Source organism: Centrocercus urophasianus, unplaced genomic scaffold, assembly GCF_019232065.1.
Source record: "Centrocercus urophasianus isolate 14NV4802_14NV808 unplaced genomic scaffold, USGS_Curo_1.0 seq_24, whole genome shotgun sequence".
Taxonomy (NCBI): domain Eukaryota; kingdom Metazoa; phylum Chordata; class Aves; order Galliformes; family Phasianidae; genus Centrocercus; species Centrocercus urophasianus.
Genome location: NW_024884800.1, coordinates 5073020 through 5137906, shown reverse-complemented (window position 1 = coordinate 5137906; position 64887 = coordinate 5073020). Strand labels below are relative to the sequence as shown.

The window sequence follows — 64887 nt, the reverse complement described above, 5'->3', positions numbered from 1 at the left end:
CCACAGCTTTGGGCTGCAACATGAGGGGATCCTGCAGGAACCCAGCAGCCTCCCCCAGAGGTCCTTCATGCTCTGGAAAAAGCATAGTGGGGAGCATTTCTCCTCTCTGTCATTAACCTGACATAATGTCTCTCCTGCTGGCAGCTTTCAAGCTCAGCAGGTTTGTTATAAAATTCATTACCAGATATTGCAATCACAGTCACCTTTATTGGGCTCTGCATTTACAATAATTAGGCCAATAAACACTGATTTATAAAAATGACAAACAGGAACTCCCAGTAAGCAAGAAAAATGTGCTTTCTTTCGGGAGGACAAAAGCACACACACAGAACCTGATCGCTGCAGCTGACTTCTCCTGGGAATCCCCACGCACTGGCCAGGGGGCACAAACCCAAACCCCAGTGTTCAGCTTCACACGGCTTGCAGCCAGTCCACCTCATCCACAGACATCAGAGCCTCCTCCATTTCTGATCTTTTCTCCGCTTTCCTCTCAGTCACCTCTCGCCAACCTTCGGATCTTGCTGTCCCATGTACCCAAACCTCCCTACCCATGATAACAACCCACTGAGCCAAGCAGTGCCCCCACAGCTCCCACCCCACTCCCTATATACTCTCAGCAGGGGCACCTGAGCCTCCTTGGCTCCAGTGACACCAGCTCTGCTGGTGAGAGCAGCTGGTGCTGGGAGCAGCCAGAGCTGCATGGGCATGCTACAGGAAAGGAGTAGGCTGGTTGTCTCCTCCAGCTCAGCTGCCCAGAGCCCCATCCAGCCAGGCCTTGAGCACCTGCAGGGCTAGAGCACCCACACTCGCTGGGCATCCTGTGCTCATGCCTCACTGCCCTCTCAGTAAAGAATTTCTTCCTGAGAGATGCCCACAGTACAACAGGCAGCCAGCGTTCTCATCCTCTTGTGCACACATCTGGCAGCAGCTCCACAGCATTGCTTTGGATCTTAACAACCCTTTCAGCTTTGAAATATCTTTAATAAAATGGCTTTCTGTGCAACACCAACATGCACATAGCTTTCAATTACATTTTAACACTTCTGGTGGGAAGTAGCTCCTTACTGGGAGAAGTGGCTTACAATGGCTGGGGATTGTTTACCATGATTACCATGTTGATCTTTGCATCCCAGATGTTCAGAGCCTGGTGAAGAATGCCACTTGCATTTGTCCTGTAGGCATGGTGAGCCTTATGCATGAGGAACTGTTTCTGAAGAATTGTTGAACATCCAGTAGAACAGAGACATGAAATTGTCATAGAACTGTAGAATGGCTTGGGTTGGAGAGACCTTGAAGATCATTGAGCTACAAGCCCTGTGCTGTGGGCAGGGTTGCCACACACTTGATTAGGCTGCCCAGAGCCCCATCCACACAGTCATTTGTCAAGATGAAACCAGCGTTTAGATGAAGTTCTTCTGTTCTGTTAACAACTTCTGTTGGTGAGGGAGCCAGAGTAGTGCCGAGACACGGGGTTTTCATGGGGTGAGCGAAGAGAAGCACGTGCTGATGGCAATCACTGAGCAGCTCCTTTGGAATGACCACCGTGAGCTCATCTGTGCCATCCCTCAGTGAGGGCTGTCAGCTCCCAGCATCCGCTGCAGCAGAGAGCGACATGCATGAAGCCCAAATCCCCGGGTGGTTTTGTCATGATGATTAAGTTCCTTAACTTGAATCAAGTGTGTCTCCAGAGTTTTCTACCATGCTGTGAACTTAAGATAAACAATAAATGATGAATAGGCCAATTATCTAAACCTCTCTCCAACAGGCCCCTGTGTGGCAGGTTGATAAGAGGAGATACGCGGCCTCTCATCTGCCGGAAGTTGCAGAGAATGGATTTGTTTGAAGCAGAAAGGGCTCGGAGCAATCAGCCCCGTGGCTAACGAGCTGTTAGCAGCACAGGAGAGCCAACACTACCCAGTGCAAGAGGCACAGCCCTGTGGGGAGACCTCCAGCAGCCCCCAGGTGGTGGTGACTGGGGGACACGGGATTGCCGAGGCTGCATCCCACGGTGAGCGCCAGGAGCATCCCTGTCCCGTGGGGAACGCTGTGATTTACGTACTGCCTGTGGAATTGCCCAATTAATTCACTATCCACATTAATATTATGGCTCATTTTTAACTTTACTGTCTCCATCGTTCCAGTTTAGTGCTGCTCCGAGATGCTGCCACTGACCTTAATGGGTTTTTCATTAGAACAAAGAGCACCCCATTAATCACAGTTCGTTTTTGGATGGAGGCTGCTGGCCGAGCTGCTCTGCTCTGGGGAGCTGCTCTCAGCAGTTCAGGGCCGCTTTTATTCCTGCGTCTCACACTCCTGTGCTGGCTGGGAGGAATTTCTTGGTATGGTATTTCCAGGGATGTCATGCAGCACTCAAGCTGCACAGCAGTGTGAGAGATTGTTTGCCGGGCAAACCGAAGCAAGAAGTGCAGAAAGGAGAGGAGGCAATGAGCCTCTTGTTGTCCTGTATAGAAATCAAATGCCTTTTAATCATTCCAAATGTTCTTCTGGGTATCAATTAGCCACACGTTAATATCAGCATTGCTTCTATTCCTCAGTTTGCATCAGATTAAATTCTCCCCCGTCATACAGACTGGCACTCATTAGCTTTGAAGAAAATTAGCAGTTGTTCCCTCTTCATTGGCGCCGATGGGAAATTTACATCAGAGCTGCTCTCCTATAGAAACCCTAATTGTCATCTTACAGCCATTGAATATTTTTCCCCCAAAACGTGTTTTGCTGCCACCAAACCCGGAATGTGGGGCTGGGCAGCACTACTGCTGCCTATGGAGAGTGGAGGCATGTGGGAGCCCCATCCCTCTGCCTGCTCCTCATGTGTGATGATATTTATTGAGTTTTATTAACTTCCAGCCCTGGGAGGTTCTCACCTCTTCAAGTTAATTCAGCCGTCTGACTCCTGCCGGAGTTGTGCTGATTGTCATTAAAAAACTTGACATTTACCTTACAACAGTAATAAAATAATAATGCCTAATTTGGTTTATGAGTGGTATTTGCAGTGTTTCCTGCGCCTGGAGTGGGGGATATTGTGAAGATGGCTGCGATGCGGATCAATTATGTCTGGTTAACAGTGCTGCTGTAATTCTTTCCTGTAATCATAACCGCCTTTCAGTAGAGCAGCTCCAAAGTTTTTCTCTGAAACAGTAATTTTGACAGGGAAGGAAAAAAACAAAAAATGTTTTCAGTCCAAAACAGTTCCTTCAGTTTTCAGAACAAAAGCTTCAGAGGCGAAACTTCCCCATGAAAGGGAACGTGTGGAAGTAGAGCTGCGCTGGCTGCACATATTTGCTGCACTCAGGTTTCCAAAATATTTCAGATGTTTTCAAAGGCTGACTGCAATTGCTGCCCATTAAAAAAATGATTTTCCCCCCCGAATAACGTGCTGTCTGCCACTTGTCAGTACCGGCCTCTCATATTAGACACCCGCATACAGGGCTGGCAGCAGCTGAAGAGCCAGCACCGGTCCTGGCATCACCAGTGCTGCCATTTCTTCCTCTGCTTCTCACCAGAGAAAAAGCGAATGTGGGTTTTTGACGTGGGTTTTCTTCCTTTCAGTACAGTTTTAATTAGTGCATCCCGCACTCACAGTTTTTATTAGCACAGACAGCTTGGGAAAAAGGAACGTGCCAGCTCCTCCGCACCAGGGAGCCACTGTCCTGCTCAGAGCACAGACTTTGCGCTGCAGTCCTGAAAGCCCTCCTCAAAACGGGTTCATTTCCATGAAGAGATGGGATGATTTCCACAAATGGAAATTGTTTTTAAGTACAAAAAAACATTTAGTCAGGAAATTCCAGGCCGGGCTGAACTGCGGGGCGATGCAGGAGCCGCACAAAGCGAGTGTGGGGTGCCAGGGCCCTCCACGGGGAGAGCTCGAATTCCTGTGGTGCTGGCAGGATGTGCACACATCTGCATGCACACACGCATCTGTGCACACACATGCAAATGCATACACATGGCTGTGTGCGCAGCTACTTGCACACACATGGATGCGTGCCCATGGGAACACCTGCACTGCTGCCGTGCCCATATCCACATCCCCACTGCCCCAGGAGCCTGGGGAGCCCTGGCACAGCCTGGGCACATCCAGGGATGGTGCAGGGGGAGAAGCAGAGGGCAGGGGCAGTGCTTGAAGCCCGGGAGCCCCAGCTGGGAGCTCATAAGAGGCCCGATGGGCACCGTGCAGTGGAGTTGAGCGAGGGCTCCTCTCCAAACTCATGGGAATCGCCCACAGCCTGCGAGCTGCCGACATCCCCTCTCGCCCACCAGTGTTCCTGTCCCAGCCCCGGGGCAGGCGGGCTGCGGGGAACGCTGGCTGCAGCCGTCATCGGAGCCGCAGGAAGCCAGCCTTACTGCATGTGCAGCCCAGAGCCTGCGTAACTCCACCTCGAGCGCTCGTCCTCGCACACAGGGAGCAGCCAGCACCGAGATCATGGGAGGGACGTCGCAGCACGGCCCCGAGGACTGCCGCTTTCTGGATGTGAGTTTGCCGTGTGCTCGTGTCCTCGTCCCTCCGGGAGCGATGGCAGACCTCTGGATATTGTCCTTTTGTGCTTGTCTAGGCGGAAGCATCCAAGACCCGAAAGAAGACCCGCACCAGGTACAAGGTCTGCGGGCTGCTCTTCAGCGTGCTGCTCATTGCTCTCATCCTCGTACTCTTTGGTGTCAAACACCTGTGGAGCCCAGCATCCAGACAAGTAAGTGCAGCCCTCGGGGCAGCGTTTCGGAGCACTGCGCTCCCCCGCCTCCTTGCTTAAATTGAACTGTGCCCTGAAATACAGGCAAGTTTGCAAAATGTATTTTCTTGCACCACAAGGATTTGTGGGGACTTTTACAAAGCCTTGTATTATTCATAACTAGCTTTTACTTTATACAGGCTGGCTTTTTTCTCTGTCACCACATTCCTCTCCTAACTGACAATTAAAGGGTATGGAGCTGCACCACGAAGAGTTAAAGTTACTCTCTTTCACGGGTAGCAAATTTCATGACAAGTAAGAAAATATTTTCCATTTCATTTCAATTATCTTGCCAGAAACCGGTGGAAAAGTCATTATGCCACCGCATAAAGAGGAGAGAAAGCCAGGACGCAGTGGTGATTGATTGTCATGGATTGTATTTCTTACTTTAATGTGTCTGCAATGTGAGGGGATGGTGAGACGGATTAGCTTTTGGAGAGGGAGCTCCTGCTAACTGGATTGAGCTCCTCCGTTCCCTGCTCCCTCTGTGTGCTGTGCTCAGCTGGGAGGCCCTGGGTGCACCGTGCTGGGGTTGATTCCCTACTCCTGACAGCCCGAAAATTCCTGCGCACATCCCCTTTCCTACAGTGAGCTCCCCTCACTCCTCACCAACCCGCGGACCCCCAGGCGCCAGAAGCTTTTTCTTCTTATCAGCACATAGAAATAAATACCGCAAATAGAAGCAATAAAAGCCATATGTGCAGCCGGGCTCTTGCCAAGACGTTTATAAAGTCTCCACTGTTCCTCGAGAAGCACGGTGTGAGCCAGCGGGGTGGTGCTGACCCTGGGATGGGCTCTGACTCAGTTCGGATATCAAGGGAATGGCAAGAGGTCAGGTACAGGAAAATCCCAGCGTTGGCCAAAGGCAGTGTGGCTAAAACAAGTGGAGATGGGGCTGCTGGTAGCAAGTGACCAAGGGGAGAGACCACCCAGAGCTCACACGTGGGCAATCACCCTTTTAAAGTCATTTTATGTCAATGCAAATGACTTAAAAATGACCAAGAAAAATGACACTGGTGCTTTGCCTGTGCTATCTTGGCAAGGAAGGAGATGTTGGGGAAAGTCTTGCTTCCAGCACCAAACGCCATCCCTGGGCTCTTGCAGCCCCACTGGCAATGCGGGAGAACTTGGAGAATGTCAGCACTGAAAGCCCTTCTGCACCAGCCCTGGTGCCTGCAGCATGGCACCGTTGCCCCAGCACCGCCAGCACAAGCAGGAGCCATCAGTGAGGGGCTCACCACGGAAATGCAAGGGGATGTTTTTCAAGGGCTGGCAAGCAAGAATTATTTTTAGCCCTATAAAACATCTCTCTGAGCAGCAGAGGGCAAGCCAAGCCCAAATGGGTTATTTGGCCATAGTGCTGGCATGAATAAGTCTTTGTAAATGGAGAGGAACTTGAGAGTAAGGTACCACTGAGGATCGTACCCTCCTACAGCTGATTTATGGCCCCGTGCACATGCTGTCAGTCAGAACAGGCAGCCTTCCAGCCACCTTAGGCTCTGCACTACTTTTTCCATATCATAAAGTCTATTGACATATATATATATCTTTATAAAAGCCTCCTGCTGACAAACAGGAGATGCCAGCGACTGCCAAGGAGCACATCATTCTTCACATTTTTACCAGGGGCAAAGGTATCCGGTAGTTACTGCACTGCTCAGCCAGCTCCAGCACCACAACATCCTCCTGAAGTTGTAAAATGGGGGATGCTGACCCGGAAAACCCTGAGAAGGATTTTGCACAAGCCCTTTGCTTCTGCACGTTGCTATTTGATTGGGGAAAAGAGACTCTGCACAGCTCTCACTGTGCCAGCAGGATCACTTCTGTGCTTCAAACAGCATCTGCCACTACTCATCCTTTAAGGGCCTGGCGTCCGCAGAGCCGGGAGGGCTGCCAGGCTCACTGTGCAGGGAAGAGAGGGCTGCTCCCCCGGCTCCCTGCGGGGACGAACACACCGGGGAGCAGGCTGTGACACCCTGCAGCTCCTCAGCAGCTCTTCAGCAGCCCTCGAGGAGGGCTTTGATCTGCAGGCAATCCCCAGTCTCCTCAATGCAGGAGGAGGCACTTCTCAGGGAAAGCAGAAGGCACAGAGATGGAGCCAGCGAGCTGGGGACGGGGGATGGCGAAGTCCCTTAGTCAGGGCTTCAGTCCAGCCTGGAACATAAATATAGGATGTCAGGAAAAAAATTCTTCTCAGAAAGAGTGGGGAGGCATTGGCACAGGCTGCCCTGGGAGGTGGTGGGATCACTGTCCTTGGAGGTGTTCCAGAACCGTGATGTTGCACTGAGTGATGTGGTTTAGTGGGCATGGTGGTGATGGATTGATCGTTGGACTGCATGATCTTAGTGGTCTTTTCCAACCTTAATGATTCTATCATAAATGGGTGTGGGATGAGCATCTTCTAGCCCCATGTTCACCTGCTGCTATTCAGGTTCTCCATTATCCCATAGCCAAGCACGTACCTTCATCCTGCCTTTTTTCCCTGGGAGCTGCCTCTCCTTGCGTGGGTACAGGAAAGACTAGAAAGGCAGTGGGGGCTCAGCCAGTGTGGTTTTGTCCCTTTCAGGTCTATGACATGGAGCACACCTTCTTCAGCCACGGCGAGAAGAAGAAAATTGTGATGGAGATCGACCCGCTGACCAGGACGGAGACCTTCAGGAGTGGGAATGGCACTGAGGAGATCCTGGAGATCCACGACTTCAAGAACGTGAGTGAGCAGGATTTATGGGGGAAGCCCTGCCCAGACCCCATCTCCTTGCTGGGAGTTGTGGGGATGCTCTATGGGAGTCCCTGGCTCCCCAATGGAATGGGACCCAGCGGGTGCTTAAAATGCAACATGTGCTTCCCAGTCCAGCTGCAATAGGAACAAGAGGATCCCTTAGGATGCTGCGGTGTTGCCGGAGCACGCTCCAGGATGGTTTTGTTCTGCATCAGAGAGAGCAATCCCCATGTGCAGACCACCTGGGCATACTCTCAAAGGACAGGAGATGTGTGCCTACGTAAGCTTTAATAGTGGCAAGGTTCAGTTCCAGAAAAATACATTTTAAAAGCAAGACCTAGTTATTGGATTTACCCCTGCAAAGGAATGCAATCATCATAAATCTACCCAAACCCAGTACATTTGTCTGTCTGGAGAGCATTAAAACCTTGTGACAATGTTGTAGGCTCTCTCTGAAACCTAATTAAAATTTGTAGGGAACTACCTTGTGCAGTGACATATGGCAAAATTTTCAGCTAATAGCCTAGCAGGAACTGAGGGCTGAATGTTCATATAACCATAACGGTCAAATACTCTTCTGCATATTTTTATTTATGGTAACTGGAGCTCGTGATAGTTATAAGGAGAAGGGGAGCAAAGTGGAATTTTATGACTACCTGCCTTAAAATATTTGTAAAAAGCCCAATTCTCCCAAACCATAAAATGCAACATCCCTTAGGAGAATCTGTTAGTACGTCTTAGCACTGCTGCTGAGCAGAGTTTGCACAAAAACATCAACAGGAAAAATATGACTAAGCTCTGATCCAGCTGCACTCCCCGTAGGATGCTGTTATTTATCCTTCTGCTATGCCGTGACTGCTTTCTTGCTCTTTGTTTTGATGCTGTAGGGAATAACTGGCATCTTCTTTGTGGGACTTCAAAAGTGCTTCATCAAAACTCAGACCAAAGTCATACCTGAGACTACGGAGGCCAAGATCCCTGAGCTGGAGGTACGTGGGCAAAGCAGCACCCGAATCTGTGAGGCACCCAGTGCTCCCACTGCTCCAGGCTGTGATAGAGAAATAAGGAGTTGTGATTGCTTCATGAAATGATCTTATTGCAGAGGATTGCCTCTGAAAACAACAAGTCGAAAGAGACGGGATTAGGCAGCCGACAGACAAAAACCTCTTAGCACAATACCGGAGACCAAGAACAATAATCCTGTTGTAGTCAAAAGGTCGCAAGGCAGCTCAGGATTAGCAATCACCAAAAAGTCAATCAAATTGCTTTCTCTGAGAACTGAGCCTCCTGTTCTAGAGCAGAATGAGGCAGAAGTAATGAGTTTAGAAGAGCAGCCGCATTTGCAAAATGCGATTTGGGAAAGCGCTCTGCCACTTGCATGCAGCCTGGCCAAGCACTGCCACCAAGGCATCTCACACAAAGAAATGGTGTGCCAGCATGGCCCCAGCCTCCACAAGCCTCCCTTTTGCAGATGTGCCTTTAAATCTCACCTACCACATCTTGCTTGAACAAGGTGCGTGCTTGATGTGTGGCATGGAAACAGTGCTACCTCCATCTCTCTGCTCCAGCAGGGGATGTGCCAGCTCTGTGCCACCGGTGGGGCGAGGGCAGCAGCCGTGCCCCATCCCCAAGCCTGCTCACTTGCAGGATGAGGGTCAGTTCAACCCCCATCCCCGGAAGCCATCGCAAATTAAGTGCCAGCAGAACATGTGTTTGGAATAAAGCGCGGGCAAGAAACTTTTCCCTGAATCATGACCCAAATTCTGAGACACAGATTCTTTGATTATGCCATAAGAAGCTAATAGATCTTTTCTGCTACCACCATAAAACGGATGTGACTTTTCAGTCTTTAGCAGAACATTGCCCCAGGTAGAGAGCTGAAATGTAAAAGCCGGGGAGATAAATGTAGATTTAAGATCTACCATTTCTTCTGGGGAGCCTGACTGCTTTTGGAGAAATTGGGAAACGCAGTCAGTGCCTTCAGCAGCAATCTCTGCTTTCCTCCTTCCCCTGGTTCTCTGTAGTTTGGAGGAGGAAGCACAAAAGGAGGCAAAAAGCACACGAACTGGGGAAAATCCCTCCCGGAGCCCCAGCAGTGCCAGGCCGCCTTCCCAACAGGACAGCTTTTAGCAAAATGCTGAAAACAACTCAAAATTGGTCAGGTGTTGCTGGCTCTTGAGTAGGACTTCCTGAAGCCATATGGAAAAATTCTATAAAAGAAAAATGCAGCTCCAGACACCTTCTGGAGAGAAAAAGCCATTTGCCAGCTTGCTCTATGGGCCACCATCAGCACCATGCACCGCGCCGCCTTGGCAGACAGCACAGCACAGACCCATCCAATAATCTTTATATATCTCCCCCCTAAGTGCCTGCCAAAACACACCATGGAATAATGCAATGGCAGAGACATGTGGTATAAATTACAGAACACGGCCGTGCAAAGAATTTCTGCGAGGAATAAATTAAAGTGTTCGATCACAAAATCAGGAGCAGAAGGAGAGAGAAATTAAGTAGTAAGAGCAAAGCAGAGAGGAGATGTTTTAATCTTTGGTTTTAAATGAGCTAGGGAGCTCCAGAAGGCTGATCCAGATGGTGGGGACTGCAAAGGAGAAGGCTTCTGCGGTGGTGGAGGTGGGGATGGTGGAGGATGGTGGAGGGAGGGAGGGGAGAGCAGGGTGATGCTGGTCAGATGTGCACCTGCTGAGACCCAAATCCAGGGTTTGAGGCAGACAAATCTAGGTGCTTGAAGTGGAGATGTGCATTAGGGTTAGGAAGAGAAGATGGGTGCTGAGCTGGGGTGAGGGTGCCTTACCATGCTGTTCTCAAATTTGACTCTTCCTCAGGGTGAAGAAATCACCACCACCTACTTTGAGCAGTCCATGGTCTGGGTGCCTGGTGAAAAACCCATTCAGAACAAGGAATTCCTGAAGAGCTCCAAAATTTTTAACATTTGTAGAAATGTGACCATCTACTGGATCCACCCAACGCCAATAGCAGGTACAAGGAGCCATCTCCTTCCCCAGATACCTGCGGGGTGACTGCTGGCAGCAGCCGTGCCGCCTCCCCTGTCTCCTCTGCTACTATCCCACTCCTGCTGCCCTGCTGTAAGTCTCAGACATGAGTTCAATGCTTGCCACAACCAAGAGGGAATATGCCAATGTAACAATGTGGGCCGACAGTTCTCTCTGCAAAGCGTTAGTCTCCTCCGGCTCCCCACCGCTCTGCATTTTGTAAAGTGTCCTCCCCCCTCGTAATAAAGGCAGAAAACCCCTTTGTACCTGCAAGGAAGCCAGCAATGCTGGAAACTGGGACGCCTAAATTCTCATCGCCACATGAACATCAGAGCAGGAGCAGCCATCCGCCTCTCAATCACACAACGGGGCTGCCACCTCCAGCTGCTTGCCACACGTTCCACAGAGGCCACAACCTCTGAGATCTGCTGGCATAATTACCCACTCTCTAACTCATTTCTATCAGAATGAGCTTGTTTAAAACCTCAACCAAGACACCTCCCTCCTCAGCGGCTGTGGAGGCACGATGTCTTGTCTCATGCAGTACCAAGTGACTCATGGCCACCAGTACCCTGCTGTGCCCCCCATCTCCTCTGTCATCTCCATTTGTGATAAAATTTCAGCAAAGGGAATCAGTGTCACAATAGGTCTGGCCTAAACGACAAGCAGATGCTGTAGCAGGGCCAGAAGTGCTCGTAAGAATGCTCAGGTTGGATGTTAGGAGAAGTTTCTTCACAGAAAGAGCAGTGATGCCACTGGCACAGGCTGCCCAAGGAGTGGTGGGATCACTGGAGGTGTTCCAAAGCCGTAGGAATGTGGCACTGAGGGATGTGGTTATGGATATGGTGGGGGTGGGTTGGATTGGACTGGATGATCTTAGAGGTTTTTCTGAACTGCAATGATTCTATCCTTCCAAACAACCCAGCAGGGTTGAAAGTGCCCCAGATGACGTTGCGTCAGAGGGTCCAAGCTGGGGATCTGTAAACATGGGTTCTTCCCACAGCTCCAGAGCTGGCTGGCCTGGCAAGAACAGAAGAAGATACCGGGCTGTTCACGGATGACCAGAACTGGCTGGATGGGGGCAATGAGCGTGGGATGGAGGCTGCCCTACCAGGACCCAAGCGCCGGACACGGCAGCTGACAGAAGAGGACCTGCCTGTCAACGACTACGTGAGTGTGGGGAAGCACACGCTGGGGTGCCGAGCAGCACCCAGGCCGCACTGACAGCTGACTCTCTCTCACAGACAGAAAATGGGCTGGAGTTCCACCCGCTGTGGGATGAGCGGGGCTACTGCTGTGCACAGTGCCGCCGCGCCAACCGCTACTGCCGGCGGGTCTGCGAGCCGCTGCTGGGCTACTACCCCTACCCGTACTGCTACCAGGGCGGCAGGGTGATCTGCCGTATCATCATGCCCTGCAACTGGTGGATCGCACGCATGCTGGGCCGGGTGTAAGCCCACTGAGCCCCCAGGTAGAGCCCTGCAGGCCGTGGGACCCCCAAACAGGCTGCAGACTCCGAGCGTGGCTCCGAGGGCTGGGCCAGGCTGGCGTCATCGCCCCACTGAGAGGCAAGCAATAAATGTCCTATATGAGCGATTGCAAAGAAAATGGAAAGTCGTTTCGTCTCAGCCTGTGATGCTTAATGGGTCTGAGGAGTGATCTAATTGCTCGGCTGCTTCCTCGTGAGCAGCCATAACTCAGGTGCAGGGAGTCGCCTTGCTGAGAACGTGCTGGGGTCCCCAGTGTGCTCCTGGCAGAGCCAGCACTTGTTAACAACACACGGCACCCCTCAGCTTTGGTGCCCTTGGGGATGTTCAGGAGTCTCTGGTGACAGCTGCGACAGCTCCAGGTGCCCCTAGCATCTTGCAGGGTGATGGGGCTCCCTGCACAAAGAGCCCAAGTGGTAGCCAGCAGAAAAACGGCAACCAAAACTGGAGGAAATTGAGGTGCAAATGGCCCTGAGTGCCATCAGCTGTCCCCCAGCCAAGAAACAGGCAAAGCCTGCAAAGACAAAAAATAGTCTTCAAACTGCTGCCACACTGAGGACGCTCAACCTTCACAGCCAAAATCTCAGATTTTCTCTCTTTTGATTTCACCCACAAAAACACCTGTTCCAGCAAAGGAAGATGCACATCACCAATCAGCAGGTGCTGAGCACTCATCACAGGCATTGCTGCAGCCCCTCAGGCTCCACATCCCCATGTGCAGTGTGTCCCCAGCACTGTGTCCCTGCAGGCACCCTGCGCCAATCCCCATGTTCAGCTCCCAGCAGGGCCTGGCCAGCAGCCCACCATTTAGCCAGCCCCAGGCAAACACACAGCTTAGGAGTGAATGTTTCCTTCCCTCCCTGCATCAGCAAAGTGGTGATTAGGCTTAGACAAATAACAGGAAAACATCCTCAGGTCCTTTGGCAGCTCAGCTCCCCAAAGCCCCTCTCCTTTTCAGCCAAATCATGCCTGAGGATTTAAGACTCTCAAAGCACAGAGCTGACCCAAGGGCTAGCCCCATGCATCCCCTGCAGCAATCCAGGGGCTCACAGCCTGCTGTTCGAGCCTCCTGAGCTTCAGCTCTCCTGGGAGCCAAATGCTGCCAAGCAGCTCTGACACCCCACAGGCATCACTGACCAAAGCCATGTCACCAAGGAGCACACACTGCTCAGTGAAGCCATCCCCAGCACAGGGCAGGGCACCGAGCTCCCTGTGGGACTGCTGATTGTAGAAGTGTGTGGCACAGAGACGTGCTGAGCTGCTCAGCCATGCGTGCATTGGGCTCCCTGTACAGCCATCCCTGGGGACTGCAGGCAGCCCTGGGGACAGCCAGGCATTTCTGGTGAGTCCCCCCACAAGCACGGATGTCTCTATCAGAGGCATTTCCACAGCCACCTGCACTAGCAAAGCAGTGTTTTGCATGCAAGTCCACGCCTGCACGCACAGCCAGACAGGTAAAAAGCCAGCAGGGTAAAGGCAGCTCTGACCAGCCTGGCACCAAAGCCAGTCAAACAGGGATAATTCCATGCCTCCTTGCTTTCGCATGGCTTTACCAAGAAGAAAGGTGTATCCAAACACAGCCCTGCTTCTCACGTGTTGTTGCTTGGTCTCCATCCATCAGTTCCACTCTCTGCAGCTGCTCCCATGCTCTGACGCACTCTGCCTCGCCTTCCAAACCCACGAGGCTCTCAACAGCCAGCCAGGGGCTGACACCAGCTTGATTTATTCAGTGAGGTCAAAGGAGACACAAGCACTTCAAGCTGCTTCCCTCCAGCTTCCTCCATCAGCAATGAAGCTGCCCTACACCTGCCCTATCCTGCAGGGTGCTGGGGCAGCTTGCCTACACAGGAGAAGCATGATGACAAAGAGCTGCCACTCACACCCACACCTTCACTCCACCACCCCACAGCCCTCACAGCTTTGATGATTGTGAACTGAAAACATTCCCACTTCCAAGTGGAGCTTTCCATTAAACCACCACGCTCAGGGCAGCAGTGCCTAGCACTGAGAGAGCACAAGGAAGAGCAGCTCTGAGCACACACAAACCTTCCATCCACATCTCCTGGCTCCAGTGGTGCTGCAGCACACTGTGCTCTGAGCACAGGATGGACACACTTTGCACCAGGGCTGAACTCCGGCCTCTGCATTCCTCCAGCAGCTCCTGGGCTGAGATGCTTCAGGCCTTTTGTTTCAGCACAGTTGCACAACGTTTTTTTTATGAAGAAAATTCAATTACAGAAGTTATTTGTAAGCACAAGGGCACCGGTGAGTATTTGAGAAACATGAGCTGCAGAGGCCCAGCGGTTACCAGCTGGCCTGGGGTCAGCACATCACTTCGCAGCTGGGTTGCTGCTGCTGCTTGCAGGGACTTGAGAAGAATTTCCAGGAGATTAATAGAAAAGCCAGGGCAGTTTCGTAGAGTAAAATATCTTAATATTTATTGTGTCTCAGGACAAAAGAGTTCTACTCAATACACAAAACGAGTTAAAGCAGCATGTAATACTGACGATCAAGTCACAGCTGACTCGGTGCAAGGACACCTACACCAAGGTAAAGGCACCAGGACCTACATCACCAAACCCTGCTACAGCTTAGAAAGAATCGCTACAGCCTGTACTTCAAAAAGTACAACTATAAAAAAATATATAAAATCCAGCATGAGGACGAGAGCTTGGCAACTAGCCGAGACCTTGCTGAGCAAAGAGCTTCAGCAAGCAGGCACTGCTTGAACGGGACAGCAGCCCCATCTGAAGAAGAAACGTGGCCAGCGATTGAGCCTGAACAGAGAGAGGGATGAAAAAGGCGCTGAGAACAGAATTCGGAGATGAGAGAAAGCACTGCTTTCCCAAGGGAGGCACTTAGTGAGAACAGCTTCTGCCCAGGAGCAGGACAGCCAACAAGGCTGCAATGAATGGTGGCAGCGGCCGCTCCGGCGCAGTTGAGAGAAGTCCAGCACCCGCAGGAGTGCAGCTACTGCAACCTCCTCAGCCACGCTAATTATCCCACTCAGTGGTACAATAGAGTAGTGTTAGGACAAGTCCCCAAGCACAGCAGAACAGCTGTTGCACTCGTTTCGATGAGCTATCTGAGGAGAGGATCAGTCAATTCAAAGCAAGACTTCATGAGGCAGCGTCCGGAGGAAAACTGCAGGTGGTGTGGTCTTCCCCTACACAGCGAGCAGGAGGAATGCCTGCCATTCAGAAGACACCATTAACAAACACAGCATTTAGAGGCCCACAGTTAAACACCATGGAGGAGGGTGCAGCAGACAGGGCTCAGCAGATGCCTTCCTGCATGGCTCAGCAGCATGCTGCAGGAGGCAATGGCAGCAGCCACGGACAGACCAGAGGTGGAGGCCCAAGTTTAATGGGACAGCATCACAGGCAGCACCAGCAAGACCACAGGGGACCTGCATGCTCTGTTTTTGATAAAGATGAAATAGTTTCCCCTCGCTTCCACCCCCATCTCGCTTCCACCCCCTCTATCACCATGGAAGTACACACACTGCCCACACTGTGGTTTAGGAGTTTGCAAACAGCCCTGAAAGCCCAGTCTAGCACAGCCAAGGCTTATGTCAACAGATAGACGTACCTTAGTCAAAGCCACTGTGCACTGGGGGGGCTACACCATCTCATACTGGTTGTTCGTGATGTACTGGGACAGACAGCAGGCGAGGATGATGCCAACCAACTGAAAAAAAGAGGAAAGACACAATAGAGGTGGCCCAAAATAAGACATTGTGCTCTAGTGGGAAAACCTGACCAACTGCTCCATTCATCATCAGGCACTCACATCTCAGTTTTATAACATACAAAGACAGGGGGATTTACAAACAACAGACAGGCTGCTGCACCCCACTTCAGAGTAAGGGGGAGAGACTGAAGGAGGGGTTCCTGGTAGGTATCAACCAAGATAGCTCCTCACAAGTGATGCTCCACATTCCACCCTCTTAGATATTGCTTTATGAAGCATCTACTGTTATACAGAAGCTTCAGAAATTACACCAATTTCAGGAGCATCACAGCCAATTGCACAACCAACAGGGAACAACCACCTCTCCTGGCTGCAAGGGCAGTGGGGAAATCAAGGCTGTTGTTTCACATCAGCAACACATGCAGAACACGCTGCTGTTATCAAACATGGCCTTTCAGCTCCACACAGACACTTAGAGCTCGATCCTGCAGGAGTTTGACCTACAGAAGCCAAGTTAGAGGCAAATTTACATGATTGGTCCCTGCTGGCTGTACAACACAGCAAAGACTTGCTGAATGAGTGATAAAAACCAGGAAATGGCTGCAATTCCCCAGCCTGGTGTTAGCCAAGCTAATTGCACGGCCGGAGCCGGGGGAAGCAGGCAGCTCACAGTCTGCGTGTCAGTCACATCTCAGCTGCCCCATGCGGAGCACAGCTCAGCTCACATCAGCGTGGGAGGAAAGCAGAGATCAGCCCCAGCTCCTGGCCCCTCTGAGCCACAGCTGAAGGCTCCTTGTAGCACAGACTGCAGCCGTAGCCCTGCTGGCTTCAGCTTCACCCATGTTATTCAGCTTTCATTGCAGGACAGGCAGGGTGACACGCTCATGTCTTGGCGAGGTTGCACACCTTCCTCTCCCCACACTGGTGCTGTTATCTGCTGGTCCTGTGCCTCCAAGGTCTCATCGTGGCTTCAGGACCACTGAAGGGCAAACTCACTTCGCTCCCAACTGAAAACCTGTCAAGCTCGATCAGCATCCAGAGCTGAGCGAGTTTTCCAAACCCAGAAAAATAAAGGCCTGCTATGCATCCTGCAGCCCCTGCTGTAACACATCAGATCTGGATTTCCCAAGCGCTCAGCCCCATTGTGCACAGCTCCTTGGGAAACCCAGACCATGGCATTCACTATGCACAAAGCCCAATTTAGCTAGGAACTGAGGGGCAGAGGCCTCTCGTTTCCTGCTGGGATAAAGCCTGTCAGATTACAGGACACTAAGCACATTGTTGCATGAAGCCCGTGCAGGAAGTGTCCTACAGGATAAAGTAAACTGGAGGCTGAGGAGCTGGAGGGGGAGGAAGCAATTGCAGGTTGTGGTGGTGTGCAGGGCATGAGGTCTCTCATCAGAGTCACCAGCACAAGGGGATGCTACACAGGTGCTCCAAGGACCCAGCCACACAGAATGAGCCCAAAACAGTTAAAAGGGAAGACAAGGTAGGAAAAGGAAGGGCATTGATTGGGCCTTTGCCAACAGCAAACGCAGGGAGTTTACCCAGAGCAATACAGACTCTGTTCAGCTGCTTTGGTTTTCCCTCAAAGTCAGTTGTATAAAGGAACTCTTTCCTAATAACCTGGGCTATGAGAGACAGAGCTGGTGCTGCAGCCTTGGGTTTAAGAGACTAGAGGTTGCACAGCGGTGAGGTTAAACAGATTAGCTGCAGAGCTGTTCCTCTCTGGCTGAGAAAGGCTGTGGCTTTTGTACACAGACAAACTGCACAGAAATTGAATGCCTCTGGAGAGACCCTGGCTTCACTCTGCACTGCTCCTGTTCCCAGTAGCAAGTGAAATTTACCTGGAAGCATGCGATGCCAAAGGAGATGCCAGCCACAACACTCATTTTTGACTCCATTGTTGATGTTACCAGGAAAAAACAACCCTGCAGGAGAGGAAGAGTGAGCACGTGGGTCCAGGACTTTCTGTCTCCCCCCTCCCCCCCCATCACAAACCTGCCTCTCCATGGAACCCTGGTGCAGGAGAAAGAGTGCTCCGGCTTGCTGCATGACTGTCACCCTCCTGCTTGGCCTCGGCCAAACCACACAGCACCAGTGTGGGCTGGCCACCGATTGGTGCAGTGTTATCAAAGGCAGCACCGCCCCTGGCTTTCCCTTAATGTGAGCACTGGGTTAAACAAAGTGACTCATCTGATGAGCATCCTCTGCATAACCCCTGCACTACGAAGTCACCTGTGCTCACCACACAAGCAGGACTTTGCACAGCAGCTGACAGACGTCAGCACTACGGAACGAACTTGACCAGGAAATTACATCCTTATTCTCTTGTTCTCAGAAATGCACAGGCCTAGGTGCAAACACTGGGGTCAGGCTGATCCCTGACCTTCAGGGAAGGACTAGGAGGGGCTGCAGGTGGGAAGAGAGGCTCCTTCCTGCATATCCTTCCTTTACATCCACTCCAGAGGGATCCTTGAGCCACAGGGTGTGTGCATTTATGAAGAAGTTGTCCTTTCAAGTGAAGACCAAACCCTTCCTTATCCAACCAGCTCTTCCTTCCCAACCTACAAATTCCAGGGAATGTTTATGAGTGTAACTTACATCCACAAATACTTTCTGCTTGGCTTTGCTTGGGTCCCTCAGATCCTCCACCGAACAGCCATCCTGGCTCTTGCAGCAGCTCTGAGGGATTCCCTTCTGGGTGAAGTATTCGGTCTTCTCCCAGTCTGAGTAGTTCTGTACCCCGCAGCAGTGCAGCTGTCAGGAGAAGTAAGGATGATCACATCAGGATCCCAGTACCCCAGCCCTACAAGCACTCCTGCAGCAGCTCCTGAGCCCTCAACACTCCATATCCCAGCACACATCTAGGAAGCCCTTCAACTCCCACTCAGCACCTCTTCCCCGAAAAGGCTTTCCTCCCCAACCTAGCATAAGCATCCTTACGATCCTCACTCACCAGGATGCCCTAAATGCAGCAACAGAGACTGCCTGTGCTCCAGAGACCCTCCTCACCAGCCCTAATTTGGACCAGATGCCTTCCATGTGTGGCTGCTTGTCCTTCCTGAGAGGCAGCAGCAGGAGGGCTCTGAGTGCTCCTCCTACCATCCTGTTGTGCAAGAGGACATCGAATGCAGCGATGGAGGGGAACACCCAGCCAGGAACACCCAGGGGCTGGGCGGATGCACCTGGATGCCCCTACCCTCCATGATCCAAAAAGGCAGAGAGGGGCACTCACAGTTCTCTGGATGGTGTCAACCGCCTCGCTGTGATGATCCACCGTCCCATTGTAGTTCTTCAAGGCCAGATTGAGGTTGCTCTCAAAGTTTGTCTTTATCTGCAAGAGAGAGGTCTCGGCAGCCGTGTGAGGAGGACATTGTGGTGCTGTCCCCATGCACGCTTTGGGACCTCAGCCCCACATTAGTCACCACTTGGTGATGGCAGGAATGACTCTGGTCATGGCCTGCAGGCATTCCCCGCTGACCCACGCAATTACACACGCTATTACAAGGCAGGAGGTGTCTTTGTGGTGCCTAGAGTGTGCACGCAGTAATACAGCCCTACGTCTTGCCAGCTCTCCCAATTAGTAGGTTGCTCCACAGCAGAGAAACCTTCCTAGCAGCCTTACGCACAGAAAACAGAAAGTAAAGAACATTTATATACGGGTTTCAGAAAATATATCATTCTGTGATTCTATAGCAGGACAAGGGGAAATGGTTTTAAGTTGAGGGAGGAAAGTTTAGGTTGGATGTCAGGGGGAATTTCTTTACTATGAGAGTGGTGAGGTGCTGGAACAGGCTGCCCACAGAGGCTGTGGATGCCCCATTCCTGGAGGTGTTCAAGGCCAGGTTGGATGGGGCCCTGGGCACCCAGGTCTAGTATCAAATGGGGAAGCTGGTGGCCCTGCACGTGGCAGGGGGTTGGAGATTCATGATCCTTGAGGTCCCTTCCAACCCTGGCCATTCTGCGATTCTGGCAGACAGAGATGCCCAGGGTTGGTCAGCAGGTCAGCTCCCTGCACATACAACCCTTGCTGTCTCCAGCAAACTGAGCCTTTATGGGTCCTTACCAGGACCAAGCTGCTCCTCTGGCCCCCTCCAGCCCTCCTAACGTTGCCCCAGCAGCACCGCCAACCCTCCAAGTGGATGAGACCAGTCCACAGAGATCCGACCCACGAGCCCCCACTGCTGCACGTTAGCAAGGGACACACTCACCTCGTGCCTGAAAACAAACCCGACGACGGCAGCCACCAGCACGATGAGGAAGATGAGGGACAGCAGCATGGCGTACTGCAGGCAGGAGACAAGAGTGCAATGGGTCGGGTGCCCCAACGGGAACTGCTCCCCTCCTGCCCCGCGGGGCGGCACCTACCAGCTTCAGCATCCACGTGCTGCCGCGGCAGGTGGCGAAGCAGCCGAAGGTGCCCAGCAGCACCACGACGACGCCGGCGCCCATCAGGACAAAGGGCACGTTGGTGGCTTTCTCATCCAGCAGCGAGAAGTAGACGGCCAGGCTCACCCTGCCCCACACGCCCACGGCGAGCAGCACGATGCCCGATACCTGCGGAGAAAGGAGAAAGCCGCCCTGTCGCGATAGGGCAGAGCGGCCGCGACAAGCCCGCGGGGCTCGGGCAGGGCGAGGACTCGCGGGTTCGGCCCGGCGCTCACCCAGAAGACGAAGGTATAGGTGAGGAGCACGCTTTTCAGGCAGGTGATCACCGGCTTCGTCTGCAGCCGCCGCGACGGAGACGCCATGGCCGGACCGGGCCGAGCTGCGTCCTGCCGAGCTCCGGCGAGCCGAGCCGAGCCGAGCACCGCCCCGTCGGGGAGGCCCCGGCCCGCCCCGCGCCGCCGGGCATTGCCGAAGACTCACGAAGTTTACCGAATGTTCACGAAAACGGCCGAGCGCACCCGAAGGCGCTCCAGCGGCGGCGCCTCGCGTCCCCGCGGTGCGTACGGCTGCTCCACGTCCTCGCCCCCCCCCCCGCTCCACCCCACGCGCGGTCCGTGCAGGCTGTGGGGCAGCCCTAGGGCTGCAGCACCCTGTGAACACTGCAGGGGGCAGAAGCAGCCCCGCTGGGTGAGTGCCCATAGCGGGAGCCCTCCTCCCGCCCCGCTGGGCTGTATAGGGTGGGCTTTGCCCCGTCCCGTCACGCTGCTCCCGGTGCGCAGGCGGTGCACGTGCCCATAGGGAGAGCTGTTGGGAGGCGGGATCTCTCCAGCTCGGCACAGCTGTGTTATTAATTAGCACGCTTACCAGCCTGGCTGCCACATAATTAGCACATTCAGGCAGCCCAGTGCCCCGTGCCAGCTCCTGTACCTGCCTGCCAGGCTTTCCCCTCTGCGCCCTGCATCAGAGCACAGCCCCATCTCGCCCCGCAGTACCAGGCAGCAGACCCCAGCCTGTGCCATTCATTTCCTCTGCCTCACAGAGGCTGAGCCACAGCTGGAAAATAGACCCCAGCTGGAACCGATTGCCTTGGGTCTGGTTTCAAACCCCACAGCGTGCAGTGAGGTTTCCTCATTTCTCAGTCTGGCTAGCCCTGCCCCGCTGGAAAAAAGGGCCATGATCACTGCGGTTTGTCCTTGGAGCTCCCGTTCCAGGAGTCTGGAGCTGGTGGTGGGAGCTCCTCCACTCCTCCTTGCTTGAAGATTGATTCTTGGCTCCGTCGCTTGCGAGGAAACATCTGAAAAGCTTTTAGAGCCTTAGGAAAGCAGAAGGTACTCTGAAAAGTAAGGAATCCTTAGGATTTATTATTTTTGACAATCTCATCGTTTGGGGCCTGACTCATGCCTTTTGAATGTTTGGGACAGGCAGCAGAGGGGAGAAGTCGGTTTACTCAGCAGAGGCAGCACAGCCAAGCAGGAGCACGAGCCGGAGAGCAGCGACGGAGGGAGCTGAGCACTGCTTCCAGCCCGGCTCCATTCCACAGGGGCTCCGGCAGCCCCCCGTCCAGCACAGTGGGGCTGTCTGGCCCTGGCATGGCGCAGGAGGCAGCACCCGTCCTGCTGGTGTTCCTCACCAGGCTGGTGTCGGCCACGTGGCATGAAGGTGAGCACCATGGTGGCACCAGTATGTGGGGCAGTGTGTGTGAGGGCAGGGTGGGGAGGAGGTGAGTGATGGGAGTAAGGAGAAGTACCTGTGTGGTAGGACTGGGAGAGCATTGCTACACCGTGGGGTATGGGGAGGGGGACACTGCCATGGGGCTGGGAAGCACCCAGAGATGAGCAAACAGCTGACCTCGTTATCACAGACTCACTTATGGGAATGGAACTTTTTTCCTGACTCCCTGCTGTTGCTGGAGCCGTTGGCCAGCAGATGTTGACCTGGATGAAGCATTCTGACCCCAACCCGGTCACGTCCCATCCCCAGTGCATGCTCGCACACTGCCCCAGCTGGGCTGGAATCCAGCTCTGGCTCAACCTCCAAGAAAAGCCCTTGTGCTCTCTTTGCAAGGGAATTATTCCCTCCCTGTTCCTTCTCCCTCCCCTTACTGTGCTATCTGGTACTGCTGCCTCCAGTGATGCTCCTGCCCATCTGAGATAGTCAGGGCAGTCCATGACTGTCATGCAAAGGGAACATCTGCAAATAAATGGCACGTCTGCAAGGTAACAGCACTGCCTTACCCCCCTGGCCAAGCAGCTGCTTGCTGTTGGGAGCCACACAGAACCACAGTGTGCCAGCCCCATGATCAGCTCCTCTGGGTCTGCTGTACTGCATTGGCGCCAGTCAGCATGGGAAGGGCACCAGGATAAAAGACTTTGTGGGAACAAGTGGGTGACTTAATGAGTTTGTGGGAAGTGATGGGGAGCCGCACTGTAGTAAAGTTCTTGCTGGAAAGATGTGTAATAAAGTTTCCTCCACGTGACATAGGAGCTGCTGGTTGGATCGGTTTCAGCTTACATTCCCCCTTCCCAAAAGCAGGGGTGGGGGGAAGGGGCAAGGGGTGCTACCAGGGGCTGTCCATTTGGACAGATCAAAAACGACCAGAGTGCAGAGAGGTGCGGTCCTGCAGCAATGAGGGAGGTGAGGAGGGGGCAGCGCCGGGGAGGCCATCGGAAAAGGGGCGGAAACGTGAGCTCAGTGCTGGGGAATGCCGCGGCCGGACGGCTCGCTGCGGGGCCCAGGGGGCTGCAAGGCTCAGCGCCAGCTCTCCTTGCATGCAGGCCTTCTTCCCCAGCCCCCACACTTTTCTCCTGCCCCACTAGTCACTTCACCATGGGGGTGTTGGAGTTGGTGTGTTGGGCAGAGGGCTGGTTGCAAGGCCCTCACCAAGCTGTCCCTGTCTGCTGGCCAGGAATCAATGTCCGCAGCAGGGATGGCACGAGGCCAGCAGCACCAGGCAAGCTCCTCCAGCAACTTCATCCTTCACTCCAGTGTAGCATCATGCTTCTCATCCCTTGCTGTGCTGGGACAGGCAGGAGGGAGGTTTCCTTCCTTCCCTCCTGACTACCAGAAGGCCAGGGGTCTCGGCTAGGCCAGCACCCACTTCCTGCAGTAACCACATCTGCCCCTGGGGCTGTTTAGACTGCGCTGGTGCCAGCCTGCAGGCTCACTGTCTGTCCTGCTTAACCCTCCTGTATATCAAGCCTGGAAGCGCTAGGACAGCAGGGCAAAGTCTGCCAAGAGGTGGGATCTCTCTCTATGGAATTGTGGAATAGTTTGGGACCGGACTGTGCTGCTGCATGAGGCAGTCATCACCTAGGTGCAGCCATAAAACGTCACACTGTGCCCTGATCTCACTCCTTCTGTGTAGGGTCTGGCTACTATACTGCTGAGAGCCACACCAATGAAGTGTATGTGGAAGAAGCACCCCCGGAGCCAGCCCTAGATTACCGCCGAGGTAACAGCACCCCAAGCCTGTCCCTCAGGTCCCTAAGGAAACCAAGGCCTGGCCAAGCTGTACATACCCCTCACCTCTCTTCTCTCTGCAGTGCCCCAGTGGTGTGCCACGCTGAACATTTACCGTGGAGAGGCAACCTGCTACTCACCCCGGGGGGGGCAACTACCGCAGCAGCCTGGGGACGCGCTGCGAGCTGAGCTGTGCCCGTGGCTACCGACTGGTGGGCCGCAGTGCTGTGCAGTGCTTACCCAGCCGCCACTGGTCTGGCATGGCGTACTGCCGACGTGAGTGCATCCCATTCAACGGGCTTGTTGGCCTCCCTGTGGGCACTGCCAGCCCTGGGTCTCTGCCTGCTGGCACAGCCATGCAGCCAGCCCAGCCGCTTCCCTCCCTTCTTTGTTCACTCTGGCCTAGAGATCAGATGCCACGTGCTGCCAGCGGTGCTGCGGGGCTCATATGTGTGCTCAGCTGGGGTGCAGATGGATTCCCGCTGTGACTACACCTGCCTGCCTGGCTACCAGCTGGAGGGTGACCGAAGCCGCACATGCATGGAAGATGGGCGCTGGAGTGGGAGCGAGCCAATCTGTGTAGGTAAATTCTCACCCTACTGTCCTTCCAGGCTGTTTGTGATCCGTACTGCTGGAAGGGCACTCTCCATCCTCTCTGTGCCTGCAGATGCCATTTCCAGTGCCTGACCAAGTGCTGGTGCCTTGCACCTTTGTGCTCAACAACCATAGGCCCTGCTGCTTCCCAACGTGCCGTTAGCCACGAAACTCAGGCTGATGGAAGGTGCAGCACTCCATGAGCGAGGCTGAGCCTGGTCACTCAATGCTAACATTACATCAGGCTTGGCTTGCTCCAGTACCAGGCTGTGCTCAGCAACTGTGGGATCACTGGGCACCTGGGGTCCTCCTCTGTCCGTTGTCCTACTCTCATAGCACAGCCCCAGCTGTTCCCCAAGCTTATTCCTCCCTCCTGTGGGTAGATGTTGAGCCTCCTAAGATCCGCTGCCCGGAGTCCCGTGAGCGGATAGCAGAGCCAGGCAAGCTGACTGCTACGGTATATTGGGATCCACCTCGTGTGAAGGACTCTGCTGATGGTGTCATCAAGAGGTGAGCACAGAGACAGTGCTGGTATCACCAGCCAAGGCTGGGGGCTGCACTAGGTGCCATCTGAATGCCTCTCCTGGGGAATCTAACAGAGAACCCATCTATTGAGTGCAGAGTGACGTTGCGGGGTCCAGAGCCTGGATCTGAGTTCCCCGAAGGAGAGCACGTGATCCGCTATACTGCCTATGACCAGGCATACAACCGAGCCAGCTGCAAGTTCAGGATTCGTGTCCAAGGTGAAGCGAGCTCCCTCAGGCTGTAGGCTCCCCACTCTGCTCACCACAGCTGGGCCTCTGTCCTTCCACCCCTAACCTGATCTCACCTGGCTTCCTTATTCACAGTGAGACGCTGTCCTGTTCTGAAGCCTCCGCAGCATGGCTACCTGTCTTGCACCTCTGATGGCAACAACTACGGTGCCACATGCGAGTATCTGTGCGATGGGGGCTACGAGCGCCAGGGTACCTCCCTGCGGGTCTGCCAGTCCACCCAGCAATGGACGGGCTCCCTCCCCCTCTGTGCACGTAAGTGGTGCAGGGCAAGGCAGGGAATCTACCTGCAGAGATGCCCAAAGCTTAAGGGAGTTTCTGCCTGGAAGACTGAGGAAGGAGGAGTGCAAAACGGCATCTCTTCTTGTGCTCACACACTCTCTTGTTGCCCCAGCCATGCAGATCAACACTGCTGTGAACTCAGCAGCCAGCCTGCTGGATCAGTTCTACGAGAAACGCAGGCTCCTTGTCATCTCAGCACCCGACCCTGCTAACCGCTACTACAAGATGCAGATCTCCATGCTGCAGGTGAGCCAACATGCTATTTCCCCCTCCTTGCACTCCATCAGCACGTTCTCACCACCACATCCCCTCCTCCACAGCAAGCCAACTGCGGGCTGGACCTGCGTCATGTTACCATCATTGAGTTGGTGGGGCAGCCCCCACATGAAGTGGGCCGCATCCGGGAGCACCAGCTGTCTGTTGGCATCATAGAAGAGCTCAGGTACCAGGGGATGGGATGCATGACTTTTCAAACAGGAGCAGCTGAAGGGGGCCATCCCAAAGAGCCAGGGCAGGTGTTCCTGTGAGAACAGGGACATAGGGGGAACCTTGGGGACTGGTAAGACATAAGGCTTGGTGCCAGGCTCACAAGCAAGAGTCTGCCTCTTCAGGCTTCTCCTTTCTGCTGCACTGAGGCTAAGGATGCCGTCAGCCTGTCCTCAGTGCCCAGAGTCCAAACGCAGAGGCGCTAGGCCCTTCTGGCAGCCTTGAGGAAGTGGAAGCCACCACCCTCAGGAGGGCCTGACCATAGCTGTGTAGGGTGGGAATGCTCAGCCCCAAGCCAGGGACCCACAGTCCTGACCTGCAGCTCCCTTCTGCACCCCCAGGCAGTTCCTGCACCTCACCCGCTCCCACTTCAACATGGTGCTCCTGGACAAAGCAGGCACTGACCGTGAGCGCTACATCTTGCCCATCAGCCCTGATGAGCTCTTTGACTTCATCGACACCTACCTGCTGAGCGAGCAGGAGGCAGTTCAGCGGGCACAGCACGGGGACCCCTGTGATTGAGGCAGCGTGGGGAGACCCCTGCCACGTGCCTTGGAGGACGGACAACTTCCTTTCTACTTTTCTAGTCGCCCACCGTAGAGGAGGACTAGGGTCCCAAGGACTTCCAGGAGGAAGGGAGCCACTCTCAGGCTGTTCTGGCACAGGGAGGGGAGCAGGGAAAAAGGCCATATACTAGCAGTCACTGCACAACAGCCAGGAGCACCCTCTGGCCACAGTTGTGACTCAGCCTAGACTACAACAGGAGATGCTGGATTTTCTCTGTTCAAACCCCAGGGCAGGAGGGAGAAGAGAAACCCAACAGGAGGAGAGACCACAGCCAAATGAGTGCCCCACATTCTATGAAAGCTCCCAGAGCAGAAAAGGGATGGGAGAGCAGGCAGGGCGACATTACAGATGCCTCTTTTGCAGCAGCTTCACCCTCACTGTGGCCGTCCTCACGTCATACACAACTTAAACCCATGCTGTCCCTGCCTGGGCTCAGCCCTGCTGGCCAGGCACTGATGCCAGGCTCCTGCCAGAGCCAGCAAAAGCCTTCATTAGAAGCCAATGGCCCCATGCTCAGCGAAGACAGTAACAGACATCCATTACAGAGGCTCATAATCTACTTGCTTCTCCTTACACCCAGCATCGTGGCACCCTTCCTGGGAATTTTTTTGGCAGTAGAATATTACTTTGAAATTAATAAATTTGTAGAAAAAGTCAGTTCAGCATGGCCCCCACCAGTGTTCCCCATAACCCAACAGCTGGGGCATGAGCTGGTCTGTTCTCTGCCTGTGGGTCCCAGAGCGAGCACCATCCTTAGGGAGGAGGGTGGAAGAGACAACAAGGGAGCAGGTTATGAAACACAGAGGGTGGGAGGGAGAAACTGGAGGGGAAAAAAGAAACCTAACCACATTTCAAAGCATTGTGCCTGTGGGGAAAGTAGGGAGGTCCCACAAGGGCTCAAGTTCAGCCTTACATTTGGTCCAAATTTGGCTTTCCTAAAACAAAAGGAAAACCCTTTAGGAGAAGCTAGGCCAAGAAGACTTTCTGCCCAAGCCTGTTTAAGAGAAGGGTCATGTTTATTAAAATAGAGGCAAAAAAAAAAAAAAGAAGTTTGGCACTCATCTGGCCATGCTGCGAGTGCAGCTCCAGAGCAGCTGTGCCAGCCCCAGGGTGAGCCCTGGTGTTCTGCTGCCTAGGGCCTCAGCTTGGCCATGGTGGAGCGGAGCTGGAGCGTCCCCTCCGCCCATGAGCCTGGGTACTGGCGCATCTTCTGCCACAGGTTCAGCTCCTCACCCGTGGAGTCCATCCAGTCCACAGCCTGCCCGTTGCTCATGCCTTGGAGAAAGGAGATGGGCACAAGTTACAGCCTATGTCTGCAGGGGAGCAGCAGCTCTGCAGCAGAGAGGCGGCTCCAGGCAGAAGCACTTGCCCAGGGGTTTGGGAGCCACACGGGGCCTCTCCCACCGCAGCAGCAGCCTACCTCAGCCCCTCACCCCCAGAGCTCCTCACCATTGCCCACACCCAAGCGAACACCTCCAAGGAAGTCATTGCTGGACAGAGGCTCCCGGTCCCAGACAGTCAGCTCCAGGCAGATGTGCTGCAGGTCCTCAGGGTTGATGCCATTATAGACAAAGGTATGGTTGTAATGAGGATTCAGGGTCTTCTTCACCACGGGCGTCTTCCTCTTGGAGGCCTTGTTTTTATGTGGCAGGAGGTAGCTGGGGGAAGCATTCCCACTGGAGTTAGCAATACACACGCAGCTAACTTCTCCCTTGGAAGCCAAGGCAGCTTGATCTGATGTCTGCCTTGGATCCCACCTCTCCCCACTGGGCCGGAGAAGATGGGACATGATGGACTGGAAGGAACTGGTGTCTCCACCCAGGGGGCTGCAAGTAGTCTGCACAGAGGAAACACCAAGGACCAATTGCCCTCACACCAGCACTGTCCAAGTCACAGCTGCTTGGTGACCTCTGTGAAGATGATTTGAGGGCAGCTCCTTGAGCAGCCAGTCCTGGCTCCCAGCTCTGAGCCTGGGAGAAGGGCCAGGCCTGCAGAAAGAGCACAGCCACCTCCCCAGCTCAGGGGACCCCTCTGCACAGTCTCCAATCATGAGCAATGGGCCACAGCCCTCCTGGTCCCTGAACAGCTCCTCTCAGCTGGCCAAAACCCAGAGTGTTTGTTACCAAGAATTCGTCACTACTAAGAGATGAGCATACAGATATGCAAGGGGTACAAATGCAGGGTACTTCCCTCCCCCAGATCTCCGCTGCAGGCAGGGAGCATAGAGTTTTTACTTGCATCCCCCTCAAATACCCACACTCACCCCTTCACAAAGCTGTCCGATGTGCCCCCTGATTTGGCAGCTGTGAGGTTCTTGGCTTCTTTGATCCAGACCTGGAGCTCACCGCCTTCTCCTGCTTTGCCTGAGAAAATCCAAAACAAAACAACACAAGATTTAATCAATTTTCACCACTGGGAATTTCCAGCATGCCTGTAGAGGGCATTAAATAACCCCAGGCTACATAGAGCTCTTGGAGCTCCAGCACTCACCTTTTCTGCCATTTCCAGCCCCGGGATGCTTGGAAGATGGGATGTACTTCATGGAGACCACCAGCTCCCCTTTGTACTGGGGGAGGCCAACAGCATCCACCCCACTCTGCAAAGAGGCAATGGCTGGATTAGTGCAGCACTGCTGGGGCAGCCAGAGCAGACACAGTGACAGCTGGGTCAACACGCAGCCACTCCCCACACTTGGCCCAAAGGTCTGGTTTCTGCCTGAGATAGCTCAGCCAGCACAACTGCCCACAGAAGCTTCTTTGGAACGGTATTTTGCCTTAACCACATTTCTTAGGAAATTCTGTTTAGCTCAGCACCTGTAGGCTTGGGCCCCAAGCAATGCAAAAGGCTGAGTCTGCAGCAGGAGCTCGTAGAGAGAACCAGACTCCCAAATAAATTCACAACAGAAGCATCTGCTGTTGCCATCCAGCTGCACAACATCCTCTCACTGCACTGTTCTGCAGCCCACGACAGGATGTCAAGTCCAATTTCCCCTATTTGTTCCCTGAAGTTGGCTCCCATTCTTGCTCACTGGGGGAGGGAGACGGGAAGGGCTGCAATCTTGGAGTAATCAAGCACACAGAATGAGAATACCTGACTGGGCAGGGACACATCCCACTGCATCACATAGGGGATACGCTGAGAAAGGGGGAAGCTTGGCTTAAACCTAGATCTGCCTTTTCTGCTACAGCAGTGCATCTACCTGATCTTGGCACAGGACTTGTTTGGGCACAAGACTTGCAGCAGCTCCATCACGACCCCTGTGCCCCACACAGGCAGAGGCAGTGGGTCAGTACCTTGCCGTGCAGTAGCAGGAACTCCTCCAGCTGGCTGCTGAAGTCCCAGGAGTCCATGGGGATCTCTGCCTCCCCCAGGAATGTGTTGCGGCCAAAGCGATCGTGGTGCCAGACTGAGAACTGCAGTGTCCTCGCGAGCAGGAGGGATTTATTAATCTCATACTAAGAAGAGAGGCAGGGAAAAGATTGGTGAGCTGGCAGACTGTGCTGAGCTCAGTGCTGCTGGGAGCATGTGCTGTGCAGGTGAAGCAAACCTCAGAGTGCACCCAGCGCTCACGGCACACAGCCACCCCACTCCTTCCCACCACAGGGAAGCGGTGCCAGCCTGGCGAGCCTCAGGTGGTTGGAGCACAAGAGCTCAACAAACTGACACACTGAGGCTCCTGTGGCAAACTGAGCCACAGAAGCCTGGAAACCAGAGCGCACTTTCCAGTTCCCTACTTCCCTTCCATCAGAGTGGATAGTGCAGCAGGACTCAGGACAGAGACCAGCCCTCCCCACTGTCCTGTGCCAGCCACAGCAGGGACAGCAGCATGAAAGGCAGTGCCGAGTGCTCCTACTGCTGGGGCCAGCCCTGCCTTATCTCTGCCTGCACAGCCCTGCTGCCCTGCAGTCCGTACAGCCCTGGCACTAAGGAGCTTTCTCCAAGGGAAACCAGCTACCTCAGATCAGCAGAAAGGGGGTGGCATAAGAGCCAGGAACATGGGCTGTATGGCATCCAGGGATGTGACAACAGTGATAGCAGAGCAGTGACCCAGCCTAGTAATGTTTTATTCCAGCTTTCAGGGCACAGTATCTAGATGTGCATCCAGCTCAGGGTTTGGAGCCCATTTCCCCAGGCAGGGTGGGGAAGGAAGAACCCAGCAGGGCAGCTCAGCTCGTTGTGCTGCAGCCTCAGGCAGAGGGAAGCTGGCTGCCCTGGCCCATCCCTGCTCACCTTCAGCAGCTCGTTGTACAGCGGGTTTACGGTGTTGCGCTTGATGGTTGTCTTGCGCTTCCCTTGCCGGGATTTGTCAGGCAGGAGGTAAGTCTTCACATACCTGAAGGGAGGAACAGGCAGAGCTCAAGCCCCCACGGACAACTCCAGACCTCCCACTCTACCAAGACCCCTGCTTACAGCTCCCACCTCTCTCGATGCTACCAACCTGTCCCTCCCCACTTTCTGCCACCATTTCCCTCCCAGCACTCACGGGTTGGAGCGCTTCTTGGCCTCGTCCCCATAGGCCAGCTGCCGGCACTCCTTCACATGGATGAACAACGTCTGCGTCTTCTGCTCGTAGCTCAGGGAGAAGGAGATTCCCCCAGTGACTGCGATGTTTCCAAAGTCACCAGCCTCGCTGTAGATGCTGACCATGCTCCCCAGTGTGCTCTGCAAGGCATGGCTGGGCTGAGCTGGGCAGTGTCACCATCCAGGTGGTCCTCAGCACATCTATTCCTAATCCCTCTTAGCCAGCCTTGCCTGGCTGGGGATGGTCACCAGGTGCCCCCATTAACACCAAGGCTCACTTGACAACAGCTGGGCCTCTGGTTTTCAATCCTATTCCATGGGATGAAGCTCCCATGGCCCTTCTCCATGGCTTTTCCAGCACAGCCAAGCCTCAGGACTCACCGAGGAGGTGCCGCTGCGCATGCTGCCCCGCGCCACCCGCTGTCGATGGATCTCCACCAGGTTGTCAATATCCTCCTCCTCCTCATCCTGCAATCAGAGAGAAACAGCTCGCATAGGGAGCGTGGGGCAGCACAGGCACGGCCATCTGCAGCATCACCAAGAGTCTCACCAGCTCTGTGGTCAGGCCGGGCACTGACTTGCTCCTGTCTCCCATGGAGTTGCTTTCACCCACAAATTCCTCTGGGCGCAGGTCGATCACTGACTTGGTGTAGTCTGCACAGGAGTTTGTGGGATTAGCAGAGCACTGCTGCTCCATCACAGCACAGCAAGGACCAGCTGCATGCCAGGAAGCCCAACCTCTCACCTGCTGGTCTCACCACCCTTCGGGGGTTCTTCTTGAAGATGGCTTCTTGATCATTCACCAACGTGCTGCTTCGGCTGCCTGTGGGAGTCTCCTAGGAAAGAAAAGCCCCATTCAGAGAAGAGCAGAGGGGACTCCAAGGGACTCCCAGTGCCCAGCCACAGCTGGGCAGCAGAACGCACCCGTCCGTTGGTGACAGAAAGCACATTTTTGGAGGGCAGAGGGAGTGTCAGGCTGGCTGCCGTGGGTCCTGCTGGTCCAGCAACCTGCTTTCCCTCTTTGATAGTGGTGGCTTTATCCAGAGAGTTCCTTCTGTAGAGGACACAGAAAAAGCTCTGTCTCAGGCCAGCACTTCAGCCAAAAGCAGCAGGGCCAGGAAACCAGGCTTTAGCTGGGAGCTGTTCCTGCTGTGAGCTCCAAGGAGCCACATGAGCAAGCCTGGAGCAAAGAACCTGCCTGCCCAGCCTGAGGTTTCAGCCTGGAGAGGAGAGCCAGCATCTCTCTCATTAGAATCATGGCAGCAAACAGATGCAACCAGATTCTGGCAGAAGCCCTCACTCTCTGCCAGGCCAGCACTGCAATGACAATGTGCCTCAGTCTTCCCTACCTGCCCCCCCCAGCAGCAGGAACAGGTCTGTAGCCATCCAGGCTCATGTTTTCCATGGACTCTGTGTCACTTTTGCCTTCCCGAGGGTCTGAGGCATCAGGAAACAAACTGCAGACAAACAAAACCACAAGCATGTCCTGCTTGGCGAGGAGACCAGCAGTCAGAGCAGGACGGCAGCCTCTCTCCCATCTACTGCACCCAAATGGGCTATCGGTGACTCCCTCTCCAAACACAGGGTTCCTCCTCACCTGGGCACTTTCCGGGGCTCCTGGGGGCTCTTCTGCCGGGCTGCAGAGGAACCAAGCTGTGCTTTCTGCAGGAGTGTCTGTCCCACTGTCTCCCTTTTGCTCGCTGAAAATAGAGAGGACTCAGGAGGGGCACAGTCCAGCTGGAAAGTTCACAGCAGAGCCCAGGGAAAGCTGAAGCACCCCAGAGGGTCACAACCACCTCACTCCGGGCTGCAGGAGGAGACATGGCTCCAGCACCTCCTGGCCTGCCCTACCTGCAGACCTGTGCCGCAGAGACAGGCGCACCATATCGCTGCCCAGCCTGTTAGCAAAGCGGTTGACCCTCTGGTCGTAGAACCAGTCCCCTGTTGTCTTCTTCAGCTCCCTGCGGGGCAGAGGGGCAGTGAGAAACCATTCCCTTTAGCCGCCCTATGGAACTGCAAGCCAGTCAAGAGGAGCATGGACAGAAGTGGCCAAGCAGAGGCTGTGCCCTGGACAAACAATGGGTTAAAGTCAATACAGAGTAAGATGGGGGCTTTGCAGGGCAGGTGAGGCCAAGGAGAGGAAGGAAGCCTCGACTGCGTGAAACACGGGCTGAAGCCACATAATGGGGAGACAGGAGCAGGGACAAAGGACAGCCCAGAGCAGGGCATGGCCCAGTTCTTCATCACCCAACCAGGAGCGCTCACCTTGGACAGCAGCCCCATGATGGAGACCAGGCTGAGAACCTAGGGCTGGACCACGGGGGTGACTGTGGGGCATTGGGCTGGGATGAGCAGAAGGAAGAAGGGGAAGGAGAAGCACACAGAAGGCCCATGCCTCTCATCCTCAAACCCCGTGTACTCACGCCTCCTTGGTGCAGACTTTGCAGCGCCAGGAGCTGTTGGGGCCATAGGAGCGGCAGTCCCGGCACACCAAGTGGTTGCAGCCCCGGCAGGTGTTGGCCTTGGGGCTGATGCGGCCCAAGCTCTGCTGGCAGCGGGCACAGGTCCGCTCGCTGTAGCGCTGGCTGCTCCGCTTGGCTCCTTTGCGCCGGATCTCCAGCAGTTCATTCTTCAGGCGCCTGCATAGGGCCCAACAGTGGCAGTGGTCAGAGCCTGAGCACCAAGTAGAGCTCCCAGCTTGCTCAGTCCCTCTGAGCAAACCCCTACCACACCTGATTCTCCTCTCCTCTGCTTTACGGAGCTCCTCATCACGCTGCAGGACCTGCAGGATCAAATCCTTCTCGACATCCGACAGGAAGGACAGATCCACAGCCTCCGACATCACCCTGACCCCAAACAGCCGGATGCGTACGTACTGGAGGCAAGCAAAGCCCATGGCGGGGTTACAGCTCTGCACCACTCCCTGCTCAGACCCATGCAGGGCTCACTGCCATCCCCACACCACACTGCGGTCCCCAGGACAGCTCAGAGCCTCGTCCTGTGCCCCTAACAGGCATTGCATTCTGCTCAGCACGACTGCACTCCCATTCCCACTCCCAGCCTCCTGTCAGCCCCGCACAAGGCACAGCTCTCTGTGTTTTTCCAGCAACCAGCCAGGCACCTGTATCAGCTGGGTTATGAAAAGACAGGGATGGCAGCTGCAGAAGTGGGAGCTGGCCCCAAAGATGGCAACCCCCAACCCCAGAGCTGGCAACCTCCGGCTCCATCCAGACAGCAGGCAGAGGTGAGCTCCCGCAGGCTCGCAGCCCGTATGTAGGGCAGAGAAGGGCAGGGCACCTCGTGCTCCCAGCTCACCTCCCAGCGCCACAGGCCGGCGGCACCGGTTCTGCTGGTCTGCAGGCAGCCGGCACCACCCGGCACCGGGACGGCTGTGCCGTGCAGCCCGCGGCCCTCCGGCCAAGGGACCTCGACTGCTCTCCTGGGCTTCCGCAGCGGAAAACCCCCGCTCCCGACCTCGCCGAGGAGGGCCCTTCCTGTCTGCGGAGCCGCCGCACCGCTGCTGCAGCCGTGAGGCCGCTGCCAGGACGGGGGGAAGGAGTCAGCGGGAGGAGGGCTCCCACGGATCTACAGCCTTCGTACGGGAGGGAATTCAGGGGCGTGAGCACGGAGCAAGAGAAGGACTCGCTGCCGACGCAGACAGCGCTGTCACGCTGTCAATACAGCCGCGCCGCCAAGCTGCCCGGTTCGTGCAGAGTTGAGTGACTCCCCGCCCGCCGCCGCCTCCCTGGGACGCGCACCGCCCGGTTCCGCTGGCCAACCCCGTGTTTTGTGTTTCCAGTGGGTCCGAGTGCCTTCATGGGAAAGCCATGGAGTCGGGGCAGAGCCATGACAACTGCCGCGCACGGCCGAGCAAACCCGGAGGGGTGCGAGCTCGGAACTGCCACGGACACGGACACGGGCGCAGTTCCACCGCCCGCACAGCGCAGTACTGCACGGCCGGAGCTTCCCATGCCATGCCGTGCCGTGCCGTGCCACCGCCGGGGCCCGCTCCCAAGTCCCGGAGGTGCAGACCCGCAGCTGCGATCCCCCCTCGGTCACAGCGCAAACCCTCCGCCCCGATACCTGCAGCGGCTCCGGCTCCGCGCGTCCCAAAAGCTCCGCGCCCGACGCACCTGCGCGGCCCCGCCCGGCCCTATGGGGCGGCCCCACGGCCAGGAGCGGACTCGTGGTTCGCTTTCGCCTGCCCCGGCCCCTCTCCGTTCCCTCCTACCGCCTCCTCAGCCTTCGCGGCGGCACGCCTCGATTCTATTGACACACGGATTTATGAGGCTGTCCGCAAACAGCAGCCTCGGCCCCGGACGCAGCCGTGCCCGGAGCTCCGGGGTGCCCTCCCGCAGCCCTATCGGGGTAAGCGGCTCCTCCCTGAGAGCACACACGGGCTGCCACGGAGCCCATTGGCGGCTTCACTGCTGGGAACCGACGGGCAGGCTCCAGGAGAGAGGATGAAGAATGTCTCTTTGCCCTTTTCCACGTTTTTCAGCCCGTGCCTGCACCAATAGGGACACATCTGTGACACCGTGCTTCCTCTGAGCTGTCGGTTACGTTTGCATTTTCACTAGACACCGGATAGGGAAATGGGGAACACTTTTATTTCTGGATAAAAAAAAAAAAATACAGTAATAAAAAAGGGAGCAATAAATGGAACAACACAAACCTTTTTTCAGCATTAAAAAAAAAAAAACACCAAAAAACCAAAAAACAAACAAACAAAAATACCTCACAGAGCATGCACCAGACACACCAAAACAAAGCGCAGCACAAACGTTTATTTTATTTGTCCCTGCAGCTCTTCAATGTGAAAACAGGGTTGAAAGTGCCAGCACACATCCAAGGCAGTGCGATGTCCCTGCACTGGGTGGCAGTAGGCAGAGCTGGGGTGGGACTATGGGCATCCTCAACTCCATCCTCTGCCATCACACGGTCCCTGTGCAGCTCAGCTGAGCACAGCTCCCCTTACACAGCAGCCCTGGACAAGGTGCAGGGATGGCAGGGGCCTGGCTTGCTGCTGGGCACTGTTGCCACCCGGGACCACAGGATGTAAACCACATCCAGATGGCAAAATCCAGACCTGGAGCCATGCTGGGGCCCCGTGGCCAGCTAGGTGGGTGGCATTGGGCGGCACTCAAGGTCCAGCACAACGTGATGCACATGGGGTGCGTAGGATTTCACCGCCTCGATGTGCAGGATGCTGGTCTGCCATGGCTGGCTGTGCAGCTCTGTCAGCAGCCCCCGGATCCGCGCAGCAGCTGCTTTAGCCCAGCTCCACCACTCAGGCCTGACCCTGGCTGCCAGCACTTCCTGCCCACTGCTCTCCATCTCCTCGGAGGCCCGGTGTTCTTCATCCTCCTGCTCAGAGTTGGATTCCTTTGGGAGTCTCTGCTCATCCTTCAGAACAGGAGGCACGGGGCGAGCCTCCACGTTGTGGTGGATGTGCAGAACTCCTCCCGTGCCCTTCTTCAGGACGCGGCAGGCCACAGGCCAGCCCTCCTCAGAGCTGGGGATCAGTCCCAGGTTCACCCGGTCAGCCACATCCCTCAGCTGCAGCTGGGAGGAGGAGGAGGATGGTGAACGGGGCCCACAGAAGGGCAGAGCACCATGCCAGGGGTGCTGCCCACCTGCCTGCTGTCCCCAGCGTGGATCTGGCAGCGGTCCTGCACACCATTCAGTGCCAGGTTCCTCCTCAGGGCCTCCAGGGCGTGTGGGTTCCACTCACAGGCATAGGCAAAGGCAGCAGCCGCATGAACCAGGTACGGTAGTGTGAAGTACCCAATCCCTGGGGACAGAGGAGGTAGCAGAAAAGAAGGCACAGGGCAGGTACCCCTTGGGGTCTGCTCTCCTCCCCAGAGGCAGCTTAGGATGTGGGTTACCACCCTTAGCTCTATGCATCTGCTCTGCTCAGGTAGAACTACCCCAGGTATTGGGGAAATGCCTGCAAAATGGACTTTCATTTCCCTCTCATCCCATAAAACCAACATTCATCTTAAAAAGTATTTACAGAGAAACTTATTTTATGGTCTGCCTTTACCCATTAATGCTGCTATCCTGTTCTGCTCCCAGCCTATATGGAAGTGTCAAATCTGGTGTTTGTTTTAATTGATCAAGAGCAACTCTATGAGTTCCTCTTTCTTTCTGTGGCACAAATAGGAAATGCTGACTTTCCTACATACAGAACAGAGCTCTCCACACACAGAAGCCTGATGCCGTGTCCCCAGGCATTCATAGCAAAGGAGAAGACAGACCAGCTGTTTGCTTCAGTTAGCAATAGCTGGTTACAGGAGCACATCACACCCAATATACTCAGGACATTTTCAGAAACAACCTCCAGGATCAAAAAGAGGACAAACCTTCTCACTGGATGCAGATGGTTCCTGTGAGCAGTACTAAGTACAGAGTAGTGCTCCACAGAGCCTGAGCACAAGATTGTCCCAAGGATTCAATGTGATCCCAGGAGAGACAGCAGTGCTGAGGGCTTCCAGATGGGGCAGGAGTTCTAAGACAGGTCCCAGACCATTTTTCCAACCCATTTCATTCTTCATGCAGAGTTAATACTGTTCCACATCCATCTGGATGCCATCAGCACCCGCATCACTGCTCTCCACCTGCCCTGCAGAACCCCTCCACCACCCCAAGGGCTGTTACCTGCATAGAGATCCACGAGCACCTCCCCAGAGCACTGCATCGAGGCCACTCGCAGCTTCTCCGTGATATTACCCGGGGAGAACATACATTTTGTCACATCAAACGTGTACCTGGGAGACAACACCAGTGAGAGCAGCTCCCTCTCTCAGCTTCAATGCCGTGTCCCACATCACTGCTCCTCTTACCGAATGCCATTGTCCACATGCTCCACCCAGCTGTTGTGGCCCAGCAGCAGGGTGACACTGGGGGAGCGCATCTTGTCTGGCAACACCCGTCCTCGCTTGGCCAGGCGCTGTGCACCCAAAGCCGAGGCGACCGTCTCCCAGAGCACAGGGCCTGCAATGCAGCCATGCCGGGAGCACTGGGAGATGCTGGCAGCCCCCCCATAGCAGCTCTGTGGGCAGCTCTGCTCTGCTCACCCAGCTTTGCCCACAGCGCAGCACTGAAGCTGTCCTCACTCAGCAGGATCAAGTCTCCATGCCGCTGCCAGGTGCGGGGCACATCGCACTCCAGCTCTTCTGACCAGCTCTCTCCCAGTTCCAGCAGCAGCCGACGCAGCTCACAGCGCAGCTTCTGGGCGGGCGGCTGCACGCTGGCAGCCTTTGAGGGGACAGGGTCCTGCAGGAGGGACACAGTGAGTGAGGCCACCAGCCTGAACCTGTGCTTGGGAGGCAACGCAGGGCTGTGCCCACCTGGATACAGAGCAGCCGGCAGGGCGGCCCCTGCAGCTCCTTGTCCTGCAGCCACTGCTCCGCTGCCTTCCCCTCCAGCACAGGCAGGGCCACGTTGCCCCCCAGCACCTTCTGCAGCCGGTACCGGGTATCCAAGAGCTGGGCCTCTTCCAAACGCTGCCTGCAGGGCCAGGGCCGCCTCATGCATTCCTTTCCCCCTGCAGCCTCCCCAGTCCCGCTGCAGCCAGAGCACAGCGTGGGGACACCTCAGGGGCCCTCGGCTCCCTCCCAGCTCACCTCAGGTGCTGGGCAAAGCGTGGCTCCGTGACCAGCGCGGGGATGGTGCCACCCCCCGCAGCCATTGCAGAGGACGAAGAGATACGGACGGCCAACGGGAACGTGGCACCTACGTGTGGGATGTGGGAGTGCTGAGCTCGGAGGGGGCACGAGGGAGATGGGGCTGCGTAGGCACGGGGGACATTGAGGAACAGGGGATCCAAGGGAGGGAGCACCGAGAGATGGGGGGCTCAGAAGTGGGGGACGTTAAGGGATGGGGGGCACCAATGGATGTAGCACCCAGGGATGGAGAGCACCAAAGGGTGGCGGACCCGGCGGGTGATGTCTCATGGCCCGGCCCTGCCCCGCACCGCACAGCCGCGACCCGGAGCCGCCCGGCAGCCCCGTGAAGATCCCGCTCCGGGCCGCTCCCGCACTCACGTACCCCAGTCCTACCGCACAAGCCGCCGTTTCCCTCCGGACCGTTTTCCGCTCGCGTTCCGCCGCCGCCACGTTAGGTGAGGGCGGAAGTGGGGGGGGGGGGCGCGGTGCCGCGCGGCGACCGGAAGCGGCGCGCGGCGACCGGAAGCGCCGGGCAGCATGGCGGGGCTGTCGGTGCGCGACCCGGCCGTGGACCGCTCCCTGCGCTCGGTTTTCGGTGAGGGCCGCGAGGCGGGGGGCGGCAGTGGGCCGGGCTGCCCGAGTTGCGGCTCTGCGGCTTCCCGCCCTCCGCTCCGCGGGCTGAGCGCCGCCGTCTCTCTCCCGCAGTGGGGAACATCCCGTACGAGGCCACGGAGGAGCAGCTGAAGGACATTTTCTCCGAGGTCGGACCCGTGGTCAGCTTCAGGTGAGAGCGGTTCTGTCGTCCCCTCTGCTCCCCCTCCGTGTGCGGCGGAGCGGCCTTCAAACGGATAGGGGGGAGCGAGGCCTGGGCCCGCGCGGGACCGGCAGCACTGCCGTGTGCTGGGGGTGCGTGAGGGCCGTGCTCCGTGTTGAGAGCTGGGGATAGAGCCCGAGCATTGCGGCGTGAACGTGAGCATACTGTATCCACGGCCAGACCAGCTGCATCACTGCATCCTAACTGTGCTCTGTTGAGAGCTATGGGTTGAGAGCTTCTCTATTGAGGAGCTCTGCGGGGATGTTTACTCACTCCCAGCTGCAGGCTGCCCTCAGTGGTGATGGCTCTCCTCTTGCTGTGCAGGTTGGTGTATGACAGGGAGACAGGAAAGCCAAAGGGATATGGCTTCTGTGAGTACCAGGACCAGGAGACGGCCCTCAGTGCCATGCGGAACCTGAATGGACGGGAGTTCAGTGGGAGGGCCCTCCGTGTTGACAATGCAGCCAGCGAGAAGAACAAGGAGGAGCTGAAGAGTGAGTCTGAATTCTGTGCCAGAGAACGCTGATGCTGTACTGGGCCTGGCCTTCTTGGCATTGCAGTACGTACCTGGCTCTGTGAGGCTGGCAGAGCTGGCCTGCTCCAAGTGACCCAGCAAACAGCTTTGCAGAGGGGATGTGGGCTAAGGTTGTTTTCTCCTTCCAGATCTCCTTGCTTTTGCTGCCTTCCATTAATGGCATGGCATTACCCTTCTTATGAGCAGCCAGTTCTAAACACTAGCTCACACTGCCTTCTGAGGTTGCAGCTTGTGTCACAAACTCTGTTGCAGGCTTGGGCACAGGTGCACCTATCATAGAGTCACCCTATGGGGACCCTGTCAATCCTGAGGATGCCCCTGAGTCCATCAGCCGTGCAGTGGCGAGTCTGCCGCCCGAGCAGATGTTTGAGTTGATGAAACAGATGAAGGTGAGTGAAGAAGGGAGCTATGCTCCCTGCTCTGTGCATGAGCACCTTCTACTACAGCTGCCTGTGCCCTGATAGGCCATATCATGCCTTGCTAGAGTGCTGATCTCTATGTGTATTCTCAGCTGTGTGTCCAAAACAGCCCCCAGGAAGCCAGGAACATGCTGCTGCAGAACCCCCAGCTGGCTTATGCTCTGCTACAGGCCCAGGTGGTAATGAGGATCGTCGATCCAGAGATTGCACTGGTTTGTCCTTCACTGTCTTGACTGGGGCTGGTAGGACGTTGGCAGCAGCCTGTTGTGGAGAGTGGAAGATAACTTCTTTCTCCTTCTTCTGCTTCTAGAAAATCCTGCATCGTCAGACTAGCGTTCCTCCTCTGATCCCAGGCAACCAGCAGGCTGTGCCAGGACCTGGGCCAGGACCAGGACCCGGGCCAGGGCCTAATGCCCAGATGAACCCACAGAATACTCCATCATCCCAGCCACAACCCATAGTAAGAGCCATTGGGGCACATGTACCATGCTGGGGAGCAGTGGCATTACCAGCCCAGGTTTCCTAGCTGGGCTGACTTTGCTGAGGCCTGGTTTCTCTCCTGGACAGGGTGGCATGCATGTAAATGGCGCTCCCCCTCTGATGCAGCCGCCTATGCAGGGAGGAGTGCCAGCCCCAGGACAGATGGCAGCTGCCGTGCAGGGCCCTGGCCCTGGCCCCATGGCTCCAGGAGGTGAGTGTGTGGGTTTTGACTGAGCAGTGTCCAGGCTGCCCTGGGCATGTGGGTCCTGCAGACAGCCCTACTGTATCTTCCCCTAACCATAGGGCTGGGCCCCATGAGGGCACTTGTACTCCATGCAGTGGTTGTGACTGCTGTCAGTGGCAGTTCAGAAAGTTGGCTTACCTCCATGGGCAACCAACAGCAAGAAAATAAATCTCCAGATGTTGCCCTAGGAGCTGGGAGGGGGTAGTTATTTGGGTCCAAAGGAATGAGTTGGTTGTATAGGGACAACAACGAATGTGTCTTACCTCTGCTTTTTCCCCATCAGGTGGGTTGCAGCCGCAGGTCGGCATGCCTGGAGGAGGGCCCGTGCCATTGGAGCGTGGACAAGGTACATCAGAGGTTAAGTTCATGCCATGTATCACGTGAACCTTGCTCCAGCAGGAGCCCAGGCTATGGGTTCTGAACAATGTTGCGCAGCGAGCTGCCTCACACCTCTGCCTGCTATGTGCAGCCTTGTTGCTGCTGCATCTGGTGACATGGCAGCTCCTATAGCACTGAGACACGCCTGAGTTTGTTTGCTTAGGTGCAAGGCTGTGATAACAGCTCTCCTGCATCCAGGACTCCAGCCTAGGCACCAGTTTGCTTCCAGTTTGTTCTACACTGTGTTGTGCAGATGCATCCTGGAAGCCAGGAGAGCTGCCATTCCACTGGGCGGGATGTGCCTGTGTTTTCTATCTGTCTATGAGCCCCTGTCTGTCCCTATGCTTGTGCAGGCAGGCAGAGCTTGCTCTTCTCCAGTCCCTGCCCTGCTTCATTGCTGCCTGGATGCTGGGAAGCAGCTATGCTGCTGTAGTGTCTGCCTGTGTCTTTCTGTGCCGTGCCCAGCAGAGGGAGCTGGGTCTTCGCTTTTGCTTGTGATAGTGAGTACGAGGCTTGGCAGGGAATTCTGCAACGGGCAGTTGCTTGGCCCTCACTCCCTCTGCAGGCACGGTCTGTACAGCCCAGCCCTGGAACTGGATTCCTTACCATTCAGCACTGAGCGGCTGCCCCGTGCTTAGGGCAACCAAAGTGAGGCATTCCTGTTCTTCCAGACATGCAGGGCTCTGACATCTCCGTCGCCTAGATTTGTATCTCAGGTCTTGTGTCAGCAGAGTGGCAAACCTGTTCTGAGTTCTTCCAGTCTTAAGTGTCCTAAAGGCAGCTGACTGTCATTATTCTCAGAGTGAGCACCATCGTCCCAAGAGCAATCCTGCAGTTCTTGGCAGTTTCACTGATACCCAAAAGGTTTTGAAGAGCAGACTGAAAACCAGTGCTGGGGAGTGCCCAAGGCAGCTACAGGCAGGGACAGGAGCTGACTTGTTGTGGGCTGCAGCAGTGTGCCAGTTCTCTTGGCAGGACTTCCTGCGGCAAGGTTCACTCTGCTCCCTGCATGTTCACAGAGTGAGAAAAGAAGGCGCTGCGCCCAGCCTGGCACTTTGTGCCGAGCTGCCTTCCATACCTGTGGTGGCAGACGTGGTGTTGGTGGAAGTTGCTGATACAGCCAGACTGGCAGCATCTTCTCAACAGGTGTCCTGGGGGATGCCAGGGAGCAGAGGTGATCCTACAGGCCAAGACAGCACCGTCCCCAAGGCTGTGTGCATGTGTGCATACACTATTTACGTGTCTGCTCTTCTCCCTCTTTTTCTGCTGCTTGCCCAGGGACCCTGCAGCTCTCGCCCGTGGGACCTGCCAGGCCTGCGTCTATCGAACGCGTTCAAGGTATCGCGGCGCTTGCCTGCTCCAGGCTGTCCTGGAGCTCGTTGTGCAGTGTGTGAGAGCAGCTGTCACCACACTGTGCTCAGGGCCGGGGACTGGAATCACTCCGTGTAGCCTGGCAGGGTTAGGAGGAGGCAGGATTTCCTCTGGGGGCAGGAGAGGAGAGCAAGATAATGCCGTGCAGAGAGTCGCCAGTGGAAACGAGTGCCTGTTTGGAGAGGGTCTTCAATTAGGATCCAGCCCACTTAGGCACTTCTCTGACAGGAGCTTTCCTGGTCTTGCCTTGCACCTGGTCTCACATTGGCCCATGCTCTTAGGATTGCCAAGGGGCACCCGCACTCTGAGCACCTGGTGTTGTAAGAAGCCTGAGAGAAAACCAGAGGGGGAAAGAGAGTGATGTAATGAGCATCCAGGGAAGGGGCTTCTGTGCTCTCTGGCCTTATCCCAGGGACTGCTCCCTCAGCAATCAGCACAGCCCACTTGCCTGTGTTGGGAAGCAGAGAGGCAGTGCACGTCCCAGCCCTGAGGGGGCTGGGGGACGGTCTCAGCGCAGCACTGGTTGTGCAGGTCCTCACAAGTTCTTGTATGTCTCCCTGGCAGTGCCCATGCCAGACCCGAGGGCCCCTATGCAGCGTGGACCTCTACCTGCTAGTGGCCCGCCGCCCCGAGGCCTTTTGGGAGATGCCCCGAATGACCCTCGTGGAGGGACCCTGCTCTCAGTCACTGGAGATGTGGAGCCCAGGTGAGGGGAGAGGGAAGGAGAGGAGCCCCTTGCACTGTTCCCTGCCCAGGGGTGACCTCACTAAGGACAGGGATGGCACGAGCCTTCCGGGAGTCACTGCTGCCTGGTTGGAGGCCTGTGTGCTGCCAGCCATGGGGACCAGTCCCCTTCCCCAGGGATGGGGCATCCCCAGGGTGCTATCAGCAGCCCTGTGACATGGGACTGACAGCATCCATCCCTGTGCAAGCCTTGCCAGCGGCCGGCTTTGGGGGCAATCCCAACGCTCTGCCCAGACCGTGCCAAGCCAGTGTCTGATTTACTCTCTTGCTTTTTCTCCTCCTTCTGCTTTGCTCTCCTCGTCTCTCTGCATCAGAGGTTACCTTGGGCCACCCCACCAAGGAGCCCCTATGCATCATATGCCTGGCCACGATAGCCGTGGCCCCCCCCATGAGATGAGGGGTGGACCCATGGGAGAACCCCGACCACTGATGGGAGAGCCGCGGGGGCCCTTGATGGATGCTCGAGGTGAGAGAGGGGGCATGAAATAACGGGTGGCTTAAAGCATGCAGACAGAGGGGCAGAGTGGAGCTCACTGACTCAACTCAAGACTTAAAAGGGGGTTTGGGCAGAGAAATGAACCTAAGGCATGAGGAACAGTCCCACAGAGTGAGGGGCTTCTTCCAGGCATGTCTCCTTTTCCCCAGCCCTACATCTTGGCATTTGTCAGCTTCCCAGCAGAGAAGGCAGTGGGCTCAATCCCATAACTCCATGGCACTGCTCCCTTCTACAGCTTGCCTTGTTGTTCCTCTGCAGTTGGAAGAGATCCCCGAGGGCTGGAGCCGCGAGGATTGGAACCACGAGGGCTGGAGCCCCGGGTGATGGAGGCGAGGGGCCTGGAGCCAAGGGGCATGGAGCCACGGGTCCTGGAGCCACGAGTGCTTGAAGCCAGGGCCATGGAGGCCAGGGTCATGGAATCCCGAGGCCTGGAGCCTCGAGGGCCTGGTCCCAACCCACGCGGCCCGATGCCAGGTGGCATACAGGGTCCCGGACCACTTAATATGGGAGCCAGCGGTCCACAGGGGCCCCGCCAGGTACAGCTCTGTGTGACTGACTGTGCACTGATGGTGTCTTGTGGGCAGGGCTGGGTGAGAGGTATGCATGTGACTGTTGGAGGTGGAAGACCTCCTGCAGAGCAGTGTGTCCTGGAAGTAAAAAGACTGCTTTATGTTCCTGTGTCTATGGCTGAGTCCAGGAACCTCTCAGTCCTTATCCTCTCTCTTGTACCCATAGGTTCCTAACATGGCAGGGGCTGGCATGCAAGGAGGGGGCATTCCTGGGGCAGGGGTCCAGGGAGCTGGTCAGCCCGGAGGCTTTAGTCCTGGACAGAGCCAGGTCACCCCCCAGGATCATGAGAAGGTGAGTGAAGGGGTGGGAAGGGGTTAGATAATGAGAGTAGTGGTAGTGCTTTCTGTGTGCCTTACCATGACAGAAGATAACCATGCTTCAGAGAACTTGTTTTCTTTCCTGTTGCATTTGGAGCAGGAGGTTATTGTACCCTGCTCTGCTCAGGGCTTGGGCAGCTCCATGGTCCTGCTGCAGAGGAAACTTAATCCATCCAGCACCTCTTTCTTCTCTGTGGTAACCCATGGCTATGCTGGCAGAGAGCAATTCTGACTCTCCCTTCTCTCCTCAGGCGGCCCTGATCATGCAGGTTCTGCAGCTGACAGCAGACCAGATCGCCATGCTGCCCCCAGAGCAACGGCAAAGCATCCTTATTCTAAAGGAGCAAATCCAGAAATCCACGGGGGCACCCTGACAGGTGATGTCCTTAAGCCTAAACCTGCTCCCCTGCGGTGAATCAGAGTGCTGTTCAGTGCAGGGCGGCCCTGCTAATGCTCACTTCCCTCCCCTTCTCACAGGCCTGGCAGGTGTGTGATGGGCAGAGAAGGTGCTCCATGGCAGCCATTTCCTGTTGTCTGAGTTGATGCTGCGTTTAGGGAGAGGTTCCTCCTTGCCACCCAAGGTTTTCCCTCCCAATTCATTCCTTTTTCTGTGTGTATATTTTATGATGTTTGAAATAAAGTGGGAGGAGGGTTTGAGTAAAGCCGTGTCTCAGATTGCCTTGTATGGTCCCTCATAGACAGGAGGACTGCTGGGAACAGCCTCGCCTATCTCTGTCCTGGGCTGAACCTCTCATTTTCCCAGCAATACAGGGGCAGGAGCAACTGCTGGGATTTCTTGTTTACTAGGAATCCATTAGAAAGCACCTTGGGATGGTGAGCTGAGCAGGGGCAGCACATGGAAGGAGGCAGTCACATGCAGGAAGCTAAAATTGTCATCTGGGGAGACAGATGGGCTATCAGGCTTGGGCAGCAAGTGTTGGGGCTAAGGACGCTCTGGGGGACCATTAAGCACCATGGGTACTCTTAGCACCTTTCAGCTGGAATGTGCTGGCTACCAAACAGGGTGAGCTGCCCATGGAAGGTGTCTGGCTGGTAACAGCAGCCCGTGGGCCAGGAAACAGTGGGTGCCCCATCATGCAGGTCAGTCTGGCTGTGCCCTCCTCTAGGGCATGACAGGGAGCTCAGCTTTCTATCCCTGTTGACAAGAGCAGAAGGGCTCTGTATCCAATTGCTGTATCGCTTACCACACCTGCCTGCCCTGGGAGGGTGTTTTTCTCCTTGTGCATATGCTTGAGCAGAATTAGTTATCTTTGCACTTGAAGTCTGCCTGTGTGCTGGTTTGTGCCTGGTGGTTGGTGCAGACATGGCTCTTTGGTGCTTGTGAGCCTCTGTAGAGGGAGAAGGCTGGTGGACAGCCATCTCCACCACCCTACACTTCACCTCCGAGGGTTTATTGCCTTTTTATTGCAGCCCAGTAACGGGGGGCAAACAGCGGGCTTCCTTCACACTTGCACAGATTGAGACACCACCCATGGCTTTTATTGCAAGGAAAAACAAGTTTAATTTACTATTTTATGGAGAGGGACACTTAAATCGGGAGGGGTGTGTTTGGCCCTTAGTGCCCTGGTGTCACGTCTGACCCCACCATATTGCCCAGCCTGCTGGGCTCCCCTTGCCTCCTGCTGGTCTGCACCTGCGTGCTGCTCCGGTCCATCCCAATGCGTGTCTCATGGGGGGCTGTGCTGAGAGCTGGGCTCATTTCCCCTCGCAGGGACCCTTTGTAGGGTCAAGGAGGCAGCAGTCTGTGAACCCAGAGTTTCTTCTTATGAAGGATGATCTAGCTGTCTTGCCTGGTTCTCATGCAAAGCTTTTCAGCTGATGCTCATTCCAGGCAGAGTTGCTTCAAAAAGGGAAGTGAGAGCAGCAGGCTGGTTATTCTCTGCTGCCCATGGTCCCATCCTGGCTCCCGCTTAAAAGTTCTCCTTGTTGAAGTAGAATTTGACCTTTCTGGGGTCCAAGCTGGAGTGCTGGTGACAGGATCTCTGCAAGACCTTTGCCAGTGCCTCCGGACCACACAGGAACACACCAACCACCGACCTGCATGCAGCGAGGGGCTGTGGGTGTTGAGGACCAGGCGATGCCTCCTGGTATCGACACCCCAAGGCCCCCATATCTCACCTGGGGTGGGCTGTGGCCACCGCTGAGAATTCAGTGTCCCACCTGGGCCTCCCAAATATGGTTTTTTGCCTCAGGCCCGTCACTGAGTCCGTGACTGTGTCAAAGTTGAGTGCTGCGTTGTTGGCCTGGGCAGAGCAGAGAGAATGAGTACCACAGCCACCACCAGCCCCCTGCAGCCATGCCCACCCACAGCCAACTCACAATGCTGGTGTCCCAGCCGGTGAGGAAGAGCCGGTAGGTGAGGAAGTCTGCCTTGCCAGACTCAGCCATCTTTTGCTCCAGTGAGGCAAGCAGGTCATTGAACCAGGCGAAGGCACCCGTGTCTCGGCAGAGCCAGTAGAAGTAGATCTGGGATGCAGTAGCATGGGGAAGAAGTGTTACTCGAGATGGAGCAAGAGAAGGATGTGATATCAAGCATAAGGAAGCCAAGTGCTTCTGAACACGGAGAAACCGTGTGTGGGGTCAGCTGGTCCCACAGGGCTCTCAGTACCTTCTTGGTCTTGAGAGTCTGGTCATTCTGCTGGAACCTATACCAGATGGACTTCAGGATAGAGGCAAAGGGGGTAACGCCGATGCCTGCTCCCACCAGCATGGCCACCTCATACAGGAACACATCTTCGCTGGCTGTGCCAAAGGGGCCGTCCACTTCGATCCTGGCCAAGGGAGGGCCTGGGTAAGAAGCATGGCCTCCTCAACCCCTGGGGGGCCCCATTGGTGTTCTCCCCAGGCTACCTGGGAATTTCCAGCTTCTGCTGCTGGAAAGTGTCAATGATGCGCTCCGTCCAGTCCCCAGCCGCCCGGATGTGGATGGAGAAGAAGTCCTCCTCAGGTGCTGAGGTGAGGGTGAAGGGGTGCCACTCCAGCAGGGACACAGCGGGGCAGTTGACAAAGATGTACTGTCCCACTTCCATGCGGAAGCCCTTCTTCTGCATGTGCAGCTCCAGCACTTTAGCAGGGTGCATGACCACCTGTGAGGCCGGCAGCAGGGTTCAGTGCCCCACATGGCCCTGCTGCCTGTGTGGCAGCAGCCCCTGCCCTCCTCCGTGCAACCACTTCACCACCTACCTTGGTGACGACCACCTTCTGGCGCGCGCGCCAGATGCGCAGGATCCTCTCAAAGATGTAGAGGATGATGGGAGCCAAAACCCACTTCCAGGACTGTGGGGTGGAGGGGAGCAAGGGGTTGGAGCCTCCCAGGCCATCTGCTCCTCCTAACGGAGTATGCTAGGGCCTGGGGTTTCTGCAGCCCCACTCCCATCCCTACCTCTGCGGGGATGCTACCAAACTCGGGCTCCTTGCAGCACTCCTGCCTGCACTCCTTGGGCTTGTGCACCAGGAACTCAGCACAGCGCTGTGGGTGCACCTCCTTCATGCTCTCCTCCGTCTGCCCACGCACCAACCCGCTGCAGGGAGGCAGTGTAAGGATGGGGCCCCCTCCCATCGAGGACTGCATCCAGGTCATCCTGGAGCAGATGCGGCCACCACAGTGGCTGTTTGTCACCATTGCCCCTTGTTCTGCAGCTCTGGGAGCCTGCAGGAAAAGCCTTACGCGACACCGTGGATGACAAGGCCGATGAAGTAGATGATGAAGAGGTGGTGTGTGTACCAAAAGACCTCAAAGTAGTTCCTGCGGATGAACTCAGTGGAAGATGTGACCATGAGGATGAGCGCCAGAGTGATGATGACCCCGGTCAGCCCTGGGATGGTGGTGAAGGCCACATACTCGACGGTCTGCAGAGGTGGCAGGAGGATGGGGTCAGGGTAGGCACAGGGCAAGGGGTTGGCAGCGGTGGACCCACGCTCACCGTCTGGTTGGAATGGATGGGGTTCAGCCACTTGTTGCTGTCCTGCAGGTGCATCTTGGAAAGGACAGCAGGCAGGCTGCCATCGTTGGCTTGCTGGCTGTAGTTGTAGCGCTCCAAGTTGAAGAGATGGGCAATGGTATGCACAGCTGTGCAGGGGAACAGGCGGTCACCCACTGTCACCCCACAGGGCTCAGGGGGGACAGAGGGTGAGCAGCAGAGTGCTACCTGTGAACAGGGCCAGCGCATAGGCCACCAACTTGTGGAAGGTGAGGTTGTGGTCCAGCTGCTTGCGCAGCGTCCTCCTGCAGCACTGCAAGGAGAGGTGGCAGGGTTGGGATGGGGACGGAAGCAGGGATGGGGACAGACATTCTGTGGGACTGCCCATGGGCACTCACCGAGCAGCTCCCGCGCAAGAAGGAGAGCAGATTGCGGCAGACGGGCAGCAGGATCAGCATGCTGTTGAAGTTGAGGCACTTGGCCGATGCCCGGGCCCACGCCAAGGCAGACTGAGGAGATGGAGACAGGGATGGGTGATTATTGCTGTGTCAGGGACAAGGTGCAGCTGCCTGCAGGCTGAGTGCCCCAGGATGGGATGGGGCAAGCAACACTGAGCGGGGATCAAGCGATCTGGGCTGGGGCTGTGGGATGGGTATTGGTATGGAGTGATGCTGGGATGGGAACAGAGATCAAGGAAGGGATTAGGATGGAGCAGAAGTGAACTGGAAGAGGACAGGACAAGGAACGCCTCTGGGGTGCTGCAGCCGCTGCCTTGCTGCAGCCCAGCCAGGAGGGCTCCAGGGCAGGCAGGGTGCTGCTGGGAGCACCTTACCCCGAGGATGGCCCTTGTGTAGAAGTACCGCTCGTCCCGGTCGAAGAACAGAAAGTAGTATGTGAAGAGGAAGATGTTGATGCCCAGCCAGGCCGCCTGCAGGGGAACCAAGGATTGTGAGGAACTCCAGCCACAGGACCTCTCACCCTGCAGCACATGGCTGCAGGCACGGATAGAGGGCATCAGCGCAGTGCATCCCATTCCACTCCCTTACTCCTGAGGCATCACGGGTGAGATGGGACACGGGAACAAGGGTGGGAAGGAGTGTTGCAAAATAACTGTCCCATCAATGCCATCCTTCTGCATGCACAAGGAATGAGGAAAGGAAGATAAAGGAAATATCTGCCGCTGAGAAAGAGAAGGGCCTGGGGCAGATACCGAGCCAGAAAGGTCTGGGAGGAGGAAATGCTGCAGGGATGCAGCTGCCAGTCCTCACCATGCTGCCAGCCCTGCAGCAGAGCCGTGCTTCCCTGCACTGCTCTGCGCTGCATGGGAGCTGCATATTTTGCAGAGCTCCCAAAACCACTCTGCCCTGAGTTCTATTTTTCTTTAACAATTTAAAATATGCAAATATCCCAATTTCCTGCACCTGTCCCCACCTCCCCCGTTTCCCAGACGTTTCAGCCTGCTGCTGTTGCAGCAGTGCTGTGGGTGCTGCAGCTCCTCCAGCACTAAGCAGCTCCATGAGAGGAGAAAACCCAAGTGGGAGCCTCCCTGCCCACAGCAGTAGAGTGGAGCAGCGGCAGTTTCAAGTTTTGCACTCTCCATCCATTGGTTTTGGATGCCGCAGGGAGGGATGCACTGCTTCTCTACCTCACTGTGAGCAGTTGGGGATTTTGGACATTTGGGTTGTGAGGGGGAAGAGGCATACAAGGCAGAAATAACCCCTGAGCACTGGGGGCCACCTTTCCTTTCAGCCTAGGAGTCATTACATGAGATCTACAGCCACCACTCGGCACTGTGCCCATCACTCACATGGAGGAGTTCTTTGTTCCTCCGTGGATGGCAGAGCCAGGACAGCTCCCAGTTTCCCCCCAGCTCCTCCAGCCCCCCAGCAGCCTGAGCCCCGTGCACTCACAAGGACGGTGGCCGAGAACCAGTGGTTGACCAGCCAGTTGCCCATATTGCGATGTCTCCGTCCACCCGCAGCGAATGCAGCCTGCTGCCGCCCGCCCGCGTTTTATGGAGACAACAGCCCCAGGAGCGGCCCCGGGCCTGGCAACGGCGCTGCAGGGATTTTCCCCCACGGTGTCTTGGAGGAAATGCCGCACGGTTTCAAAGGCTCCTTCCAGGAACGCCGGCTGAGCCCGGAGCCGCGGCCCTGATGAGGTACTGGGGAGCCTTGTGAGGGGTCCCAAGGGGTCTCACATGGAGCTGGCACAGCAGAGAGAGGGACGTGGGGGCACGGCCCTGCTTCTCCCCTCCCCTGTAGCATTTGGGGACGGAGCTTTTTTAAGGAGTGCTTTTTTAAGGCAGGAACTTCCTGCTGGCAGGGGATTGAAGAGGACTCTGCTTGGCAAACACGACCCTCCCTGGCCTCTCCTGATGACTTTTCACGAGAGGAATTGCAGAAGATGGGACACATCCCAGAGCACAGCAGTGCCACTGTGCTGGTGCCAGGAGCCAGCCAGGGCTCAGCATGCCAGTGCAGCGTGTTTCAGCTGTGCACCCAGTGATGCTGAGCACCCTCAGCAGTGACAGCCCTATAAATTGCTGCTGGGGGGTCACACTGCAGCAGGATCGTGAGCACTGCGATGTCCAGCACTGCAGCACCCACACCTCATACCAGCACGGCAGTTGGCACCTGGTGGCCAAAGGAACAGGTTGGGCAGGATCACGCTGTGTCACAACTGGGGTCGCTGCCTGCTGACAGCCAGAGCTGTGCTGGTGGAGCAGCAGGAAGAGACCCACAGCCTCGCTGCCCCTTATCGGCTCCATCGCAGGACAAGTGCAAGCCTGCAGCAGCTGGGAGAGATTGGGCTGTGCTGCTGAGCCTGCACTGCAGCCCCCAGCTCAGGGACATAGTTTGGTCCCCTGCCCAGGTGCAGTACGAGTGAAGTTTACGTGGGCAACGTGCATGCGTGCTGTTTGGCCCCATCCTGGCAGTCCCCACCCATGTGAGTCACTGCTGCCTGCCAGCACCCAGATGCAGAGCCACAGCAAAGTTTCTTTACTGCTCAAAACAAACCCAGAGCAGCATCCCTGGGGTCACAGCAGCGTGGGGACAAAGCTTCCAATTGCTGTGTGCTCCATTGGGGTCTGCACACCCCATAGGTCCCCTGTGTGTGTGTTCCGGGTAATTGGCATGCTCTGTATCCTGACACCATGGGGCTCAGTGCAGGGCACCAGCACCTGCAGCCACTACAGCACCATGGAGCCCTCAGCATGGCTCACGCCACCACAGCTCCTTGTCCATACTCCCAGGCTGTGCTTCAGACGATGCTGTGCCTCACACCAGGTTCATGTGGTGCCTCCAGGAGCTCTGCACCGTCCAGGGACCGCCGGCAGCAGACACAGTGGAGGAAATCAGCAACGTTGTGTCGGAAGAGCTGGCGGCACGGATGCAAGTACTGGAAGAAGAGGAGCATGAAGTAGATGGCCAGGCAGTAGCCGAGCAGCAGCTGCACCACCAGCAGCAATGTACAGATGTTCTCATAGACATCAGTCTTAAAGAAGTACCAGAGAACGACCAGCGCCGTGTTCTCCAGCAGCCGGGCCACGTAGTACACAGCCAAACGGCCCCAGTTCTGTGACTTGTCAATGAGGTCCCGGTCGGCCAACTTGAGCTGCACAGCCGACCAGCAGAACATGTTGATGCTGGCGTAGAGCAGGGTGAAGGCAAACAGCACCACCACTGTGCCCACCCGGCTGAAGTTCTTCTCAATGTTGTCGGGCAGCCGCGTGCCACTGCGCCAGAACTGCACCCAGGGCTGGAAGAAGACCACCAGCAGGTTGGCCAAGGCAATGGGGATGATCCAGTGCTTGAAGACGGTGCTGAAGAGCACCAGTACAGCCACACGAGTGGAGATCTCCAGGCTGCGCCACAGCACGATGCAGAGGAAGGCCAGCGGGCGCAGCTGCACCTTGTAGTCGTCGTACTTGACCTGGATGGCCAGGACATTGCAGACAAGTGCCCCGTAGGTGACCGACACCAGGCAGATGCCCATGAGGATGGCTGTGGGAGGAGAGGTCAGCGGGTCAGATAATGCTGGGAGCAGCACGGGGATTTCCTCACTCTGCTAATCAGTATCTTCCTCTTTTCCCAGCTGGGTTTGTACCTGGGTGTGAAGCAGCAAGAAATGCTGCCCCTGTGCAAAGGAACAGTGTTTATGTGGGCAGGGCATCATGTGGTTACATGGCTCCATGGAGCAAGCAAGCACCTGGGAGCATCTCAGTCCCAGACAGCTCCTCCCAACCTTCTGCAGCTTTGCAGTGGGCTGGAAAGCATTGGCAAAGCAAACCAGGGGATGGGCAGGTACCTAAATTCTATGGGCTGTTCAGGGAAGGCAAGGGGTGGCAGGGCCGGATGGGGCGTATCTGTAGAGACCCATCTGGATACCACACCACTGTGTGCAGTTGAGGACATTCTCCCATACCCTCAAGATACCACCATGCCCTGATGTTCCACCAAACCCCCGAGGTTCCACCACATCCCTGAGATGCCACCATGCCCCGCACATCCACAGCAGAGCTTTTGTGCCCAGCACACAGCCCATCCCTTACCTCGTGCAATGGGGACATACTTCTCCAAGATGCTGATGTAGAGCTGCAGGGTGAGCTGTGGGGTGGAGCCCAGGAAGGCCTGGATGACGGCCATGCGTTTGAAGGCGTTGCGGTGGGTGGCCAGCCGGCGCACCGAGTGGCCCACCTCCTGCTCCAGCTCCACTTCATAGCCCTTGCGCAGCCGCCGCTTGCGCGTGATGGTGACGTAGGGCTCCTCTTCCTGCCCCGACCAGCAGTACACCACCAGGGCCTCCACACACCTGGGCAAAAGTGGGCAAATGGCCACTGTCACCCCAGTGCGTCCCCATCCACTCCAGAGCTTGGGTCCAGCGCGGGGCCAGCAGCAAGGGTGGTGCAGGGTAGCTGGTATAAGAGCAGTAGCTCCATTGGCAGCTAAAGGAAGGGCGTAAGCACCCCAGGCTCTGTTTTCCCACTGTTGAGCACCCCACAACAGCATGAGAAATGTTCTGCTGTTGTGTTTGATCTCAAAAACCTTCCACGCTTCCTCCTCAGTTGGAGCAGCAGGAAGCAGAGAGTGGGGTGGAAGCCAATGTCTGATGGAGCAGATAACATGGCTTCCGGAGCGCGTCCCCTCAGCACCCTGCAGCTCCAGAGAGGGCGGCCTCCTCCACTGCCTCCTGCTGCCTCCTGATACCATTCAGCACAGCAGCTTTCATCCAGCCCCTCCATTCCCACCAGCTTCTCCGGCCCTGCTGGCCTCGCTGTCTCACCAGCAGTGCACACGGACCAGGCACAGCCATGGTTCCCTGTGGGCTGGGCTGGCTCAAGGGCCAGCGGGAGGTAATTGTCTGTAAGCGCTGATGGGGAAAACAGCCACTGCTCTGCTTCAAACCCAAATGGAATGAGGTTTGGGAACTGATTCTTTTGCCAGATCAGTGCTCACGGCCTATTCCAAGCTAATGGGAAAATGATTTCACCACAGCACCTGGCTCCAAAAGCAATCGATGCACACAGTGCCCCACCAGCCTTCCCCAGCAGGCTGAGCTCGCTCTGCAGCCCCAGAGCTGGCACAGCATCCCCCAGCAGCTCAGCATGACCCTTGCAAGCACCAAACCCTATCCCAGCAGCTGCTGGTGGCAGTGCTCAGTGCAATGGGCCAGCCACTGTAAACCAGCATGATCCGATGGGGCAATGCTGCAGTGCTGGTGCTCCCCAGCATAGCTGCCCTCTGGGCCAGGCGCTAGGTGAGCTGTGGGACCGGCATGACATTCCCCCCATGCACAGCAATGACAGCAGCCAGGGAGGCACGGCAGCATTCCCCAGGAGTGAGAACAGCACCTCTTCGGCTTGTGCAACATCCACCTTCGTCCTTCTGTCCCCACTGGGGTGTGGCAGCCCCCAGTCCCTCTCCTCTGCACCCACAGCCCAACATCCCTAGACCCCAGACCCCTTCAGCCACTCCAGCATAGATTTGCATCTCAGCCCCCAACAATGCAACCACAGTGAGAGGAATGCTGACTCCACAAAGCAGCCGTGTGAAGAGCACATTTGGCAGCAGGCACGCAACAGGCTAAGAGAGCCCGGGGGGGTCCTGCGGGCAGCGGGGAGGGGAGCAGGACGCGCAGGAGCTGCGCTGCGGAAAGCGCTGCTGACAGCGGTGCGCAGCGCTCCTGCCCTGCCCTGCCGGGGAGCCGAACCGAACCGAGCCGTGCCGTGCAGAGTCGTGCAGTGCAGAGCCGTGCCCGGGTCCCCGCCGCGCTCACCTGATGATGGGCCCCAGCTGCAGCAAGTGCATGAGCAGGACGAGCGGTCGGTCGCGGCTGAGGTCGCGATGCACGAAGATGAGGGTGAGCTGCACCAGGACGGAGGGGCAGAGCACGAAGAAGATGGTGAGCGCCAGCCAGAAGCGGTCGTCGGAGTGGCTGTAGGAGAAGCAGAGGACGGCGGCCGCCGCGCTCTCCCCGCAGAACAGCGCCGTCGAGAAGACTATGCCGAGCGGCAGCTTCGCCCTCGACGGGGCGGGGGCGGGCGGCTGCCCCTCTCCCGGGCCGTCCATCGCGGCCCCGGCGCCGCTCAGCCCCGCCGCGCCGCCATCCTGAGCTGCAGGGGAGGGAGAGGAGCGCTGCGGGAGGGGAGCGGGGGGCTGCGGAGCGCCGAACCCCGCACGGCGCCCCGACGGGCGGCAGCTGCCTCCGCGCCGTGCCCCGATCACCGTGGTGGGGGGGCGGGCCGAGCCGGCTGCGCTCCCGGGCCCGCCCCGGCGGGGAGTGGGAGGGACACTCTCGGGTAGCGGACCCTCCTCCTGGGGACCCCCCGTTACGCTGCCGGGTACACCTCTAAGAATCCCCTCCCCCCTGCAGCCCCATCCTCACCAGCCCTCTGTGTGCTCTGAGTATCTTGGCTCTCTCCCGACCAGACCCACCCCCTCCACCAAGGCCCCGGGATGCAGCAGCGTGGGGGGTCCCCAAAGGCAGAGGTGCCACGAAGGAGGGCAGCCCTGCCTTACAGCCAGGGGCACCCCATGGGTGGCAGGGAGGGACCGTAGGTGGTTGGATGGAGGAGATGTGGCTCCTGCAAGCATCCGAGTGGGAGGCGGTGAAGTCCACAGATAGCAGGGTGCTACTCAGAGGGATGAGGCTGGCTGGGTTACCTGACATTGGTGGTCATGGAGCAGCCAATGCTGGGCCGGCGCTCTGCCTGCCCCCCGCGTACCACTGTGTGAGCAGACAGCCACTGGTGCGCACAAGCTGGCTCCCCAGCCATGCACTGCCTGCCAGATTACTCAATCTGGGCACACAGCGGCTGGCTGGGACAGACATGATGAGGCACAGAGCGCTTGAGGTCGGCCAGTTCTCCCAACTTCACCAGACAGACCAGGAAGCCTCTGGTAGCTTGTAAAAGGCACTGGGTATCCATCCCTCAGCAGGGATGTCCATCGCCTGCCCTAATCCTAACCCCCTTCATAGCACACCCCAAAGCGTGAAACCCCACAGACCCCACAGGTGAGATCTGCCCCCGTTCTACAGAGACAAAAGCACTGCCAGGGTTATTGGGTGACAAATTATTGGGTGATGGTGCAGCGCGGCGCTGCCAACTGCGCCCACACCTCAGTGTTTGCAGCAGGAGCGATGCGCAATTGAAATCATTTATGCAACCTCCATTTATCCAAATTAAAAGCATCCCCTAGGAGCCTGGCAGGTCACCAAGCCCTTGGCTGAGCAATGCCTGGGCCCAGAGTCATCATATTTTTAATTTTGTCTTCCCTGTTTCGTGATGAAATATTTAAGAGCGATTGTTTAAGAAGACAAGAATGCCAATCCTCTGTCTGTAGACCGGCACCATGAGAGGAACGGATGGACAAAGCCTCACGGCGCTCCCCACACCAATCATTATCCCATTCTCTGACCCATGTGTGGGGAGGAAGAGGGGTGTTTGCTGCTGCACACCGTGAGTCAGCCTGTGAGCTGCACTACCTGTGGAGCTCAGCGCTGTAAACAGACCATAAAAGTGATGCGTGTCTGCAGAGGGCAACCTGCTGCTGCCTCTCCCAGTGCCTGCATTAATGCCTCTGCAACCCTGGGAGTGGGCCACTGGGGTGCTGCAGCCACACCCTGCCCTTGCCCTCTGCAACTGCCTCTCCCAACACGCAGGGGTGCCTGAGGCAATGCCCCCAAGTCCTAGAAAATGTCACTTTCCTCTTTCCAGTGCCTTCTCCAGGAGAACAACCTGACCTCATTATGTTCTTCATCCTGGATTTCATTATTTTATTAATCCCACAATGCGCTGTGAACGCAGGGATGGAGCGACAGTGCCCACCCGCCGTGTGAAATGTGGGGTTGTGCAGCTGCTCCCTGCACGTGGCTGAGGGAGGGCACTTGTGCAGCAGCCAGGCTATAGATAGCGGTGGGAGCAGCCTCCTGCAGGGCTCCAGCACTGAAAATAGGCACAGCTCCCTGACACACGCCTGCCCAGCAGCTCTGCTCCTCTAAAAGGAGAGCAGGAAGAAGCTGGGGCTGTCAGGGAGCAGCGTGCAGGAACCCTTAAAGAGCCCATCCAGATGCAGGAGAGCTGCTCACATACTCCCAGTGTGGTTTCTCTCCTCTCCTCTCCTCTCTGCCATCGCACTAGGACCCCGGGACACACTGCTTCCCAAGCTGGGACACGCCAAGCTGCTGGATTCCCAAATATAGCCCTGAGCACAGCAGCAGGACAGCTGCTCCCCACCGCTGCCCTTCCGGATCAGCAACCTCAGTAGTGCTCCTCCTTTTGTGCAAAGGAACAAACCCCCATCCCGCGCTGCACAGAGCATCGGGTACGTGGCTCCCAGCAGCCCCACGTGCTGAATGCAGCTTCCCAGCATCTCCCAGCCGTGTGCTGCAAGAAGGAGCAGCAGCCTGTGTGTGCTCCCTGCTCTCACAGAGCCAGCAGCTGCTGGGGCTTGGAGGAGTTTTGGAGTCAGGAACTTTTTACTTAGTTTGGAAATAGCTTTGCAAATGGCTTGCTTTCCCCTCTGAAACTGTTTGGATTCTGCAGTGCGTTCTCAATAATTCAGCTGTATTTTTTTTTCTGCCCCGTCAGTCTGTGAATAGTTTCTGGTTGAGGAAACATTTTTTTTCCATTTGCTTTGCAGTTTCATGCAACCGCTTTTGCTGCTTTTTTTCCTCCCACAGCCTCACTCTCATGCAGGGAGAAAACTGGGGTCTGCCCCAGGTCTGACTGCAGGCCAGGGCACTGCATGGAGCTGAGCAGGCACGGACCAGAGGGAGCATTGCTTCCACAAGAAAGTGAAAGCTGCCTGCTTTGGATACTTGCACATTTTGAAAGCACGGCCCCCCATTTGCAGTCCCACCAGGTGATGCTGAAACAGAAAACCAGGACTAAGAGCTCCTTCTAATTGAGTGATTCCCCCGGTCCCAGCAGGCACATGGTGCACGGCAGGCAGGAGGGATGCACTGTGTTCAACTCCTTTCCCCCATGTCCACAGTGGGACAGGAGCAGCACGGGGCACTGCCCACCTACATGCTCAGCTTTGTGCGTGGTGCAGGAGTGAGCTGTCAGCTTCCCCTTGTAGAAAGAACAAGAAAACTGAGCAGAGCAGCCAGTGTTCAGCTGGCGTTCGCCATGCCCCAGCCTGTTCGGGGCAGACTTTTGTTTGTGCAGTGCAGAAAGGTGCTTATCTCCCTGCTCTGAAAGCAGCCTCCCCGCTTCCGCGTTCGCCGTGGGGCTCAGCTGGGCCATTTGGGGGGGGGCAGAGAGTGCTCCACAAAAATGGCCTCCCTGCCCAAAATAGCCACCGGCTCACCACGCTCTGTTAGCAAACGCCGCACGGTCCTGGCTCACCGACAACAGGTTTCCTGGCGTGGGCAGCAGTTACCTGCAGCTGCAGCCGGGCTGTGGGGCACTGGGGTGTAATTAGCTGCTGGGATTTGCAAGCCCGTGTGATCAGGTTTAGTGTCAGCCAGCAGAGCTGTGCTGGGATTTAAAGGGACGATGCAGGCCTTTGCATGTGGGCCTGCTGCTGTAAGAGGGTTGCTGCCATCGGCCGATGGGCTCGCAGCATAGCATGTCTCTCCTCTGAGCTGCATGGCACTGCCCTGCACGGTGGATGTGCCTTCAGGGCAGGCTCTGAGGAGATGTGGTCCCTAGCAGAGCAGGACAGCTTGCAGGCATTGCTGCTGGCACCCTGGGGTCCTGGCTCTTATTTCCTTATTACAGCCACCCTAGCTCTGTGCTTTTATCAGTACTGCCCAGTGCTTTCCCTGCAAGCTGTCACTTGCTGCGTGCTGGCATCCCCAGCACTGTCACTGCTGCTCCCCCATGCTGCACCTCCCCAGGGTCCCAGCACTGTCCCAATGTGCCCGCAGTCACTCGGTGCATACTCACAGGATCCATGACAGCACAGCTCGTGTTCCCTCCACACTTCTCCGTGGTCTCTGTGGTGTCACCTCCTTCCCTTGCCTGCTGCTCTCCAATGGGCAGAAATAGCCCCACGCCACGTGCTGCCCTCCAGGCAGTGATCCCAGAGGCCGCACAGCCCCAGCACCCTGTGCACAGCTTGCTCTCGGGGACCCCGCTGTCACCACTGTCACTGCTCTCAGCGAGGTGCCTGGCCCAGCACAGTGCCGGCTCTGGGTCCAGTAACAGCCCCAGTGAGGAACATCTCCCGTTCTCCACCAAGATAAATTCTGCCTTAGAGTTTCTCACCTGGCAACAGTCACCAAGGAAACTCGGACGGCTCCCAAGGGTCCCCTGTTGGCAATGCTGAGGGGTGTCCCTGTGCTGTAGGACGTGCAGGGAGATGGGACACGTGTGTCCCTGGGCCGCCTGCTGCGGGCACGCTGCCAGCCCTGTAACCTGAGCCACTGCCACAGCACGTCCCAGGTGGAGCAGAAAACCCATTGCTCAGGGCTCAGCCCTCTCCCAGCACCCACAGGTTTCACTGGGCTCTGGGGTGCATTTTTGAGGTTTTCCTGGAGGTGTGCACATCAGGAGGTGGTTGGCCTCCAAGCTGCCTTGGGTCCATGGGGGTTGCCACCTCTGGTGTGTCCATGTGATATGGGCACAGCTCCTTCTGCAAAGGGCTTCCACATGTCGTGCTTTTGCAGGGGCCTCTGATACTGGAGGGACCACGGACGCAGTCACAGCACCCCCAGGCTCAGGGACAGCAGGGGACAGGGGCATAGCCACTGCTGGCCCTGGGAAGTGGATCAGGGCTGCACCCATGCATGTAGGAGGGGGTGGTGAACACACATGCGAGGCAGTGAGGGTGTGGATGTCAGGAGGCAGGCTGCTTGCTGGCAGCCAGAGATGAGATTCTAATGCTCATTTAATCGGTGTTTGTGACAGCCTTGGGTGCCACCTGCTCACCTCAGCCAGGCTGGGGTGCTGCCAGAGAGATGGAGCATGCAGGCACACCATCACCCTGAATACTGCTGTTGGCTGTGCCTGGCCACAGTGTGACTACAGAAACTTCCTCAGTCAATCATTAACCCTGAGAGCTCTCTGCCCACATGGGCCATTGACCTGGGGCCAGGCATTGCCCCACCCTCATGCCTCAGTGTGTTGTGCCTCACTGCAGGGTTTTCTGGGGAAAGCCATGCTCACACATGCAATGTGTGAGTGCTATGGGATGCTTGGCATCACCTCTGCATTCCCCGCTCGCTTTGGTATGGCTGCTGTATGGCTGCTGGTGCTAAGAAATGAAGCATGGATCCTGCAGCCTATACTTCCTGGCATGGCTTTTGGCAGATCTCATGTCCTCATCCCTCTGGATTCCATGTTCTGCACTGAGCTGCTATGGCTCACACCCCCCTGTACAGCCTCTCTCTGCCTGCAGAGAACCAGCCATGGCTGTGGGAAGCAACAGGAAACACGAGGAGCCAGATAAGCACTGCGGGGCTGCAGATCAAGGAGCTGAAGCTTGGTTCTTTTCCTCCCCACTGCCACTATTGCCCAGCCCTGTGCCATCCTCACCCAGACTCCATTCTGCTTCAGGCAACCAACTCTCATGGAGGTGCACAGGCATCCACGGGGCCAGGAGCAGCCATGGGTGTGCAGAGCAGCCTGGTACCTCCAGCAGAACACTGAGTGCTTCTCACAGCTCCCCCACCTCCCCGCTCCCAAACAAGCACTGCCCAGCTGTGTGTTGATTCTGCTCTGCAAGCCTCCAAACTATTATGGAAGAGCAGCATGCAGCAGCCTGGGCTGACCTGTGTGGATTAGGGAGGCTGCAGGGAATAAATCACGTAAATCCAGATTAGGTTTAAGCAGGTGCTACGCAAAGGAGATGCAAGAAGAGCGAGTTTGTGGTGTGAGTGGAGGGACGGAGCGCGGGGCCACGCCGGGCCGCTGGGTTTGCGGGTGCCCACAGCACAGCGCAGAGCATGTTCCACCTCTTCTCACACTGCTGGACCTGGCTGCAGGCCGTGCAGGAGCCCGTCAGGTAAATCCATGCTGCCTTCAGCTGCGGGACACTGGGGTGCTGCACCGGGGCTCCCCAGGTTGCAGGGCAAGGGACGCAGTGCCATGGAACTGGATTTTATGCCCTTGGGAGGAGCACTGCAGGTGGGTGATGTTTGCAATGTGGGGGTTTATGGTTCCATCCCAGCAGTGTCAATGTGGTGCTGCAATGCTGGAGGTGGAGCTCACTGCCTACGCAGGCTCTTGCTTGTGTTTAAGGTGAAAATGACTCATGTTGTTGACATGTAAACCAAAGAGGAAATGCTCAGATGGAGCGTGTTACTGCAGACCAAACATGACTGTTGAGGAACAGGAAAAATCTCTTGGGTCTGGGCAAAAGCTGATAGAATGTCCCTGCTCTCTGTGGTTTAGCTACAACGCGGAAAAGCGCTAAGAAAAATCATTAACTGCTCCCATATAAGTAACAATGTTTTTGCCCTGTGTGTACCATTGCCCAGCCCTATATGACAGGAAACAGTTGCTGTTAAAGAGCCACGATGCTCTAGGTGCTGGTGCTGGTAACTCTGCCCTCACCCTTTCCCCAGGCACCATCCTGCCACTCTCCTGGCTAAAGTAAAGCTGTTCCCTCGCCCAGAGGCCCCAGAGCTGGCAGCCAGCATTATGGCTGAGGACAGTGGCTCAGATGGAGCCCTGATGCTCAGTACTTGGTGTTGCCCCCAGGAAAGTGACCCTGCTCGTCGTGGGGCTGGACAACTCAGGGAAGAGCTCCGTCATCACGGACATCATGAGAGGTGGGGAGGATGGCCTTCTGTGGGGAGGGTCCCATGGGGAGCGCGGTGCTTGCTTGTGCCTAGTGTGCCTGTGGGCTGCAGCAGGCGATGCAATGCCCCACAAATCCCTCTCGGCTGGGCTGTGCCAGTCATGTTCCACAAAATAAAGAGATCAGCTTGCTGCTCTGGGGAACAGAGTGTTGGCAGTGCCTTGGGATCCCGCAAGTCAGTGTGGGGATGTGGCCAGGGAGCGGGATGCATGCATGGAAGGGATGCTCTCACACCACAGCCCTCTCCCCACACACAGCTCTGGCCAGCGAGGTGCTGCCTGCAGCACAGCCCGGCCAGACCCGTCTGCGGGTGAACAGATTTGAGGTGACACTGATGGAGCTGCCTGGAGCTCAGCGCTGCCGCAGTGCCTGGCGCAGCCACTATGGTGCAGCCGACGGGCTGCTCTTCGTGTTGGACTCCAGTGACCTGGCACGGATGGAGGAGGCCCGCAAGGCTCTGAGCCGCGTCCTGAGTCACCCCGACGTCTCCGGGAAGCCCCTCTTGCTGTAAGGCTGTAGTGTTTGGGGTCGTGGGGAGGAATGGGAACCCCGGCAGTGATGGGGAGCCCATAGTGAGATGGCTCCAGGACTGATCTCCTCTCCCTATGCCTCAGCCTGGCCAACAAGCAGGACGTGGCGGCTGCCCTGCTGCCCTGTGAGCTGATCGAACGCCTGGCACTGCAGCGGCTCGTCAATGAGAACCACTCGCCCTGCCGCATCGTGAGTGCAGGGCTGCCCCAAGCCCACACCCCCTCCACGTGCATCCAAGGGTTGTGGGGGGCTGACTGAACCCCTCCACCTCCAGGAGCCATGTGCAGCTGTGGGCCCAGCCCGCAGCACGCTGCAAGGACTGCGCTGGCTCCTGCGTGCTGCTGCTGAGCACTCCCTGCAGCTCCCCACTGCCTGCTCCCCGTCACCTGACCCCGGACCTGGAGCAGCCCACGGCCGCCCACATGAGCGCAGGTGGGTGTGCAGCTCCATGGGTGCCGTTCTCCTATCTGCATGGAGTTCATCCTAACCCTAGCTGTGCTCTCACCCCATCAGGGACCCCCTGGCCCAAAGAGAAGATGAATCTTCCAGTGCAGAGAAGATAAAGGAGCCACAGCCCACCCGCCACCTCCTCTCCCCCAGTCTCCAGGTGAGATTCCCCCAGCTGCAGCAGGGAGAAGAAGATAGAGGAGCTCGCATCACTTCTCCTCCTCTTTCCCCTGTCCAGAAGGTGAGCACAAATGGCCCTGGGAAGAGGAAGAAGAAGGTGAAGGTGAGGAAGAAGGGCACAGGGCAGCTGAACCCAGCTGGAGAACCAGAGGGAGGAGCAGCAGGAGGGGCTGATGGCCGAGCCAGCACTGCTGGGGGGCTGCTGGCCCCCAATAGGGTTGGGCAGGAGGAACCTGTGCCTGCTGGGACGGCTGCCCCCCACTCAGGTGAGAGGAGGCTATGGGAGCTGCTGGCACTACCTACTCAGGCATCTCAGGATCCCCAAAGCCACCCCAAGAGGGACTGTGGGGATCCTTATATGTAGTGCTGTGCTGGACCAGCAGCCCCTGGGATGTTCCTTAGCTCTGCTTGCAGGCCAGCTGGGGCACAGAGCAGGTGGCATCAGTCTGGATGGGAATGAGGAGAGACATGTCCGATGCACAGAGGTGATGGAGGGCTGCAGACCTGCCAGCAGCAGTCCTCCCAGCTGGGTTGGTGACACCGGCACCCTTGCCCAAAGGTGATGCCTGAAATGTTGTATTTCTCTATCCAGCACAGGGCATGAAAAAGAAAAAGAAGAAAAAAATCAAGAATAAAATCAAATCACAGGAGCCTGTCATGGAGCAGCAGCAGGAGGAGGTCTCAAGTACCTTTGGTTGGTATTTCCCAGGATTGACTTTGCCCAAAAGCATCAAGGGGTCCCATTCTGTTGGCAGCAGGTTTTGAGCTGCTTGGGAGCACTTGGGCATTTAGCGTCTGGTGAGGGGGCACAGGTACAGGCAGGGCAAAATGCTGGGGAGGTGGGTGCTGTGGTTGCTGCCTTCGGGTAGGATGCAGCCAGGGAGCCCATGTGCACAGGGCCAGGCTGCCAGGCTCAGTCTCTGGTCAGTGCCTGACTCCCTTCTTCCCCCAGACCTGTACCGCCGGGCGATGCTGGCTCTGAAGATGCGACAGGAGCAGAGGAAGCAGCCATCTGCCATCGCCCCCTGAGCAGGACAGGCGAGTCCTAGGGCATGCATGGTCTTGCAGCTAGTGCAGGGCTCCCGGGCTGTTTGGCCAGGGCTGGCAGTCCTGGGGCAGGAACAGCAGCACTGTTGTCCTCTGCGTGACTTGAAAATCAGGATCTGCAGGAGCAAGCCAGAAGTCCTGTTGTAAAAAGCCTCTTTGGCAGCCGGGTTGCAAACAGTCTGAAAAGGAAACAGACGGCACTTTCTGACCCTGTGTTAATATTCTGTGTAAGACTTGCCCTGAACCCTGCTGAGTCTGTAGAAGAGAGAGGAAGCTTGGAGCAAATATCCCATGGGAAAAGCCCATTTCTTGAACTGACATAAACCCTGGTGAAGCTGTGTTCATGGGTCAAGGGCTAACTCGGCCACTCATCCAGCTCCTGCCTGCTGCCTGGACACGCTGAGTTTCCAGCTGGTGAGGTCAGATGGGCAGAGCCATGCCCAGCTCCAGCCTGAGCCAGGGCACAGAGCAGCATCTGCATCCCGACACAACCATCTGCATCTAATACAACCCATCCATAGCTACCAATTCCTGGGCACTGCCTGGCCGATGCAGGGCAAGATAAACCACTAAACCCTCAGCTGGGCTAAAAAGGGGAAAAGAACAACTCTGCCTATTGCTGGCGTGCTGTGAAATTATTAGATTCGATTGCCAGTGCCTATAGTGATGAATTGCAGCAGCTTAAGCACAGCCCGTGCTTGCAGTAATCCTGTCC

At 56.4% G+C, this 64887-nt stretch overlaps 9 protein-coding genes across 19 annotated transcripts; 4 read left to right on the top strand and 5 right to left on the bottom strand.

Annotated features, from left to right (window-relative positions):
- The first annotated feature begins 4444 nt into the window (after positions 1-4444).
- TNMD (tenomodulin) lies at positions 4445-12004 on the top strand. Its single transcript, XM_042825373.1, has 7 exons — positions 4445-4492; positions 4575-4709; positions 7315-7455; positions 8355-8456; positions 10311-10464; positions 11482-11648; positions 11723-12004. Exons 1-7 carry the CDS (start codon positions 4445-4447, stop codon positions 11930-11932), a joined length of 957 nt encoding a protein of 318 aa, XP_042681307.1. The 3' UTR covers positions 11933-12004.
- Positions 12005-14376: 2372 nt separating this feature from the next.
- TSPAN6 (tetraspanin 6) lies at positions 14377-20460 on the bottom strand. Its single transcript, XM_042825276.1, has 8 exons — positions 20326-20460; positions 20030-20218; positions 19873-19947; positions 18897-18995; positions 18263-18418; positions 17506-17589; positions 15557-15655; positions 14377-15155 (listed from the first exon to the last, which is right to left on the bottom strand). Exons 1-7 carry the CDS (start codon positions 20410-20412, stop codon positions 15587-15589), a joined length of 759 nt encoding a protein of 252 aa, XP_042681210.1. The 5' UTR covers positions 20413-20460; the 3' UTR covers positions 14377-15155; positions 15557-15586.
- Positions 20461-21224: 764 nt separating this feature from the next.
- Positions 21225-26820, top strand: SRPX2 (sushi repeat containing protein X-linked 2). Its single transcript, XM_042825183.1, is given in 12 exon segments — positions 21225-21378; positions 21472-21709; positions 23415-23501; positions 23593-23654; positions 23656-23785; positions 23916-24092; positions 24487-24613; positions 24725-24846; positions 24952-25131; positions 25271-25404; positions 25479-25600; positions 25986-26820. Coding segments are annotated over 11 exon segments (1392 nt in total). The 5' UTR covers positions 21225-21378; positions 21472-21639; the 3' UTR covers positions 26167-26820.
- A 388-nt stretch (positions 26821-27208) lies between these two features.
- On the bottom strand, positions 27209-34866 carry SYTL4 (synaptotagmin like 4). The gene is made up of 17 exons (XM_042825067.1): positions 34816-34866; positions 33465-33607; positions 33156-33371; positions 32584-32693; positions 32330-32432; positions 32082-32189; positions 31657-31786; positions 31478-31568; positions 31283-31386; positions 31114-31200; positions 30695-30873; positions 30442-30544; positions 29505-29666; positions 28702-28807; positions 28475-28574; positions 27661-27869; positions 27209-27486 (listed from the first exon to the last, which is right to left on the bottom strand). Exons 2-17 carry the CDS (start codon positions 33572-33574, stop codon positions 27344-27346), a joined length of 2061 nt encoding a protein of 686 aa, XP_042681001.1. The 5' UTR covers positions 33575-33607; positions 34816-34866; the 3' UTR covers positions 27209-27343.
- Positions 34867-35504: 638 nt separating this feature from the next.
- On the bottom strand, positions 35505-38874 carry TRMT12 (tRNA methyltransferase 12 homolog). Of its 4 annotated transcripts, none has more exons than XM_042825118.1 (8): positions 38785-38874; positions 38361-38469; positions 38085-38244; positions 37812-38010; positions 37578-37728; positions 37393-37502; positions 36369-36526; positions 35505-36297 (listed from the first exon to the last, which is right to left on the bottom strand). In XM_042825118.1, exons 2-8 carry the CDS (start codon positions 38423-38425, stop codon positions 35851-35853), a joined length of 1290 nt encoding a protein of 429 aa, XP_042681052.1. In that variant the 5' UTR covers positions 38426-38469; positions 38785-38874; the 3' UTR covers positions 35505-35850. The 4 variants fall into 4 exon arrangements, with proteins under 4 accessions (XP_042681052.1, XP_042681055.1, XP_042681053.1 ...); XM_042825121.1 differs by having other exon boundaries at positions 35505-36291; XM_042825119.1 differs by having other exon boundaries at positions 38796-38860.
- Positions 38875-38922: 48 nt separating this feature from the next.
- On the top strand, positions 38923-45432 carry CSTF2 (cleavage stimulation factor subunit 2). 4 transcript variants are annotated; one of them, XM_042825432.1, is made up of 15 exons: positions 38923-38997; positions 39108-39186; positions 39541-39710; positions 40004-40140; positions 40263-40382; positions 40481-40630; positions 40738-40861; positions 41178-41240; positions 42551-42610; positions 43208-43349; positions 43702-43853; positions 44142-44419; positions 44619-44744; positions 45022-45147; positions 45248-45432. In XM_042825432.1, exons 1-14 carry the CDS (start codon positions 38940-38942, stop codon positions 45142-45144), a joined length of 1782 nt encoding a protein of 593 aa, XP_042681366.1. In that variant the 5' UTR covers positions 38923-38939; the 3' UTR covers positions 45145-45147; positions 45248-45432. The 4 variants fall into 4 exon arrangements, with proteins under 4 accessions (XP_042681366.1, XP_042681367.1, XP_042681369.1 ...); XM_042825433.1 differs by lacking the exon at positions 42551-42610; XM_042825434.1 differs by lacking the exons at positions 38923-38997; positions 39108-39186 and having other exon boundaries at positions 39685-39775.
- Positions 45433-46281: 849 nt separating this feature from the next.
- NOX1 (NADPH oxidase 1) lies at positions 46282-50763 on the bottom strand. Of its 5 annotated transcripts, XM_042825245.1 has the most exons (13): positions 50622-50763; positions 49544-49639; positions 49110-49220; positions 48940-49024; positions 48715-48860; positions 48459-48640; positions 48174-48312; positions 47975-48067; positions 47642-47877; positions 47400-47562; positions 47111-47257; positions 46910-47034; positions 46282-46828 (listed from the first exon to the last, which is right to left on the bottom strand). In XM_042825245.1, exons 1-13 carry the CDS (start codon positions 50664-50666, stop codon positions 46702-46704), a joined length of 1695 nt encoding a protein of 564 aa, XP_042681179.1. In that variant the 5' UTR covers positions 50667-50763; the 3' UTR covers positions 46282-46701. The 5 variants fall into 5 exon arrangements, with proteins under 5 accessions (XP_042681179.1, XP_042681178.1, XP_042681176.1 ...); XM_042825244.1 differs by lacking the exon at positions 50622-50763 and having other exon boundaries at positions 49544-50594; XM_042825242.1 differs by having other exon boundaries at positions 48459-48860; positions 48940-49220.
- A 927-nt stretch (positions 50764-51690) lies between these two features.
- Positions 51691-57347, bottom strand: XKRX (XK related X-linked). The gene is made up of 4 exons (XM_042825372.1): positions 57308-57347; positions 54991-55327; positions 53267-53526; positions 51691-52718 (listed from the first exon to the last, which is right to left on the bottom strand). The coding sequence occupies exons 1-4, from the start codon at positions 57345-57347 to the stop codon at positions 51976-51978; spliced, it is 1380 nt and encodes a 459-aa protein (XP_042681306.1). The 3' UTR covers positions 51691-51975.
- A 3763-nt stretch (positions 57348-61110) lies between these two features.
- ARL13A (ADP ribosylation factor like GTPase 13A) lies at positions 61111-64154 on the top strand. The gene is made up of 9 exons (XM_042825371.1): positions 61111-61169; positions 61868-61938; positions 62225-62474; positions 62582-62687; positions 62773-62930; positions 63012-63105; positions 63184-63391; positions 63718-63810; positions 64078-64154. The coding sequence occupies exons 1-9, from the start codon at positions 61111-61113 to the stop codon at positions 64152-64154; spliced, it is 1116 nt and encodes a 371-aa protein (XP_042681305.1).
- The last annotated feature ends 733 nt before the right edge of the window (positions 64155-64887 follow it).

Coding starts and splice junctions, on each gene's coding strand:
- CSTF2 (XM_042825432.1), top strand. CDS start 38,940: ATGGCGGGGCTGTCGGTGCGCGACCCGGCCGTGGACCGCTCCCTGCGC. Junction 40,141..40,262: donor AGTTGATGAAACAGATGAAG/GTGAGTGAAGAA, acceptor GTGTATTCTCAG/CTGTGTGTCCAAAACAGCCC. Junction 41,241..42,550: donor GCCATTGGAGCGTGGACAAG/GTACATCAGAGG, acceptor CTGCTTGCCCAG/GGACCCTGCAGCTCTCGCCC.
- ARL13A (XM_042825371.1), top strand. CDS start 61,111: ATGTTCCACCTCTTCTCACACTGCTGGACCTGGCTGCAGGCCGTGCAG. Junction 61,939..62,224: donor CATCACGGACATCATGAGAG/GTGGGGAGGATG, acceptor CCCCACACACAG/CTCTGGCCAGCGAGGTGCTG. Junction 63,392..63,717: donor GACGGCTGCCCCCCACTCAG/GTGAGAGGAGGC, acceptor TTCTCTATCCAG/CACAGGGCATGAAAAAGAAA.
- TNMD (XM_042825373.1), top strand. CDS start 4,445: ATGGGAGGGACGTCGCAGCACGGCCCCGAGGACTGCCGCTTTCTGGAT. Junction 4,710..7,314: donor GGAGCCCAGCATCCAGACAA/GTAAGTGCAGCC, acceptor TGTCCCTTTCAG/GTCTATGACATGGAGCACAC. Junction 11,649..11,722: donor ACCTGCCTGTCAACGACTAC/GTGAGTGTGGGG, acceptor TCTCTCTCACAG/ACAGAAAATGGGCTGGAGTT.
- TSPAN6 (XM_042825276.1), bottom strand. CDS start 20,412: ATGGCGTCTCCGTCGCGGCGGCTGCAGACGAAGCCGGTGATCACCTGC. Junction 18,996..19,872: donor GGTTTGTTTTCAGGCACGAG/GTGAGTGTGTCC, acceptor TCTCTCTTGCAG/ATAAAGACAAACTTTGAGAG. Junction 17,590..18,262: donor AGCAGAAAGTATTTGTGGAT/GTAAGTTACACT, acceptor CCTCTCCTGCAG/GGTTGTTTTTTCCTGGTAAC.
- TRMT12 (XM_042825118.1), bottom strand. CDS start 38,425: ATGGCTGCGGGGGGTGGCACCATCCCCGCGCTGGTCACGGAGCCACGC. Junction 38,011..38,084: donor GCCGGCTGCTCTGTATCCAG/GTGGGCACAGCC, acceptor TCCCTCCTGCAG/GACCCTGTCCCCTCAAAGGC. Junction 37,503..37,577: donor CATGTGGACAATGGCATTCG/GTAAGAGGAGCA, acceptor GTTGTCTCCCAG/GTACACGTTTGATGTGACAA.
- NOX1 (XM_042825241.1), bottom strand. CDS start 49,744: ATGGGATGCACTGCGCTGATGCCCTCTATCCGTGCCTGCAGCCATGTG. Junction 48,861..48,939: donor TGCGCTGGCCCTGTTCACAG/GTAGCACTCTGC, acceptor TCCCCTGCACAG/CTGTGCATACCATTGCCCAT. Junction 47,258..47,399: donor AGACTCTCAAGACCAAGAAG/GTACTGAGAGCC, acceptor ACTGCATCCCAG/ATCTACTTCTACTGGCTCTG.
- XKRX (XM_042825372.1), bottom strand. CDS start 57,347: ATGGCAGAGAGGAGAGGAGAGGAGAGAAACCACACTGGGA. Junction 53,527..54,990: donor CAGCTGGGGCCCATCATCAG/GTGAGCGCGGCG, acceptor ACTTTTGCCCAG/GTGTGTGGAGGCCCTGGTGG. Junction 52,719..53,266: donor GTATGTCCCCATTGCACGAG/GTAAGGGATGGG, acceptor CTCCTCCCACAG/CCATCCTCATGGGCATCTGC.
- SYTL4 (XM_042825067.1), bottom strand. CDS start 33,574: ATGTCGGAGGCTGTGGATCTGTCCTTCCTGTCGGATGTCGAGAAGGAT. Junction 32,694..33,155: donor AAAGTCTGCACCAAGGAGGC/GTGAGTACACGG, acceptor TCTGCCCCGCAG/GGAGCTGAAGAAGACAACAG. Junction 31,201..31,282: donor CCGGCCTGACCACAGAGCTG/GTGAGACTCTTG, acceptor CTCTGATTGCAG/GATGAGGAGGAGGAGGATAT.